Here is a 72,089-nt window from a genome sequence, read left to right as displayed (position 1 = left end):
ACTTTGAGAATTTCCATTAAATAAGTCAAATTATTGTATTGGTGAGCAGGGTTTTTTTTTTGTTGTTGTTGTTGTAAAATTCTTTGTTATTGTAAACACACATGAATGTAGATTCATTCCCTTAGCACTTTTCAAGTTGAGGAGTACGGGTTCATGAGGAGTACGGGTTTTTTGAAAAATAAAAAAGCTTTTGGATTATTTTTAGGAATTTTAACTTTAAAAAGTGTTTCAAGTAAAATCCAATCTGAACTGCGTGATGGATGTTCTTCTGTAAATAATTATGCCTTTAAAGCACAAAACTAATTTAAAAACCTCACAAAATTCAACTCCACAAGAAATAGCCAGTGTAGGTTATCTCTGCAAGGAAAATATAATCCGAAAAAATGAAGCCTTAACGACCATTGCTGTATCAGTTGTCTGACTGTCTGTCATAAATTTAAAAATTAATAGCTTTTTTTTTTTCCCATGTGGAGTAAAATACTTCCTGTTTTTTGACTTATTTCTAATGGTAATAGAATTCAGTTCACCAATTTGTCTTCTTTTTTTTCTCTTTTCCTGTGCTACAGGGATCTGGAAGTCAATAGCTTATAATAAGTGTTAGAGTAAGTCTCACATGCAAATAATGGCATTTCAGTGATAAGTGGTTCAGTTGCCAGTATAAAAATAGACACTTCCTTATAACTTTGTACCATGTCATTTATTATTCTATATTAGCAGCCGTGAAGTGTTATTTAATGCTCTTCAGTGTTGCTTATGTGGTTGAGTTGCACAATGAACCAGAACAGACTGACAGACCTTGCTGGCCTTTCAGCTGAAAAGCCATCGTTTGATGCAGTATCCCTGAAAGAAGCAATCACCAGATTTACAGAACAACACCATGCACTAACTTTTACTGCCTGTCCCCAAATCATAATATTAAATTATATGTTAAAAAGATATTAGGAGCACAGTCTTCGGAAGAATCCAACTTGCATCCAGTTTGAATTAGCATATAGATGAGCTGAAGTCTCAGATGAAGCACAACCTCGATGAGTTTTCTAGCATTATACTGCTTTGTACGTTAGCTCTGTCAAAATACAGCTTTGTGAATAGAGCCTTACACACATACATTTTGGAGATGTTGCATAGAAAGTGAGGAAAATATAGTGGCAGACACAATGGAAGGCATTCCCCTGAATTTCCATGCTTCCCGTGCCTTATCAAAACAGAGTTGATACACGTGTATGTGACACTGCATCATATAAAATAATTTCTAAGACAGATCTGTAACCTTAAATTGCTTTTGTTTTCACATAGAACAGTATTTAACCATTCCTAACACAGATACTGTTAGGTACAATATAATTTTTAAAAACCTCGGTAGAATTGCTAGCAACCTTAGATACAAGACTTCTATATATTCAGCTGGAATATTACCCTTGTACACCAGTAAGCGAGGACCTGGGAAATATTTTAAAAACCTCTTCAAATTAAACATAAATGAAGCATAAACACCTATTTAAGAAAGCAGTAATATTATGTTTGCAGAATAAACAAATAATACAGCTTGGAATTGGATAGGCTTGAATTATTGACAAAACCTAAAAATGGGGTTGTTGGGCAAAATGTGGTATATTGTCCTTTGGATAATGTGAGCCTGAATTTTACCTGGCAAAGCGTTTAAATAATGGTAAGTGGCCTGTTTGCTTTGTTGCTCATTGCTACTAGGCTTGATTGTGCAATTTGAGAAGTACAGGAGAAACGTGTATGTCTCCAGGAACGTTTGTCATAGTACTAAAACTAGTGGGGCAAAGACGGCTCTTCCATGCAACCGGCATCAATATAAAGAGTTCATACTCAAATGAAGCATTTTTTTCCCCAATTTATTTTCTAGCCGCAAAGAGCGGAGCATCTTTGCACTCCAGTGTGATCATTATTCAAGTATAGGAAAGGAGCTTTCTCAGAAAGCCCTTCTCCCACACAACTGTTGTGTGTTCCCTTCCAGGCTTGATATAGGCAAAAAGATGTGGATTTCTCCCCACATGGAATATTGAAGGAAATACCTGGGTACTATCCAAAAAGGAGATACAAGAGAGGAATAATTATTTTCCCAAATACTGTTGGCAGGGAGAAAGTTTTTATTACTAGCTTCACATCCTCACAATAAGAGTTAGAAAAGAATTATTAGGTCACTGATGGCACTATAATGAATTATTAATACTGAGTAGTTTATAAAAATGAGTGTTTACCTATATTTGAAGCTCTCCTCTTTGAGAATGTGTGTAAACCAGAAAATACCTTTGCTGATTAAAGACTAATCAATACCTGAGGGATCTGCTAAGGTCTTAGTGCAGGCCATTAGGGCTGTTTGCAAGAGTCTTACTGAACTCAGAACATAGGATCAGACTGTTTGTTGGTAGAGGAGAATCTATTTACTTGTGTTTACTTTCTTTTGTTTACACCAGGGAAGTAAATATGACTTTGAAACCGTCGTTGCTTCTCCTCTGTCATCCTTGCAACATATATTATCAGATCAAGAAAAATTAGTGCATTCTGCCTTTTGCTTTTACTTAAAAGTTACAAACAAAAAACAAGGTATGGAAACAGCTGACATTTTTTGCATTTATTCTTTTTTAAAAAAAAATATTTCTTTATCACACTTTTCATCAAGGATTTCAAATGCAGCTGTGAATGATTTCACAGAAAGACTTTCTTTGAGGCTTTCTTTGGGCCAGACTTTGCTGCTTTCCATGTATTTGAACACCTGTGGAGAGAGGTGGGGTATCTGGGTGGGAATTACCATTGGAGGGGACACACATTATGTTTTATAAAACATAGTGAATATTGATGAAATGAGAATAATGGATACTCTTACATTGTGGTGTGTTTTTTAAAATAGTCAGTCCTTGATCCTTGAAGGTATTTAAGTAGCTAACAAGCAGGTCAGAGCATTATATTTCACTCATTTATAGAGTAAACATATTTTGACAAGCTGTGGTGCAAGTTTGAGTGGAAGGTGGGAAAACAGATATTACCCATACTAATTTTAAGAAAGAGCAAACCTGTTTTGTATGTCTCTCTGAAAATGATAATCCTTAAAAGAATTTGAGTTACAGTAATTTTCAGCTGTTTTTTTTTTTTTCCAGACGTACATAGCTGAATTTTGTCATGTATGTACAAAATCCATCTCTGATCAAATAAATGCTTTTAAAAATATTGGGTGGCTTCAGGAAAAATAGGAAAAATTATTGGAAACTTGTGTAAATTGTATTGAGTGCAGGTAAATGAGATGCTGGTCTGACCAATGCCTTAGACATCCACTGTACTGCCGTGTTTTATCTGAATCTTAGCAAGGAGATTTTTGTACACTTTTCCATATATAACTTGCCCTGTAGATATGAGAAGGTGTTTGTTCCACGAGAAACAATAGCAACCAGAAGTGGAAATTACTGCCAGCTCATCAGATGCAATTGAATAATAATGAAAGCTAATGCAAGACAACATTCAAGGTTATTTTTAAATCTTTGTAAAGGTCAATGTATTCAATGGTATTCAATTCCAACTGCTGAAAGAGTTGCTCTGTTTAAGTACGATGCCCTTGTTGTTTAGGAAGTAAGAGATCCTTGCTAGGAAGGGTAAACAGGACAAAGCCATATCTATGTCTTCTCATCACATAATTTAGGAAAACAATTTCAGAAGTATCAAACACTGATGATTACTTTCAGTCTCAGGAACTTGTGTATTTTTTCCCTGTCTCAAGTTGTTAAGTTCATTGCCAGAGAAAGAGCAAGGTGCCTCCTTCGTGGACCTTTTCTACCCTGGGTAGCCATAGAAAGCAAAGAACCTGACTGGTCTAACCTCTGGAAGCCCTGGAGGTGTCATTAGGTAATCATGTGCCACTGTCAAAATGTCACCATGTAAATTTTGTAATGTTTATGGTCTTTTGTTATCATGACTTCTGTCCTTACCACTTTTTGTTTTTGTGCTAGTAGCAAGAGAAAAACATCCCAACACTCAGAAATGGAGAAGTGAGGAATAACTGGAGGGGACAAACAAACAAACCCAAAACACCAGAATGGAGGTACTGACTTTAGCTAGCTAGAGGTGTGTGTACCATCTCCTTTAGTTTGTAAATTGTTAAAGAATATTACAGTTGTTCTCCACAATATCATATAGAAAATTCTGCCAATGCATCTTGGAGGGGAAAAATGACATCATGGAACCTCATGCAAATGAAGAGTCCCCCTCCCTATAAGTCCCCTCCCAGTACCGATCCCTGAGGAATGCCACATAGAGCATTTCCAGTATTTATTTTCAACTCCATTTGTTAAAGGCTAAGGAAAATCATTACAAAGGTAACTTAACTCATAGCAGATAATTCTCAAGTGGTCTAACTTAACTAAGCTCTCTTTGAATAAGAAAAATGATCTTACGTAAAGGTTTAATATGTCTTTGTAATGTAACACAGGCAAAGCAGTTTAATACATAATGCCTAGAGACAGCTTTGCATAAATATTTAGTTACCAGACTTCTTTTTTTCCAATGGGAGACATTTAAATGCTTTTGAAGATGTTGACCTTAAGACCATCTAAGAAGGTCTGGTTGTTGTACAAACTTGCTGCTTTCTACCATTCAAATAAACCACCTGGATAAATGTTACGGGTTTTTTCCCAGCCCTTTCAGTAGAATTGCACAAAGAGATCAGATCGAAGGAAAAGAAGGACTAAAGGAAGAGGGTTCAGAAACAAAGTGGGCATCACAAAGGAGACCATTCAGTGAACAATTTTCCTTCAGCGATGTCTGTTCATATGTGCATTGTACTTTTCTGTGCCTTGCTATAGCTTGTCTGGTTTTGGTGAAGAAAGGCGTTTTGATTTCTTGGATATGCCAGGCATTATATATTTCTTTACATCTACATATACAGGTAATTGGACATGAAATGAGTAAGTGCCAGATGTTTGTTTTAAAATTTGAGAGAGAGAGATTCAGAAATTAAACTGGAAAACACACAGGAATGTTCAGACATCCCAGCTGAGGGGAAAATTCTCGTGAAATAGCCGGATAATGCAATAGGTGTGATATGTCATATTGCTCTCCAGTATTTCCTGCTCATGGGAGAGATGCAGCTCAGGGAGATTATTTGATAGCACCTCCTTTTCTTTGCTGGGCAGTTAAGGCCAATGGGCCCTTCACAGCAAGTCTTTTCATGTAGCTTAGGAAAGTTTGGTGCTTTGTTAGCTTACTGGGAAGCCCGTGTAATTAAAAAGCAAAGAAAAAATAGTCAAAAAAGAAAATTGAGATCCGGAAGCAAGAAAGGTAGCAGCTAAGGGGAGATATGGCTTTGGAGAAGATCTCTAAAGGTCTCTGAACATAGACACATTAAACTTGCTTTACTGCCAGGGGGATGGAGGGAGTGGGCGGTTGTTTCCATATCAGAGAGGCTTTTGTTTGTGATTAGAAGGAGCTTTTCTTCCAGTTCCTCTACACTTTTGAGGAGGAGTCAAGACTAACAGAAAGGCAGGATTTTCAACAGCAGTAGAGAATGCAGTCCTCTGGCTCATCACCACTGGAAAGTCCCTGGGAGGTCTTAAATCACAGTGTAATCATACTGGCTTGAAAGTATGCAAATAATGGAATAAATTTCTCTAGAAGTCCTTTTAAGGACTATTGAACAGAGCTAATTTACAAATGAGATCAAAATATGCTTATTTGCTTATATACTTGGAATTTATACAGTTGGGTGTTCACTTCTGCAGTTTTGCTTACTCTTGGCTTGCTAAAGCGCGTGTGCCATGAGACCACTAAAGTAATCATGGAAATTGCTGAATAGTTGGTTTTTTTTTTCCCCCTCCATCTATGGTTCACTCTCTGCTGTTTTGTTTTCCCTTTGTTTGTATAAGCTTCTGCATTTTAAAAGAGACTAAATGGATTTATGAGAGCCATCTTTTGCAATTTGATTGGTATTTGAAAGGATTCCTTTGTTTTAAGAGGTGCCTTAAGAAGCATATTTAAAGGAGCTGGTCAGGCTGGGAGAGCTACATTAGAAATGAAACTGTCAGGAGAAGGATCTCATTCAGATTCTAGTTAACCCAAGGATTTCTGGATCAGCCTTCAAGCGAGAAGTTAAGACAATGTTTATGGAAAAATTGTCCCCCACAAGCCATCTCTTTGCATCTTTTATCAGATTGGACTTGACTAATTTGTTCTAGAATATACTGAAAAATTCAGTTGGAAGATACATGAGTAATACTGAAGAGGTAATAGAAATTTATCCAGAAACTTGAGGGAAAAAGAGTACAACGGTTAGAAAAGATGGCCACTGAAATTTGACTCCAAAGTCTGATTAATTTAAATGCAAATATCCTGCATCCTTTATGCATTTGTATCCCATTGAACACCCTGTCCCCTTTTCCCCTTAGACTCTTTTAATTATTCCGGGGCTCTGGGAAGAGATGAGCTTCCGCTCCTGACTTTGCCTTTGTTCAGGTATTCCAATGGCAGGTCCCTTCAATTCTGCAGTGTTCCTTCAGATATGAATTTTGCTGGACATATAATTTCTTTGTCAATGTAGCAAGATGTGATGGTATTGATGATGAAAACTTTATGCAAACCTCAAGTATTCTTATTAATTGGAGAAATTTCTTCTCTGAATTGGTTGTGTCTTGGTCTATGGTAACGGCAATATCTTCATCACACTTGTTTTCAACTTCTTTTGAGATGCTACACCATAAAAACTGATCCCAGCTTGAACACAGCTGTGCAAAAACCAGTGTCTCAAAACCTAGCCCATAAATCGGGAAAACTGTAATGAATGAAAATGTCGTTTTGCTGTCTCTATTTGTGTCTAGCAGTGGGGCTACGGTCTGCGTGCTTCTACCAGCTGCATCAGACATGGTGCCTCTTGGCAGAAGCCTCTGTGGCAGAGGCCAAGGGTCTTTACTTCTCTTTTTTTGATTACTGTCAGCTACTAAAACTTTAGATTAATAGGTATGTGGAGGTATGCAGTTTCAGGAATTGTGCACAGCTATCAGAGCTCTCTTAAGAGATTTAGAGTTATTTTAATGACTATCTCTGGTAACTAATGCTGGAAGGGTTTCTGGATGTGCCACCTTCTGCCGTGTAGATCTCCATGCTGAAATGGAGAGGAGAGGGCTAGAGGTTGTTTTAAAGCAGACATGATTACACTGGTTGCAACAAAGCAATTATCACCAATTACCTCGTGTCCAAGGAGAATTTGGTACAACGTTTTTCACGTGTTGCTCTGCAGTTTTCTTCCTGTATCAAGTACAGCAGTGTGAAAGAACAGCATCGTGTCCTTAGAACTTACCAGTAAAGTATTTACAACATGTCTCTGAACAGCACTGCACGGATGATGGAGCACTTCTAAAAGAATATCTGTGAAGGAAATAAACCCATTAATTGAACAGAATTATTGCACACCAAAGCTACATGTTTGAGAGGTCTCTGCAGTATTCAAATAACTATTGAACCGTTTGGCACATCCCTAATAAAAACCTTTATCCATTAGCCCCATTGGTGCATGCTTAGGCAAATTAACTCTTTTATATGTAGATCTAAAGAAAATGGTGTGTTATAATTAAATGATTCTTTTGGGGGCAGTAAACCTCTCTTCAAACAGCTTGAATATTAGTGCAGTCGTTTTTCTTTCAGCCCTACTAATCACAGCAAATTTAGCTTGCACAGCCAGAGTCAGGGTGCGCGTTACAGGACATTCTAGCACTGGCGATGAACAAATCCCATAAGTACTGATGTTTGGTTTATAAAACGATTTTATCTGAAGTTAATGTAAATTTATCTGGATTCTTGCTGTTCATGAAATCGTGTTGCTGTTTGAAGGTGTCTGGTACTTAAGATAAGTGTAGGTCAAAGCCCACCTGATAGAAGCCCATCATATGACTGACTGTGGATTTGAATGGGAAATCTAGAAGATAAATGGCAATTGTCATCATTACACTTTTAAAAAAAAAAAAAACCACCACCCCCAAGTCACTCAAGTTTTTCTCCCTGGTTTCAAAATCATTTGAAACTTATTTGAGATTTTGAAGGCTTCTTATGCTGGATGGAAAAGGCACCAGATACTGAATCACAATGGAACAGACCCGTAGTTGCCTAGGAGAATATTTAGGCCAGGATTTTCTGACACGACTATCGATTGCTGGGATCTGATACTTTGAACTATGCCTCATTTACTGAAAGTGCTGAATACCTGTTTTCTGAAAACTGGGCTCTATGGACATGACCTGTTCTGACTTTTAGTTGTAAAGCTAAATGTACCACATTTAAATACTGTAATCTCCTGAGACTGCATAAAGCTGCTTCCTTAAATTTTTGTCTAGTATATAGAAGGTAGTCTTTATATTATTACCGAATTTAGCCTTGGATTTCCACAGATATCTACTGTGGAATTAACAGGATGAAAGATGTATTCATACCTCCTTTTCTTTACTGTCTATGTCTCGTATTGTCAGTCTTGTGGGTGTGCTCCTGCTGAGCAGGGCAGCCGACTGCTCTCAAGCAGTTCCAGCGCAGTCAGTTGGATGGTTGCATCCAGCACAGTCCTCTGTTGGCAACTACATCATGCTATTGGCAATAATGAACTCTCCTTTCTTTTTATTTTTTTTCGGACAATTGCTTTCAGGGACTGCAAATACTCTGGTTTGCCTTAAGGTCTAGCTCTGCCTGCATTTTTATGTTCTCCTAGAGAATGGTGGGCTACCACAGGAGCCAGTGTCATCACCCATATCTCCATTTCCCCCGGGCTTTCTGAACTACCTGGTAAGTGTCGTGGAGCTTTCAGCTCTATAATGACTTCACTATCTGACATCTGAGGTCAGGAAGCTCGGCTATTGTCAAAGTAGAGTCATTTAAATAGGATTTCAGATAACACAGAATGTAAGTGAGATTAGGAGCAAGATGTGATTAAAATACCCAACTCATTATGAACACTGCAGTTTTGAATTCCAGTAAGGAAAGCAGGTCCATTTTTCAAATTATGTGCCGCAGGGTATGAAAGAGCGAGCAGTTTATCTCACAGGACCATGAGTTGCCTTCAGTCTGCACATGCAGCTTACATTGGTGGGAGCCCCAGTGTGTTCCGAGGGCATGATATACAGTCCAAACCTGACAAATCTCTTAAGGGGAAGAGTGTTCAAAATCGAGCCATCCATTTTGTTTGGCATTGCTTTAAATTGGAAATTAGCCCACTTAAAATGGCTAACTTCAGCGTCCATGTGGATCTCAGGCTGCTGGTATGGATTCTGGACCATGATATGCATGTTTTCTGTTATTGGTGATCCCATTGTGCTTAAATAAAAAGATCGGTTTACAGTGCCCAGGCGGATCACTTGTAGAGCATCTGAGTGTGTCTGTTCTTTCCTTTAAGGTATCATATTAGTAACCTCTAGGGCTCGTACAGATTTACTGAGAAGTAGAAAATTCACCCCTGCAATTGCAGTGTCACAGTTGGCACTAAATTATGGGTAGGCAATGAAGTGCGGTGGGAGCTGAGGCGGACCCCTACCTCCACTGAAGTCCATGAAATTACAATGGTTTACCTCCTCTACGATTCGGTCCCTAATTTAATACAACTTCAACTTCTTTCTAAGCTCTTTGTGTGTAAGTCACACTGATGTTTCTGGTGTGCATTCACATTTCTGCCACCTTAGACTTTCAGAATTTTTATTCACAGAATCACAGAATCTTCATGGTTGGAAGGGACCTTTGAGATCGAGTCCAAGCATACATACACAAAAAAAAAAACAAACAAAAAAAAAAAACCAAAAAAAAAAACCCCAACAACAATCTCGGGCACTAGAGCATGCCCTGAAGTGCCATGTCTACATGTTTCTTAAATACCTCCAGGGATGGCGACTCCACCACCTCCCCGGGCAGGCTGTTCCAGTGCCTGACCACTCTCTCAGTAAAGTAATTCTTCCTAATATCTAATCTAAACCTCCCCTGCCCCAACTTCAGACCGTTTCCTCTGGTCCTGTCATTATTCCCTTGGGAGAAGAGGCCAACACCCACCTCTCTACACCCTCCTTTCAGGTAGTTGTAGAGGGCAATGAGGTCTCCCCTCAGCCTCCTCTTCTCCAAACTAAACATGCCCAGTTCCCTCAGCCTCTCCTCATAGGACTTGTTCTCCAGACCCCTCACCAGCTTGGTGGCTCTCCTCTGGACACGCTCCAGCAGCTCAATGTCCTTCCTGTAGTGAGGGGCCCGGAACTGAACACAGTACTCAAGGTGAGGCCTCACCAGTTCCCACCTCAGAAGGAAGGTGTTCTCTTTGCTTCTGGTTAGGCACTGATTAACACTGTGCACTGATTTTAATTAGCCTGCCTAGACTTTCCAAAGGTGGCAAGAGACATAACTTCCATGAAAACTTAGGAGGTGTTTCCTTGTTCATTGATTTCATGAGATGAAGTTTTATCCATTATGGAGTTTGGTGAAGGTTAGGAATTGCAGAGATGTTATTATTAGTCAGTAATTGATTTATTTCAGTGTGTTTGTGAGGGTCATCGGTTCACTTCCGGAGAAGCGCGGCTTATCTCCAGCTGTAATTCATCCCCGTTGCTTCAACTCCAAGCATCAGTGGGTTGTTTAACCTTGAGGCTACTTGCTCTATCGGTTGCGGTGCCTAATGTGCAAATGTGCTGTTTTGTAATGCAGAGATTGTACCTCAAATGTCCTACCTTACAGACTACATTAAGTTTTCTAGAAGGTGAAGCATTATTTTCCACATCTCTCCTGGGATGTATAGAAAGCCTAGTGAATTCTTTTAAAGACTTGGTATTTAGTTTGCTTACCAATCTCTCGCTATTATCAGATACCAATGAAAATACATAATGTAACACACAAAAAAGAAATGATGTTTCAGCATTATGTAAAAATTGCTGTTGTTCCACTTACTTTGAGATGTTCTTTGAATGCCAAAAATAGTCCTTTGGCATCTTGTGTAAGTCTTATGTATTTCCACATCCAGAAATATTTCCTGGTGGGCAGACACTGTCAGGAATCGCAGGTGCCAGAACGTGGGGTCACGGATCTGACTTGAGAAGGAGTAATTTCAGATGCAAAGGAAACTAGAAATACCTGGGATATTCAGAAGCAGAAAATAATTTATTCTCTTTTTTCCTTCCCCTCGTCCCCTCAAAAGCAATAGTCACCCGAGTTCTCATGGAAGTTCACAGCTCAGACTCAGACAGTGACCAGGTTTCACCACTTCACAGTTCACATGGCACCAGCTGATGATGAAGAGCCACAGCAGCTTTAACTCTTCTTAAAGTGACTTTATATTCTACCTAAAAAGCAAGAAGCAGCTGCTGTTAAACTGGCTGGAAATTTTCTGAAGGCCTGTGTCTCTTTTTAAAATGAAGGTTTGTTCAAACTGAAGCATGTGGAAACTGGTTGAGTGTTTGACAAATTTTTCAGCATGATGTGAAGGTAGATTTTAGGGTCCTTGAAGCTGTTGGATTCCCTGCCATCTAGTTCCCAGCTCTCTAGTTTCCTCGCCCCATTGATGCCTGCTGGGGGAATAATTGTTGCAATGGTGGGGAAAGAGGGACTGAACCCTTAAAAAAACTCTGCAGTTCTGCTCTTTGAAAAGCAGTTCGTATTCTGCCTTCACTTTGACACCCAAGAAATTTTACACACAATTTATTCTAAATGTGAAATTTTCCATGTGGGTGGTAATTTTGGCATAACTTTAACTTTCTGCGCTAATTACAAAATGGCTTTGTTAGTTTCCCATAAACTTTTTACTTATAAGCATTTCTCAGGTTAATTAAACCGTTTTAAGTAATTCAGCTGATACTGTACATAGTCTTATTTACAATGCAATTACTACAAGAAGAGTGCAAGCAATTAGTGATTTAATCCTAGTAGAGAATGTTTCCAGTTTTAGGTTTGGGGTTTTGCACTTTTAATCCCTCTGCAGCCTCCCTCTCTAAGAATGAAGGCGAAGGAATACGCAGTATGTTTAAGATTATTTCAAGGGGAGAATCACAGTTTGGGGAGCAGAACTGATTTATATTTGGATAGGTTGCAAATGGAATAATTTCTTTTTTCCACGCTGATCAGTGTCACCTTGTCTTTCAGCAGCTACTTGGGATTCCTGGTTTCCTCTTCTAGCTTAGACATTGATTCACTGTCTGGCCTTAGGTAATCTATTATGACACTTTCAAATTTATGTGCCTGCAGCTACATTCAGATACTTAAATAAGTGACTTGAGGACTGTTAAAAAGCAAGTAATTTATGTAATTGTGTAGCTACGGAGCACAACCCCAGTTCTGCACAAGCTAAGGGTAGCTAATTTTACGCTGATTAGTGCTGTTCACTTAAGCATTTACATAACTCTTAGTAGGAAGGGGAACTGGGTGTCTAATTTGAAGTAATAAATTTTGAATGCTCTGTCATTCTCTAAGCATGTCAGTTTACTTGTGTGTAAAATATTTTAATTTCTACCCTATCTCTGATTCTACAAAGATTGTTTTTTTTCTGTATTAGCCCAGTCACCAGCAATTGCAATGTTTGTTGAATGTGTGTGAGTAGAGAAAAGTTGATGAGCTAATGAAATGATGCTATGACAGCTATCGCTAAGAAAAAGTAAACAATGGCTTATGAAAGAATCTTCACTGGAAAATGTATAAATATTTAGGTAGTAGCTACTTCTCTTTAACAAATAACCTTTTGGAAAAAAGACACCTGTATTAAGTATCAAACTCCAGCGCTCCCTTGCTCTCCCCTAACAAAAAGCATTTAGTGTGATTTCAAAGAGTTGTCCTGTAGACCAAGAAAAAAAACTCTGTGGACTTTTCTTACATTTCCATAGTGCAGGAGAGGGGTTAGAATATGTATACCTTTGTATCTGTATAGATAATCTCGCAAGTGATTTTTGTTTTATCTTCAAGGTATATAAGTGCTAGAGACCAAAGGTGCAGGGTAGACAGGCAGGGTAAGTTTCTGAAGCAAGTATTTCTGGGATGGAAATAATGACTGTATGAACAACTTCCAGCCATTCTAGCCATTATGTACCTATTACAGGACATGCAGCTCTGACTGCAAATTACGTGTATGCTCTCCTGTAGTCTACATGCCCTTTGCTCCCTTGGTTCAAGAATAGCTCAGATTTTTCCAGGCTTAAGTAAAGAATTAATTTATACTTTGAAATGATCAGAACTTTTCTTTTTAAAAATACATAACTCAATTTAATGCTATGTTTTGTGAAGTAAGTTAAATGTGGTTTCCTGCACATTTAAAATGATGACCCTTTTTTTTAGATTGCTTATGATGTTTAATCAGCAAATCAAGACATACTTCAACTCTAATTAAAGCTCAGTGGAAGCGCAGGAGGGTAATGGACGTAGGACAGGCAATCATCTGAAAATTGAAAAAGTAGTACATTACAGAAAATGTTTATGGCACATTTGCATTTTCAGAAGGCTGATACAGTTGCTACTGCTGCATCAGTTATCAGGAGTTTTAATAATTAGCTGCAGTATAATTAACCATTAAATCAAGGAAGTTGTAGTCTTGTTTCCTTGATAAGAAGTTTCAATATTTCTGTATTCACAGTATGAAACAGCCATAACTTTGTTTTAAATTACTCTGGTAGAGCTTATTTACATTCCCAAGCATGAGTAAATTTTACAACCCCCGTATTACGCTCTTGCTGTTTCGTATGATCTTCATTCCAGTTTGAGTCAATGAAACCTTTAGGTTGTGTTCAGAGTCACGTTGGCTTTTTGTACCTTTGGACAGGCCAACCTGGCTGGAAGCCACCTGGCTTCATGTAAGTTGTGCCATTTACAATAGCTGCGTGTCAGGCCCCCTCTATCTTTTCATAAGTCTTTTTAAATGTGGGGGCTTTTGGCAGTTCTAGATGGTTCTGAATCCTGGAGTTGCTGCTGCCTGTGTCCTTGGATTATTAGCTGTGCATCTTTTTTTTCCTTTTTTTTTTTTTTCCCTCACTCCACTCCCCCCCTTCTCCTAATTTTTCATTGGCTGTGTGATTACAGTAGCAAACATGGTGAAGTACGTTAGGCTGGATTTCTTGCTCGTGTAGTTTCAATAACTTATGTTTTCTGTGAATTTGATACATAGCGCAGGAAGATTATATAGTGATTAAAGGAGTAGGAGAAAAAGGTTCTTTTTCCACACATACATGCTTACATTTAATAAAGATCCCATGGGATGGGTATGGATTGTAAGACAAGACAAACAGAATTTTATTTTATAAATTATCACAATGATCTACATGTATATGGTATATGTGAAACAAGTATTGCAATCTCTTTCCAAATTTTTTTTTTTTTTTTTCCAGAATATTTTTTCCTTTTGGACTGGTATTGATAATATGTTGTTCATGCTCAGCAATGACTTCTTCCTGCTACTCTCCCACACTTCCCTTTGCAAAATATTGACAAAATCCTTTTGGCTTGTGCAGAAACAAAGAAAACCGGATATTTCTCATTTATTGCCTATGCGTTGCATGCACAAACCAAACAAAAGATAACCATTGCATTTAGTTTGCAGTTTTACTGCATTGAGTTTTGAAGTGAATACTGCAACCTAAGGAGACGGGACTCTGCTGTTTTGTGCTTCACTGGCTCTTTCTGGGAGAGTGGTGGAATTCAGCACTGGTGCAAAAGCTGCCAAAAGTCTACTCATGCAAGGTTTGATTCTTCCCAATGCCAACATTAGGCCAAGTGCACAAAATCCTAAAATGTATATGTTTTAGAAAAATCTTATTTTCTTGATTCATGAGCCAATGAGGTTTTTATGGTAGGCTTCTGTGTCTAAATTGGCACTACTCTCTCATGAAATTTTCTTTTTCTGTAAGATCCTTGCAGCACTATTCCATTCAATCAACTTTTGATTCTGGCCATGTTTAGAAGCTTGACAGATGTGCTGCCTGGTGCACAAGGTCCTTGCAGAAGCACACAGGAGATTATAGTCTCGTTTCAAGCTCAGTTTCTGACTCACTGGATGATTTGAAAGATGCTGTTTCTGGTTGTCCCTTCAGTTAAGTGGAGAGAATGCAATGAACTTTTTTTTTTAAAGAGTTAGGCTTGTCTGTAGACAAATAGTACAACTTCTGAGCCATTCGTTATGGCTTTCAGGGCTAGGTAAGCCTGGTAGTAGGGCTGGTTAGCCAAATACTGCCAGAGAGAGAGCCTCTTGCCCAGAAAAGAGGTTGGACTCCAAGTCTTTTTAGTGCATTAGAATTAGAACAGAAAGAAGATACGAGTAAGATTTCAGAGGCATTTTGATTTCCAAGGGTCTTGCCCAGTTTGGAGTTTCTGAGTTTCTCCACAAAATAAGACATGTTCTCTGCATGCTGCTGGAGATTCTGAGGTTCGTGTTGGTGGGGGTTTTGTTTGTGTTTGGTTTTGTTTGTTTGTTTGTTTTAAATCAGATCTGCTGTTCTGAAATTCACCATCTACTGTAGGTATGCATTGCATACATATACATTGCAGTGAATAACAGGAATATTTTGGCAAGAGGTATGTATAACTACATCTAAAATAAGAATTGTCTAGCACTTCCTATTCATGAGTGTGGTTCCAAACAAGATCTTTATATCTTGTTAAGGGAGAGGGGAGATAACCTGCCCGCTTTTTAAGCAATGAAAAGCAGTAATTTCTTGAGATATGAAACATCCATATTTTTCTCAGGTCTTAAAAATTACATGATTAACAAGAAAAAACATTTATTGACTAATTAAAAATATTTATTAATAAGTTTAAGTTAATGTGAAATACATTCTTGAGATAATTTGAGTCTTATTGTACACAGTTTTAATAACTGTATTTCTCATCAGATCATCCAGATTCAAGGAGGACCAGACAGTGAAATTTGTGTTTAAAATAAATAGGAGGAATGAATGTGTGATATATATAAATGTAATTCTGGGTGATTTCCTTTTGTTGAAGTTAGTTCATAAGGAATTTTGCAGATATCGGGATTGATGCTTTCAATTTATCTGACGTTGCAGAAAAGTTGTATTTAACAGATGGAAGGGCTCTGATGAATGCAGCACTTGGTTTTTCCGCTATCCAATAAAACTGGAATGACACTCTGTGAATCTGGGAGCTCTTGTAATCTGTGAGAAGTCGGGAGAAATTGTATTACAGTAATTGACTTCAGTAGGATCTAGACTTTCTTTAACAATTCCATGGGGTTTTAAGTATTTTTGCAGTCTATTTTAAGACATGTGCATGCTAGTGGAAGTAGTGCTTCTAATCAAAATGGGCTATATTTTATTCAGACCTTGGAGACCAAGTAGGTAGAGCTAATTGGCTTATAACTGACCTGCTTAAAGGATGTCAAAATTGGCTGTTGGCTGTTCCTTTATAACATTAGTTTGATTGACTAAGTGTCTGGCAGCAAGATATGAAATATTATTAACCCAATTCATTAAAATTGTCCCCATTTTAGATCATTACATATTTTCAGAACAAATGGAACGTACTTGCAGTATAAAAGAAATATAGATATGTAAATTACCAACCCATCAGCTGCCTCCTTCTCCTTCTGTTCCCCTCCCTGGAATAAAAAACTCCAGTTGATAATATGAAAATAAGGAGGGAGCAGTGGGACATAATTTTTTCCCATGGTACTATGCAAAATAAGTGTCTTAAAAAAAAAAAAAAAATCTTTAAAGAGAAGTATCATGGGCTTAATTTCCATTATTTACTTCCAAGTTATCTGGTTGCCCACCATGCAAGGACTCAATGAAAGAACAATGTGCTTATAGATCTATCATGACATCAAAATTCTGCCTCTTGTTTATTAGGGAGGGATTTTGTTTATTTGGATAAAAGTTTTATTTCACCTTTTTTAAATCATTGACTTAGGGCACCTGAATGCCTAGCAGAGTTTCTCAGACGACTAAGTATTGTTTCTCTGAATGCAGGAGGAGATGAGGTTTTGGTAGCGGTTCATCTTTTCAGGTAGTATTTATGCTGGGTACCATCTCACTGAAGTTTGCTTAGGGCCACATTCCAACAGCTGCATTTTCCAGTGTCCTTGGCTTTCTCCTTGCTGAGGTCCTTGGCTCAATCCTTTGCGAACAGGATCACTCAAGTCTATTGAAAAATAGCCACAGTCCTCCAGATGCCCCTGGCTTGGGCAGGCACTGCTACTGCTGTGTTATGCCTTGTTTTATAAGGGTATCCTTGTGTGTGTGTAAGCAGGTAATAGTCATATCTTACACTCACCAGTTCCAAGGAAGTATAATTTAAAGCCATAGTCATAGGGTTGTCTTGCAAGCTGTGCAAAGCAGGTTATGTTCTTGGAAGGGTGTTTTACATGTACTCTCCCACACATGATTTACAGTGGTACTATTCCATGTACATTTGAGCTATGCGTCTTATCCAAGCCCTTGGAGTTGCTCATTAATATATATTGTTGTTTTTTCACGTTGGCAAACTCCAGAAAACCCTGCAGGGGCCAAACCTAACCGAAATCCTCATTAGCTCTTATAGCAAATGATGCATTCAGCATCTCTAAGCTGAAAAACCTAGAGCCTTTTTCTTTCTTTGCACATTAAGTAGCTTTTTCAGGTTCTGCATTTGAGCACAGAAGGCACAACATAATGAGTACCAGTCTTCGGAAAGAGGCAATGTGATCAGGAGGATTTGCCTTTTGTGTTTTTGTTGGCTTTTTTTAACTTACGTTACATTGCGATTCCAAACATAGCGAGTTTCAAAGATTTTGCTGGATGCTTGTGTTCATCAGTGTGTTCCTTAGCAAATGCTTTGACAGTTGTTAAAGTGAGAATATCATTCTTTCGTTGTTACACGCTTCTTCCACATCAGTTACCCTATGCACAAAGTCGCAGTCATGCTCCATTGCCAATCTTTGCTTTTTAAATCTCTGTTGGGATTTAGGTGGCTCAGGTAGAATCATAGAATTACAGAATGGTTCAGGTTGGAAGGGACCTTAAAGATCACCTATTTCCAAGCCCCTGTCATAGGCAGGGACACCTCCCATTAGACCAGGTTGCTCAAAGCCCTGTCCATCCTGGCCTTGAACACCTCCAGAAGTCTGGCATCATTTGCAGGAGCCTTGGAAACTTTGCGGGGGGGAGGGGGGAGGAATAATAATATGATTAAAATAATGATGTGTCTTGGTAATCTAGGTTTAAGCTGTGGTAATGACCAAAACATTGTTGCTTGTGCTCCATATTCTGTGTTGAAAGGTTTTCATGTTGTTCTCTTCCTCAGTGATCAGGTAACAAATTTTAAAACGAAGTCACAGCAGCTGGCATTAAGTAGTGTTTCTTTTAAAGAAGGAAAGAGCTCTTGCCCTCCCCAGCGAACCTTCACAGCATGGTGAGGCCTTTGTGTGTATATGATGTATAAAGGAAATTCGTAGTAAAAAGCAAGACTTACCCATGTTTTGTAAATTGTTTCAATCATTTTGCAAGAATAATGGACTATAAGAGACAGGAAGTTCTCGCTTCTATTTACCGCATTCTTTAAAGAAAGGTGAACCATTTTATCTCCCTGCATTTCATCCAGCCTTTCCAGTGTTTTCTTTTACTGCTGAAAATTTAGATTTCTTTTTCATTCTAGTGTACTAAATGCTCCTTTTCTCACATTGTTAGCAGTGTAGCACCATTAGATAGATGATAGCACAATGATTTGCCTCAATCTTTCTTCTGTCCATCTGAAGTACTAGTGCACAACCTGTTTTTCTCTCAAATTCATGTTGGTTTCCATGATTTACACAGTGAGGACCAAAAATCAGGTAAACTTCACCTATTTGCATTTTATGCTCCCTTGAGCCTTTCATACTGTGTTGAGGCCCTGATATTAGTCATTATCTCTCGGTATTTCTCCTGTCTGCTCCATGTCTAGCTACCGTTTTCCCTTTCAAATTCTGCTGAAAACTCATTTGGTTTTTTCTTACCATCTTTACCCCAGCTCTGCACATCCTGCCTTAACCAGACTGTCTTTTTTTCATTTATCTTATGTATTTATGGATTGGGATATGTCCTTTTCTGTGCATTAAATCCTTTGGTGCTCCCTAGCCAGCCTTGACTGTGTGAATTTAATGAGGGTTGTGTAGTGGTTGGTGTCGTAACTTATCTTAGGCTGATTTTTTTTTCAACTGTCTGCTGTTGGGTTAGTTTATCACTTTCCTGATGCAGGAAACATAAGGGTTCCCTGAAGGCCACTACTTAGAGCAGCGATCTCTTTCTCTGAAGTCCATGGCTCATCCGAATGCAGGGCCGCAACTGCTTTCCTCTTAGATATGGATTTTGTTACAGGGTGGGACATACATAGAGGAAATAAAAAGTTGAAGGAAGACCTGTATTTCCTGAGCATTTCCAGAGCCGGAGGGAGAAGCATCCACCAGCAGAATGATACTAGAAGCATATTTTAGAGCTCCAAGTAGTCTAGCCCATTTGCAGAATAAAGAGAGGTTATGAACGAGGATGATTATGATCCCGACAGTTCCTGTACTGCTGCTTTCAGCGTGGGGCAGGAATAGCGTTGCTTTTCTGCTCCTCTTGAGTAATCGCTTCTTCTCAGGAAGAGCTGAGGTTCTTCTACAGTCATGGAAATTGTTCCTACTTTTAAAATACGGAGGAAGATCAGAACTGAAATTTGAAATTTTGTTAATCATCAGGTAATCAAATCTAAATTGGAAAGTTCCAAAAGTTCAGTCAGGCATAGCAAGAATCTAATTACACATCTTCTCACAATGCAGAATAAAATCCTCGTGGGATAATTGCACTTTTTTCATAACCTGAATGTGCTCTTAATTTCATCTAAACTGACAAGTCAAAGCAAGTTCTTGCTGGTGTTCTACTTGAGTCCTTGACTGTCCCTTGTAAAACACACCACACTGCTGCGGCACAAATCACTTCCAACATGCTCTATGACACTGTGCACATCTTGAAGGCAAGTCAGGAAACTTCTGTGGGATTATGAGCTACAGTATCTCACCTTCAGCCATCTCATTGTCAGAATGACATCTGGTTTTAGTAACTGATAGTAAGAGATGATGTAAGGCACTGTACAGCTTGCTTCTGACTGTTTCCAGGCATATTTATCAGGAAAACTGCGTATAACTCCCAGATTTATAGTGGAGCTGTAATCAGATAATTTACAACAAAAAGTGCTGTCCTTTCATGTATGTTTTCCTTCTTTGTTCTCTAAAGTTATCTTGTTAGAGTCTAGTTTGAGTAACTATAGTAGTCTTAAAGCTTTGTTTATGCTGGGTTGTGGTGTGTAACACAGTAGAGGGTTACCATGTTACAGTATTATTAAGCATCTTAGATCTGGATATGGAGCTGAAACCATATCTAACAAAAACATTGGTGCAGTTTGGGTGACTGTAATGCAGTTACTGAGCTAATGTGAAAACTTGCTGATCTCCACATGGTTTTTGGGGTGCAACTGGTAGACTGAGACTTCAGATATTTGGGAAAAGTGAAATAGCTTTGATAGATAGATTGCATAAACTGGTGGTGGTTCACTGAGAACTCCTAGTTGTCATCAGTGTTTTATGGGGTCAGCATTTTAGTGAAAAGTGCTGTGGCGTGGGAGTCCAGGGTCCATCCCTCACCCTTCCATTGACCTGCCCTGCAAAGTCACACAAATTGCTTCACCTGGCTGTGTGTCAGCCTCACCACCTCCTCAATAAAGATAATAACATGCACCTTCCCAATGACGTGCTTTGTGACCTCTTGAGGTATAATAGTTTGTCAAATTATCACTAAAGATCTGGGAGTTCAGACAATTAATAATGACTTTTTCTTGAATGTCAGTTTCATTTTTATCTCTTTTGAAGTCTGTTTTCTTCGTTTCTCAAACCTGCTGCAGTTCCTTTTCTGGGCATTTCCTTTTCTCTCTTCTTATCTGATAGGAGTGATATGTGGAAGACAGTTTTATCTGGCACACAGTACTTTGTCTAATGACCTGAGCAATCAACAGAAGAAATAGTTAGGCACTTAAAGTGATTCTTGGAACTTTCTAAAGATAAAATACTGGTCAGAGGCTGGCTTTGTGATTTCTGGGTTTGTACAGCAAATTTTGGGGTCTTTCTGTGCCCATTTACACTTTCCCCTCAGTCTTTTTCATGCTTCGTGTGGAGACAAAGTTCTTTCAAAAGGTGTCATGGTAGCTAACAGAAACTGTCCTTCACTTTTATTCAATGAGTGCATAGTTTTAGTTGTTCAGTCCCTGAGTGAGGGAATTGTTTGTTGGTTTTTGTTTTTTTTTCCTCTGCTCTTGTGTGCACTCATCCAGGTGAGATTTGGATACTTTGGTCTTGCTAAAGCCTGTGGGCTGTTTTTTTGTTTGTTTAGGACATTTCGTTGTTGGTTGTGTTTTCTTTTACCTCTTGTTCTACTGAAAGCATTTGTTCAGAAAGATGTCTTTGCTTTAGGGAGCTTTCCTAGCACCTGGAATTCTCAGCTGCCGAGTTGACTGTTGCTGTCTAAAGATGTTAAGGCAGGAATGGCTCTGCTTCTCCACTCATTGCTGATCCCAGACCCACTGGGGAAATGACAATGCTGAATATCTTCATCTTTGGCAGCCTGAAAGGTTGGTTCACTTGAGTCCAAATCTCTTCCAAAGCAGCTTGACCTGAGCTTACTCGGAGCTGTAAAATGAACTTTTGCAAGTAAATGTGTATAAACTTTTAATAAATCAAGGCACTTGTAAGCCAAAAAGCCCCAGGGATTTACAGATCTTTTTGGAAAGACTTTGTTGGGGTTTTTTTAAGACATCTTGTTCTTTTTGCTCTCTGCTAAGGTTATCTGGAAAGTCTCAAGGTAATTACATTCAACAGAGGTGGAGGCAGACGAAGGGGGCACCTGTACTGCTTTTGCGTTCAGGATGGTTACTTGTCTTATTTCATGTCAGTGAGCCAAACTCTGTTCTTGACAAAATGAAACCCCAAGGTCAACCGAACATGGATTTACGGTGTCGAGCGTCAGATGCAGCACGGCAATGGGTGTTTTCTGGAATCCATATGGCATTATGAGAATATTTCACTGAAGCTGTGTTCATTATGTGTGGTGTGGACACAGAGGTTTTGACAGACTCAAAATGACAGATGCCCTTCTAAACTAATCTGGCATGACAACCTGCTTAGCATAAACCAGTAGAATTTGATAAAACATTCTTTCATCAAGCCCATAATTTTTAATTGAGCTAGAAAAGAAGATTTTCAAGACATCAAATGATGAAGCATCCCTCTATGCCAAATTTAATAGTTAATTATCCATACAAAATATGTATTCTTTACATCTAAATATAAAAGGCTTATGTTTTCAAAACCGGAATTTTGTTCTGCGTTTGCCACAACAACTCTTTATGATCAGGAATCCACTCGCTTCTCACTTATACGTTATAATTGATACTACAGAAGAACTTTCCTTGATTTTTCCAATTTGTCAGCAAAATTTGTACAGACTGAATACTGTATATTGAATAATTGAATAATTGAATATTGAATAACTGTAAAGACAGGAATACTGTCTTTATCTTAAGTATAGATTGGTACCTTTGTGTTTCCATTACTGCACCATGCTTACATATCCAATTTCACCTCTCAAGGACAATCTGTTTTACAGGCACTTAAGTGGCTTAAAATATTTTGGAAAAATGATGAGTATGAAACATCTGGTGGGAAATTCTGATGCAGTTATTGCTACTTCGCTACTGAAGCCAAAATACTGTTTGAGACAGGTTTGAAATGAGCAGCAGTGTGTGTTTTCACTAGGTAGATGTAGAACAGTGCTGTGTGTAAAATCCTCACTCCAGCATTGGATATGGATTGGCAAGATCAAGACTTGACAGTCTTGGGTACAAGAATTTTCTCAGGACATGTTGGTATAACATAGAGCAGCTTCAAAGCTCTTCTCCAAATGCATGAGAGGCAAAAGCAGAGAGGTGTATGGGATATTATATGGTTGTATGTGCAATGCTCATCTTAGTGGAAGCAAGCTTTATTTTAAGGATCTGACCCGCTACCTTCAGGGTCAGATCAAGACCAACATGTTAAATTGCTACGATGAAGCATGTACGATAAGGATGTTCAGCTTTCCTAACAAAATTTATAAGGTGCTTTTTCTTTCCATTAACCATTTACTGAGAATTCATTTTGTTTGATAATTACCATGTGTTGAATATACCAATAGGGATATTTTATTCTATTACAGGTGTTATCTCCACTTCCCTTTGCTTCGCCTTTAAATATCTATAATTAGATTTGGAAAGAGAGTATTTCATTCTTAAACTTATTTAAAAAATGGCATTTTGCTTCATAGAATAGTTAGACTAATTAAATTCTTCAAGATAATGGTGTTCTGAACTTGCATCTATTTTTGGAACATTAATGATATTTTGCAATGCTTCCTGTGAAAAATCAAGAGACAGATACAAGCATTAGTATGTGTTAATTAAACCTAAGCTAACATTGTATTTTTGGACAGAGCTCTGCAGTATATGCATGGATGTGTTTGCTGGTTAATATTTTTTATGCTATTTAGCCTATCTGTATTTCCTTATTAATGTAATGGGATATATTAATTTTTATACATACTGGATAGAGTTTGATTCAGTTAGGTCAAAGTTTGCTTCTGTCCATGTTATCCAAGATCAATTTCTGCTTTACATAGAGCAGACAAAATGCGTAGGGCTACTACTTAAGACAGGCTGTTTGTCAGAAATGCCAAACTGCGAGTCCTGTTGGTTAATTGTTTTTTACAATTTATTTATAAGGACTTTTTCTTTTAAAAAGTCAAGTCTCTAAAAAAAAATAATCTAAGTTTTCACGCAAAACTGAATATGCTCTGGGTTTTCTTTACAATGTTGCTGAGATTCTTCCTCTTCTTTTGCTTTCATAAACTTAATTCACAGATAGGTTTTCTTATGCAGTGCCTTGACCAGGTAAGTCCACGAGGCTTTATATTTGTGCTCTGCATTTCCCATTTTTATAAGGACATCATGGCAACTCTAGTGTCAGCTGGGAAGCTGAGAGTATAGATGAGACTGTGGGCATAAAATATTCATGCTACAGTTTCCCGAAAGCGTTGCAGTGAAGTAGAAGGGCTTGTTTTCTTTCCCTTTCCCTCATCCCCCAGTATTCTACATTGAAAAATTGGCGTTACCAAAAAAAAAATGCAGTTATATAGAAATAACAGCTATGGGAAGAAAATCTCATGAGAACTTTTTTGACCAGTCTCGTGTCTCTGCTGTGTAACTTGGGAGAAAACAGCTGAATGGTATTTGTTGCCCTTCGCTTTTCATTTGCTCATTTAATCTTCTATATATTTTCAGACTGAAATCTATTTTTAATTTCTCTTGAAATGCGCTGGTGCAATTGACTGCAAAAAGATTTCAATTCTGTGTGAAATAGTCATGAAAATTTTAATTCTTCTTGCAAATTCTCGCAACAGAAATATTGTGGCATGGTAGACAATTTGGAATATTTTTTTTTCTTTTTAATTTTAAGGATGAATTTATTAAAATTTCAAGAAGTTAAACCAGTTTTTAACCCAAGGGCTCTCCATTTAGAAAATGTAACAATGAAAATATATGAAAAATTGCAATATTCTTGGTAACTAAACTACGAATGTGTGTTGAAACATTTTCTCCCACTGGAAATAAATTAGTTAGAAATTTTTTTACGAAGTTTACTTATGAATTCTTGTACACATGATATGGAACTGTAGCCCTAATTTACTTATATTATTCCAGACAGTGACAGGAAATATTTTGGTTTATAACTTAAATTCATTCAAATTGCCATTATTTGAGAAAAATTTCACTGTTGTCTGAGAATGCAAGTCATATGCTGTCTGAAAGACCTCCAGATCTAATTGCTGTAGGCAATTAAATTTTTTAAGCTATTCTTCTAAATAAGCAAGCAAGGCTTTCTTGTAGTGGTACTGTGTAGAATGAAAATAATGAACAAATATAATTATGTAATTTAGAATAATTAAGTCATTAATGGGTAAATGGAGGTGTGGGTGTAGAAATTTTTGTTGGAATTTGAAAAGGAACCTGGATTTCCTTGTGACTTATCTGTCCTTTTCCTCTTGGGTTAGTAAAATGTTAGCAATTTGTTAGCAGAAGTAAAATGTTAGTAAATCATTATTTATGAATATTTGGAATTACGCCACTGAGTTATACAACCTCTAGTCCAGAATTTTCCGTTATCTGTTCTTCATCAGAAAACTTGGGAATTAAAATTGGATATGTTACATAGTCTGTTTTCTAAGAAGAAACATCATTCTAAGGTTAAGAGGAAGAACTTTTTCACACCTGGGAGTTGGAACTATGTGGACTTTTTCACACAGAGGAGTTGCAGACTGAGTGCTGCAGCTTTCACTGTCTTCTTCAGCCAAGGAACCTTTTACATATTGCATTACTGTGATTTACTAAGAGACAAGGTGGTCCCACCTTTCAGGGGATGGAAATCTGCCTAAACATTCAGTCTGGTAAAGCATGAGGGACGTGGAGTCCTGTGAGGATGAGCAGTGACGTTTGTGCGTCAGTGGGACAGATGTGTGAAAATTTTGGGGTTTCTGGTGTTTGCTGACGAGTCAAAATTTGCAAAGGAGAAAGAAACAGGTTTTCTACAGTTTTTCTATAACTTTTTCTACCATTTCATTATGTTCCTGTTATATCTGTGCCTTGTTTGATATTTGTTTCTTTGCAAGAAGAGAATATCACTTAAACTGTTGGCTGTTACTGCTGAATATTCCTATTTTGAGAGTCTGCTTTACTCTTACAAGGATATGTTAATTTACTCATAGTATGGTCCTAAAGCTAATTTGTTACATCTTATGCACTGTTTCAAGCATAATGGGTCTTGCATGGATTTTGCACAGACGGGTTTGAAAAGCATCTGTCAGTGACAGAGTAATCAAATATTCCTCACATCAGACCTTAGCAAAGCAGAGGGAGATAATCTGCACAAACCACAGTTACTGATTGCCATCCCCTCCCCTCCAAATAATAAATAATTTACAGCTATCACATGTTCCTTCTACAGTTAAGTATATAGGCAAAAAAAAGGAACTATCTACATTTCATCATTAGCTTAATCAAGCCAGTGTATCAGTAACCTGCCGTGAAACTGATTGCTGAAGAGCAGGAAGAGTCGATGCCTGCGTAACAAATTATTTTGAACCATAAAGTTTCTGAATTTTATGCAATTTTAGCTAAAGTTTCTAAAAACAGTAAGTTCTTTTCTATGAGAAAAAAGTGTTTGGGAACTGTTTGGGAACAAAATTTCAAAAATACTAAAATATCAAAATTCCCCTGTTTCTTTTTCTTATTTGTTTGTTTGTTTCCAAATGAATAGGAGTCCTTGACCCTTGGAGGAAAAGGGTGTCCTGAAAACCCAGTAACCTTGACTGAAACAGGGGGCACATGCCCTCCAGGCAAGCTCTTGGCTGCACAGGGTGGAGCCTGCAATTCTGGAATGCTGCTTTTTGTGACAAAGTTATCTGGGTTTACGAGCTTCTTACCATGGAGCCAAGAGCCAAAATCCAATGTCTGGGTAAAACTAGGGCTACTGGATTTCCAACTAAAACGGGAGAGTGTGAGCCAGGAAACCCAGACTCAGAATCCCGGAGAGACAGATGCTGAAAACACAGGGATGTGGGACCCAGCTCAGGTTATTCTCTGAAGTAGCTGGGTGGATATGGCTGTTCTTGTGTAATTATACACCCCCTGTGAAAAATATTTCTGTCCTGCTTTGGACTATGAGAACTATTTTTAGACCAGTTCAATTTTAAATATTTGTTTTAGTGCTTCAGTAGCAGAAACATGGGATGTAAGCAGGAAAGCTAAATACTCCCACCGGCCAGTTTGAAAATGTGAATGACAATAAAGGATTAGATTTTTCATTTGGAAGTTGTGTAGATACTTGTGGTTTGGAGGCACAGAAGATAGAATGCCAGAAAGACCTTAGAGGTCTGTAAAAATGTATTCTCTATCCAAACAACTTCAGAGTCATGGTTTGTCTAAATTTTACCCTTAAGTACTTTGGGTTTGGATGATGAAGATGGTAAGTAACTGCACACTTCTCTTGGAATTATCACCTTTCTCTTTGTTCTATAGTCATCTTTTCTTTCCGCCATCCTCAAGACACCCTGTGGCCTCTTTTGTTCCTCTGTCTATCTCCAATTTTTTTTATTTTTATTTTTTACTTCCTGGAGTTTTAAAGCCCTCGGGTTAAAAAGGATGAAGAAGGCAGATCTGAAATGCTCAAGAGAGTTCACATCCTGTAAAAACAGAAGTGAAAGTCAAATGGGGAAAAAATTACGGAAAAGCACAATGCATAGGACTGAAAGGTTTAAAGAAGGCTTGAAAAGAGACCTTCAAAAACAAATTTTCCCTTTGAGAAATATTCCATCAAAATATTCTTTCAGCTTCTTTTATCTCCCGTGTCTTCAGTGAATTATGTTTTAAGACTGAAATACTCCCTTGAGCATATATAAGCTCGGAAACGAATTAGGAACTAAGCAGAGATGCAGAATTCTGCTTTGTACCCTGGATACTCTGCCTCTTTTTTTTTTTTTTTTTTTCCTTTTTTTTTTTTTTTTTTTTTTTCCCTCAACTGGGCTGGATATGCTGGACTTTTCTAGTTCAGGGATAAAGGTAGTTCTGGAGTAGCGGGTAACAGCTTTTATTTTCCATGATAGAATTAATTCCTTGCACACGTTTTGATGCTTTTAGGCTTTTCTCAGTGTCAAGTCACAACAATTTGCCTTATGTTTTATAAAACCTACAGCATAAGATGGAAGAGTGCATCAAGATAATGGCAGTATAATAGTGTCAAAACAGCTATGGCATTTTTGGGAGAAGCTGCTAGAAATGAAAACAACAAACTAAAATTATGAATTAAAATTACAGGAATATAAAATATATTGACTAAGCATAAGCAGTGGTATGAGAGAGAGAGACTAGTCAGGTGCAGATTCTGGGCTGCTTAATTTTCATATGATCCCACAAGGCCAGATTCTGACCTGGATCAGATAAATATCAAATCAGAGTAAATAAGCAGAAATGAACCTGTTTATAGCCATTGACAGAGAGATAAGAATCCAAGATGCTGATGTCCCTGTAGCTGCATCTGATGCAACTCATTTCAGACTGAGTAAAACATTAAACACCTTTGTGCTTCCCTCTATTATATGGAATGCTCTAGTTATGAGTTTGAGCGTTCCCAGGTATGTTTCAATGCAGAAATTTATTTGGAGAAGGGCCCGCTGAGGGTTCTGTGCTAAGTTATCTAACAAAAAATAATTTAAAATGAGTCAGTGTCTCATATGCATTACTGCCTTGCTGAACCTGCTGCTGTATTTGGTGAGGTTTGAACAAAGATGCATTTATATAGGTAATCTTGTTTAATAGCAGTATTAAAACGGAAAAAGGACTGGTGCTGGTGAATAGGCTGATGGAGACTAACGGTGTGAGAAGACAAATTGGCACTTAATATCTTTTTATCACAGGAGTAGGGGTGCTCTACCTGTGTTGGAAGGGTTTAGTCTGAGAACTGGATCTGTGAGTTTCTGCATCTTGCCAAATGTTCTCTGTATTTTTGTGTTCTCAAAAGTCATTTACAATTATTTTAATTGCTGGTTGGATTATAGCTAATTTAAGTCCTGCACCTACGTAGAAGTTTAGAATGGGGAATTAATTGTCTGATATTCAAATAATGGCTGGATAGGCCTTGAATTCAGAGTTGGTCTTGCAAATAAGCCCAGGTAAGATTTTATTTAAAAAAATAAATGTACTGTACTAAAACCACAAGAAATTTTTTCTCATTTTCTTCTTTACTTAAGGAGACAGTAAGATAAAAAGGCAGCAGTAAAATGCTGTGATTGAAGAAATGCCAAGGAGATGAATGAATGATCCTGACAAATCCCCTTTTCTAGCTGTTGGATGGATGATGTTTGCTAGACACAGCCTCACTTAATGGGGTAGGAAGCACAGGATTCCTCAGCGTGTAGGAAATGGGAAATCGCAAATATTTATTGGGTCAAATGCTTGATTTGCATTCAGATAGGGGTGAAAGAAACCCTATTGGTTTGACTGCCTAACTTATTGAAGCCTAGGGTTTTTATTTATGAAAGTTTCTAAAGCTCTCATCAATCTGAGCAGCCGCTGTGTGTTGATGAGGTCAGGATGCTGTGCTCTCCTTTCTCTTTCAGTGCAGGTAGATCTGAGCTGCAGCGGGGTACTTGAGTCTGTGGTACCCAGCCCAACTCCCCCGGCAACGATTCTTACATCAAGTGGTCTCAGTGTTACCATCAAGATACCTACTTGTATGTGCAAATGGGCAAATTCTGGGTGGAAAAGAGAACAGAATAGGATCTCTTCACAAATTTCTTTTCTTCTCTGAAGTAGCTCAAGTTATCACGTTGCATTTGAGTTCCTGCTAACAGTTTTTTTCACAACTCCTTCACCAAAATAATGTATGTTTACTTTTTTTTTAATATTTCCAAAAGGAGACCTTACTGCACAGGGCACTTGGAGGAGATGGGCAGGCAAATTTCCCTGGTGTGTAAATGAAACCTTCAAGCCGGGAGATGCCTTTTGTTCTAGTGAGGGAGTCATTTTCCCACCCCTTTAAGCACAGCAGCCCTGGAGCTGACATATCCTTAGTTCTGGCAGTGAAGATCAGCTCTGTAGATTAAACAAAGAATCCCTGAAAGTTATGTACCCAATTTTCCCTTAAAGTGTTACAGTTTAAAGCCACATTGTTCAGGAAGGTAGAATTGAAATGCTTTTCTGCAATATTATATTGATTCTCCACGCTACATCCTGATGAACTTCAATCATTTTTTCCCCTCAAGTGATCACTGATTAATCTAAAAACTGTGAAATTAAGTTGTTTGAACCAGGAATTAAAAATTTCCAGCAATTAAAAACAAAGAAACAAACCAAAACAGCTACCAGCATTAGAAAGTGATTAAACATGACAACAACTGAGATGCTGAAATTAGTTGTCCTCGTTCCAAAGGTTTCGTAACTACTATGATGTTTGTGAAGCTATTAAATGATAGTTAAGCCATGTTATTATTTGTAAAGCAGCTACTTTTGTATCCCGGGCCCACAGAGTGAATGTCTTGCACAGCAGGAGGCTGGAAGATAGCAAGCCTAATCATTGTCATTTTACTGTACAAGAGGCAATTTTAGAAAATGATTCCTTAAATTATAAGATCCAAACAAAGACAAGGCTCTGCAGCTGGGAACTTTGTTCTTTTCCGTCATTGAAACATGTCTTTCTTTTTAGATTCTGTGAACTTGGGGGGTTTCAGTACTCCTAGTCTAAATATAGTAAAGAAAATTTAAAATTTTGCATATTTAATAATCTTTCTATTTGCTAATGTAAGGATAAGGATTTGATGCTCTAGGCTAGCTTTGAGTTGTCTGTAGAAAGGGTACTGTGCAAAAATTCTCTCCTGAATTGCTCTGGCTTGGCTCCAGTATAATTGTGCTGCAATCGATAACATGACACTGCTGTAAATTTAAAATAATGAAGAAAAGAATCAGATGTAATGAATCCAACGTTTGGATAAGAGTTTGCTGATAGCTTATATACTTCTTGTAGTCTAGGCTTTAATCGTTACTCCTGCTTATGCAGATGGAATCTGTTTTACTGCTGCTACATACCGTTTGGAAGGTTTGAGAGTGCTACATACAGTTCAGAAGAAGCTTTTAGGGTGCTATCCACCATAACCTCTTCCTATTCAGTGTTTTGCAGCGTGTGCTGTTACAGAGAATTTCACTGAATTTCACTGAATTTTTTAGAGTTGGAAGGGACCATAAAGATCATCTAGTCCAACTCCCCTGCCGAAGCAGGATTGCCCAGAGCATGTCAGAGCATGTTACTCAGGACTGCATCCAGGCGGGTCTTGAAAATCTCCAAAGAAGGGGACTCCACACCCTCCCTGGGCAGCCTGTTCCAGGGCTCTGGCACCCTCACCGTGAAGAAGTTTTTTCTCATATTTGAGTGGAACCTCCTATGTTCCAGCTTGTGCCCGTTGCCCCTCGTCCTCTCACTGGCAACCACTGAAAAGAGTCTGGCTCCCTCCTCCTTCAATCCACCCTTTAGATACTTTAATCTGGAATGGAATATATTCCATTTTTGTGTGTTTTGCTCCAGTCCCATTACCTTACTTTTTTTCCCATATGAATTGCACAAGCTATTCATTTAGCTCCCAGTTCATTCAGATTATTTTAAATATTTTTGTCACCCTCCTTTGTACTGACTTAACTTTCACTCTTAGCAAAAAGTCATCTCCAGCTGCATGTATTGGCTTTTCCAGCTTATAAAAAAATGTGTTCAAAATACGTGTTAGTTCCGAGGTCCCTTTGTATCTCATTCTGTTGGCATTTTTCCCTCTCTGCAGTGAATGTAAATACATTACTCATTTTTGTGTGATAGCGTTTTACACCCACATTGCACCGATGCAGATTACTAACGCAAGGTGCAAGGCAGCAAGAATTAGGGCAACAATACACTGGGTGTCTCAGGACAGACAGGAGTTGATGAAATCTGGATTCTACCCCATCTCATTAATTCACTTTGCACAGGGCATTCCTTTCAAATGCTGGTGGTGAGAGAGAGATCTGTTTTATTCACAGAGGCAGCATCTCTCCCTGTCAGCAAGTGAAACTCAAATGAAATCCAAGGAGTCAAATGAGGAACACAGACAAATAATTTAGCTTGATATTAAACTTGAAGATTTTCCCTTTTCTTCCATCCTGACTTCCACTTGGTCATCAATGTTCTCCTAAAGTGATTGCTGCTGCTGCTACCAGTAGGTGTGTGTGAAACTGCTTTTTGTCTTTAGATAATGCATTATATGCTCTATCACCGAGGATTTATCCACCCAGCAGGTGACAGATTTGAAGAAAGGCTGTTTGCAGAACGCTGCAGCCGTGCGCAGGGAAGAGTTTTGATGGAGAAGTGGGAAGGATCAAAGAACTACTCGAGTTGCTAGAGGGGAAAGTTTAATGACAAGTTACCGTGACATTTATGACCAGATTGATTATGAAGACTGAATAAATCTATGGTATATTTCAAGAGTGTTACTGTACGACCATCTGATATAGGGGTTGCCATGGTAAGTACGGATTTTCTATTAACCAGGGAGGTGAATAGTCTCATAAAACCCATGCAACTTGTTAGTGAATAAATTGCATATGAGAAGCACCTCTGTTGACACCTATGGAAATTTAATATTTTCAAACAATGCTGTAAAGTCTTTTCCTTGGTTATTTTTAAAAAACAGTCTGTGGTACTGTCAAATCAAAATGTACTGATTCTGGTATTCTCCATGTCTTGGATGACAACTTAGACAGATTGGAAAATCATCACTGAGCTAAAAATACTAGTGTGGAGGCAGCAGGGTAAGAGAGTGAGCTACTGAATATTGTTAAATAGGACTTGTTCTACAGCTTCGATACTTGCTAAGGTTAAGATTTTCAGTGTTACAAAATGAGAATTAAAAAAAAAAGAATGTTTATTTCTTGATTATGTAACTTGGGAGAAATATTTAAAGAGACCAGTATAAACAGGAAAAAAGCATTATTGTTAATGCAACTTGAAGAAACTGAGCAAAGAAAATCTCATCCCTCCCTATGTCATATGTAGATAGAAAAGAGTTCCCCTCGCTTACGTATTGTAACCCCAGAGAAAGAGTGCAAAGGTAGAAGGGAGGGTAAACCTGTGTGGAGTCTTGCTTAGGCCCAGACATGAAGCCACATCCAATTTGATGTGATGTGCTGGTTGAAGCAGTGTGGTGGGAATATTGCTGTGGTGTTGCCATCTTGCGTATAATGTAGTACTTCTTTCTTCTACAGCAGTTTTCGTTCACCTATGAACCATAAATTTATTAGTAAAACTGTGATTTTATTGTTTCTCGCAGGGTATAAATTGGTCAGTAATTGATGATCTTGGGACAGTCCAGTGGAACACAGAAAACGCATTGGTCTTTCACTGGGAAGTAGTCTTGGTTGGTGGCAAGAATTTCTGCAAAGGGTCGGGTCAGCTGCTGTCGGTCCAGAAGGGAGAGTGTTGCAGCTACGGATGCACTTTTTCCTACCTACAGCAGGTAATTTCTTATTCATTACATCAAGTGTATTTCTCTTAGCAGTCATCTTCAGTCTTCTACGTTCTTATTAGTTATTTAATTTATCCATATGCTAAGTGCCCACTCTAATAATTAGCATTGCCGTGTATTCAGTTCATCCCATATCTTTTTAAATGCTGTATGTTCTTCCTAGTCCACATATCTTCCTCCAAGCAATACCACAGGTGCTTCGTTTAGACCTCCGTTAGTCCTTTGAACTACAGAGGTTCAGCTTGTTAGCCTGCTGTCTCACTTCTTATCAGTCACACTTGCTTCTCATTACTCCAGTTGCACAGCTACCATAATTAGATTTTATATTTTTAGGCATTCATAACACTGCTTTAGTGTACGCTGTGCTATCAGAAGCATTTTAGACAAGCCATAAGACCAAAGTAATTAAAATGTTCCACGGAGACTTTTTAAAGGAGGGTTATTGTTACTGCTAAATTGGTAAATTCATGCACACACAGATGTTAAGGCCAGAGAAGGCTGATAGGACAGGGTAGTCCGTTCTCCTGCGTACTGGAGGTTGCAGGATCTCACCCCATAATATTTGCTTTCAATCCATTATGTCTGATGTCTTTTAGGAGAAGATAAGCCGAGTTGGGTTTTTTCCCCTCTCTGCTATAAGCTTCCCTTTTCACTCCTGGAGGTTCTTCCCTCTCACCAAAGGCTGTCCTGAGATCCTGAACTACTAACTTTGTTCATCAGTACCAGTTAATCTGAACACTTGTCATTAAACTGCAAATAGGGCTACCCACTGTACTCAGAGATTGCACTTGCTAGTTGTCATGGGTTTGGTTAAATATTTGTATTATTAAATCTGAATTTGCATGGTTTAGGTTCTACTCTCTTCCATTGCATGCTCTATTACTAGTAGTCTCCTGCTAGAGATTTTCTTGCCAGAGGTATAATCTCTGCCTTTATTTCCTTTCCTTAGCAGTTACATTTTCCTCCTCCTATGAGTGGCTGGTGTCGTGTTCCTCTTCTCCAAAGAGAGGAATGTCTTGGTAAGTGATAGGCTGAGGCTGTCTTTTCACTCTATGTAGAAAATATCTATAGATAAATTGCGTACAATATGGTGCCAGCAAGGGAAATGGGTCTGGAAGGCACCCTGCGAGGTTGTGCATACCTGTAAGATATTTATAGAATTATTACTTCTTCTGTTTTAAAATGTGACTCTGTGCAGGAGCATTTGCCATGTAGTCAGCAGTAGCTTTTGAGATGTAACTTGTTGTATGGTCTCTGTATGGAATGGGTGATTTTTAGACAAGAGCAATTTTGTATACAGGAAACTTTAAGTTTATTTACTGAAATGTTTTCTCTCTCTTGTGTTGAATATAATCTGAGCTATTGAATTTCATTGCCTCCTAAAATAATTTGCATAGAATATATTTATATTTATTTTGTAACTTACATAATTTGTATTTATAACTGTATTTTTGTAAACATTCCATCTGAAACAAGAAAAATGACCTGGTACTGTGGTAGGATGCTCATTTCCCTGGAAACCCAGCTTCTACAATGAAGCTCACTTGGAAATTAGGTGTAACAGGTGTAAGCGCTCTCCATCCTCCCATCTCATTTATTTAGTCTCTGCAAGCACTATAAATGGTTGCTTTGGGGAAACAAACACTATATTCTACTAACGTTAAGTATATTCCTCTGTCATCGATTCACTTACTTTAGATTTAGCAAAAAAAGTTAAAGTTATATTTCACACAAAGAACTCAATGACTGAAATCTCTGAAGGGAGCAAGTAGCAGTAAATATGGGACAAGTGTACAATAATATTTAAAAATAATAACTGCGGTGCAAATTTACATAAATAATTGTAGTTCTTTCAGAACCCAAAACCCTTCCCTTTCCTCTGTAGTTAGATTTCCATAACTATAAACTGCGGTTTTGGTAGCCCTAGCGCTGGCTTCTGATTTGGAGATAATGCTTTAAAAACCTTAATCACTTGTCTTATACCATGTTTTGGCAATTGGATTTTCAAGACCATCTGTATAAGTGATTTAGAAGCCACAGATTCACTGAGGGTCATTGTTTTTGTTCTTTTTAGTGGAACAGGAGCTCCAGACTCAAGGGCTTTGGGATATCACACCTTGATAAATGCAGATATATACAAGAACTGCAGTATTGTTTTCACATGGTGAAATACTCTGTATCCTTTAGCACATATAAAGAAAGTTTTTACAAATTGTATTTTTTTGTATTGGGTTTTTATAAGCAGGATTTTGTCTGCAGGAATCTTTCTGGAAACAGAGGTTTCTTTGTCAGCTGATGCTCCTTGTGCTGGATCCGTCATTTGTGCCTCGTGCATCTCTGGAAAAACAGAGAAGTGGACTGTAGCCAAGTCTGTAGGTGCACCAGAGGAGTCTCTTCTTTTATGCCCCATAAAGAGATTGATGTCCTGCTCGCTGTAGAAACACACAGATTGTTTGTGGATAAACAGGTGGGTCATACAGCAGCGCGTGAAGAGTGCTCCCAAGGGTTCCCATTGACCGTGCTCTTCCCATATTTTCATGGGGTAGCATTTACAGAAACCCTGAGTCTCTCTCTGGTTTTTATATCCTTAAAGCAATAAATAAATTGATGCAGCTTTTTGTTGGCTACTTAATGGGCTGAAGTACTCCATCCACGCACCGTCCTCCCAGGAGCTGTCGACAGAGCAGATGGATGAGACAGCACCGTCTGTCAGCTTGGAGGCTGTCCCACACAGGATCAAGACAGGTAAATGCCTTGCTCCTGCTGCAGATTGAACGCTTTCAAGAGGATTTACAAATGGCAAAACAACACTTATTTGACTTAATACCTTGAATGCAAAGCATGGGCAGTGACAGAGACATAGCCTGGAGGAACTGAGGCCGTGCGCCTTGTCAAAGCAGACCTCTAGCCCCATCAGCAGTAGAGAAGAACAAGCAGATGTCATCTGAAAACTGTCATAACTGGTCTCTGCCTCTCAGTTGGGTGGAGCAGCACAAGGGACCAAACATGTTCAGCTTTCTCATAGAAACTGGTGATTTGCAAGCCTGTAGTGTTAGTGTTTTCCTTGAGGAGAAAAAAGTGTAGGGGAAGATTTGCAGAATTCTGGCTGGCCTGGAGCTGGCCAGGAGCTGGCCTACGGTTAGGAAAGGCTTGTTCAAACCTAACAGTGAAAGATTTACAAAAACATGTTTAGAAACTAAGAGAAATTAAAGCAACTGACATCCTGCTTTCAGAATTTGAATACAAAACTTTTTTTTTTTCTCCTTAAAGATAGGAAGTTTGAGGGAAAATTCCTCTAGGTAACAAATTGTGCAATTTGGTCAAAAAAATCACTCAAAGAAAAATGATTAAGGAAATCTTATCTTTTCAGACTGCCTTTTGTTTCTCTTAGTTAGCGACTGGAATATGTATTTCTTGCTCTTTTATTTGTTCTGCATTGTGGATCAAGTGTATTGTCACTGTGGACTCTTACAATTCAGCCTGTTTGTCCTGTAGTTTTAAATTGAGAAAAGACCCTGTGTACTGCAGCGCTGAGTAGCAGTTTGTGTTCACTTGGGGCTGACCACATCCTGTGCATGTGTTCTGGGCTCTCAGACAAGTTGCATTTGCTTCTTTCTCTCGTTGTCCTCTCTTCATATAAAGTGAGGGTGACTCTTCCTACAAACGGCTGGTTTGCTTTGTCTGGGAAAAGTAGGAGCTTCCATTGTTATTTCTGCTTTAACAGCTCAGCACAGGTTTCAGTCTATTTAAAGATTCTTGTAATGATTTCAGTGATTTTTATGTGTATACGGGGGGGGATTTGTTGCTGTATCAAAGGCAATATTAAGTGTCAAAGACAAGAAGTAAGAAATGTGCCCATGTATGTGGGCTTTCTGTATAAACTCTGCAACCCCTAATCAGTTGTTAACGATGTTGGTTTTTTTGTTTCTTTCCTGCTGTAAGAAGTATTTCTAAGAGGCTTTACAGCCTTATTGAATCCAGCTGGCTCTTCTGCACTCTTTGTCCACAGCCTGGTGATGACAGGAGCTATCGTTGTCAATGCCACAAGAGTTTGGGTCAGGGTCTGTGAGCTGGTTCTGCTTCTTCATTTGAATTCCTCTCAAGTGTCTCCTGTTTTTTACAGGCTTTTCTCCCTGTATCAGCTGACAGTTCTTTATTTATACTGAAACCATTGCCTTCTCTAAAGCATTTGTCTCGCAAAATCTGCTGCTTCCTGAAGCTTCGTAGTCCCCAAGTCCTCACTGGGGACCAGCTTCCATCCTGCTGAGGCAGGACTGAGCAGGTGGCATTCATGCTAGAGGAGATGTGATCTGGTACAAGCAGGAAAAAGACAACAAAAAGACAAATTAGGGTAGTGTGAAGAAGCAATACAGTAATTATGGCCACCTTGATAGCTGGCATTATCAGCATAACCTAATAGGACGAAATGTCTTTTGGTAGCCTTTTAGTTTATCTCTGAAGCACTGGTCCAGCAGTTTGCTGGTATATGATGTGTCTTTCTTAGCCCACAGGAAAGGAGGAGATGTTATCATGACATCGCTTATAGAAGGCTGTAATTTGGGTATCAGATTAGAAAACAGAGTTGTAGCTGGCACGTTCAGGACAATCAAGAGATGTGGCTCTTCATTTACATCCCCCAGGAAAAGCAATTCTGCATTTCCATCTCTGAATTTTGAAGGAGAAGATGGGAATGAAATCTGTTATCCTTAGAAGAATGTTTCTCATTCTGTAGAAGTGCAGTCATCCTTTCTGATGCAAGGAAAAATTATTGGCGAACTGCAAATAAACCTTAACAAGAAATATTCTTTGAAGGATAAGAGAAAATAGAGAGCTTAAAGGGTCTGAGATGAACACATGCTTTTCTCTTCAAGCAGATTAAAATCACTGAAAGAACTATTCTCTCTAATGCTGGCATATAAGCCTTTTAACCAATGAGGCATCATATTAATTTTTTCTTTCTTTTCTTATGCAGGGAAAAAGCAGTGGAAAAATCTTATGGCCAGCTCTGCCCTCTGATTTAATAAATCCTGGTTGAGATTGAGTGGACTCAATAGGTTATTTCCTACCCAATGCTCAGCATCAATCCAGACTGTCTGTCATGTTGCATCTAGATCAGGCAGGTCCAGGCCACAGCACCCTTCTCAGTCCTGATACTGGGGTTGTTCAGAATTGGCTCCTGCTCCTTTCAACACCTTTGTGGTTCACATACAGAATTTGTCACCCTCAAAAAATAATGTACTGCAGAGACCGATGCAGTGTTGGATTTCACACCAAGCCAGTGGTAGCTGTGGTGAATGTTCAGACTCTTCAGCCTGGAGGTGCTTGCTCCCAGGGCCTTCAGTTCATATCTAACCTTCAAGGCTATGCTTTTTAATGCAGCACAACACTCCTATTGAAATGTTGTGGGAAATAAACAAGAAATGAGAATAATTCAATGTTACCCATATTAAATGCAGACTGACTCCCTGTCATTGAGTGAACGTACTAGTCAGGGATTTCTGAGGCTGCATCAACCCAGGCTTAATAAACAGTGTTATCAACGTAACAATTCTCTTTCCTTTTCTCAAGGCAGTTAATTGTACTCACTGTCAGACCAGTTAAGGACATATCTGTTTATCTTAGTAATGGACCTGTCACAGCTATCATTCAGCAGTTGCTGAAAATCTTTGGAAAATAGTACCTGTGGAACAGGAATATAACTTTAACAGTTTACTAAGACTCCCATTTAAAAGTTTTGGCCTATGTTTTGTCCCATTCCTTGCAGACATTTTTTGGAGTGTGACATCATGCAGAAAATCTTTTCATGGATCCACTGTTCTAGGTCTACAGTGCTAGAGAGACCCTTCTTAGGTCTAAACCATTTATAATATATCAAATATGTGTAAATTCTATAGACAGAAAATACCTTATTTTCATAGTATTTTCTGAAAACATACTAAATATTCACTTAGAGCATTAATTAAGCTAGAATACTTACATACAAAGAGTTATGCTTCCTTCTCAGCATTACAAGAAAGCAATTAGTAAACACTGGAGGCAATGGCTTTTGCTAATCAGAAGTACTGAGCTTCAATTGTGTCTGCTTAAGCAATTCTGTTATGGAAGAAAGAAGAAAACCAGCCAAACTGCTGGACTATCAATTAAAATGAAAACATGCAGTGCAACACAATTAATTCTGTTAAAAGCAATAATTTTCCATTCATAGTGCAAATGTGTTTGGAAAATGACGTGGCTACTAATCAGTCTTTGAATGATGTATTGTATGAATGACTTTTTAAAATTCAACCTTGCAAGTTTGTTTGTTGACATTAAAATATTTTTTTATTTAGATTCTTATAGATAATTGATATTATATTTTCACCAGTCCTTTTCATTTTGATCTTACTGTTGATGGTGTCTTCCACCTTGGCTTCATCATCATATATTCTTTGCCTTCCATGAGACCCGATGAACTTTAAATAGATCCCTTAGGGAGAAAAAGTCTTTTTCTCTTATCATGGGATTTGACTGAATGAATCTTTTCATTTTTTCTCTTTTCCCGTTTTTTCTTTTTTCTCTTTATTGTAGTGAGTTTATAGGACATAATGGAATTCCAAATTAACTTAATAATCTTAATATTTTAAAATATAGTTAGCATTTTTCATGTTGCAGACAACAGGCACCACAGCTTGTCTTGATAGATGTATTTCCTGCCATAACAGCTCTGATTTAGTCTTTATATGAAACATCCCTACACAGGGCTTTTTATTATTCATTTATACACTAGTATTAAGGAAGTCACTGTCCTGGAACTTGAGATCTGAATTGAATTCTTGACTTTGCCACAGATTTCTTGTTTGTTCATGTGAAGTTGCTCAATTTACATACCTAAGATGAGCCCTTTGGTGAAGAACAGAGTCCTGTTTTCCACTCAGCCTTTTCTCCCTAGTCTTGACTGTAATCTGCAAGCACCGAGGATTGTCTCGTTTGCAGTATGTGGTTCTTACTTGGGATCAACTTCTTGTTTCTGGAAAACAAATGTAATTATTTCTGTAGAGTTATTTCTGTCAGAACAGTCAAAACCCCAAACCAGAGATTACATGATTAATGTAATATTGTAAGTCTTGTGATAGAGCATTTGTCTCCTGTTGAATACAGAGATGTCTGTAGTTTGACATATACAGTTTAAAGACAGTTGAGTGTTCTTCGTGGTAGGTTCACCAGTGAGAACCAACCATTATACAGACACACTAGTAAAAAGATGGCATTCAATGATGAATCTAGTCTTGGGACAAAGGGATGAACTGAAAGAATTCTTGTGTCCTTCCCTTTCCTATGCCTATCTGTCTCTAAAATAACCTATCATAGTCTTGTCCAATGTTCTTCATAAAAAGAGGAAGATGGAGCACCCAAAACCAACTTATTTTCCTACAGTCTCCACGCTGAGACTGATTAGAGAGATTAGATCTCTGATTAGAGAGAAAATAGGTGTAATCTAATGTTTTGCCTAAAATGTGATGTCTGCTTCCCAGATTCTCAAAATGTCAGTGGAATATTTTTTCAATCTGTTTTCTCTTTCTGATCAAGTTCCCTGTCTCCCTGCCACCCTCCCACCCCCACTATCTTTTGTTATTCACCTTCCTCTCAAAAGCACAAAAGGAACTGGCCACTTTCTTCCTGCTGTGAGTGACAAAAACTCAAGATAGTGTTAAGCTGACATGGACTGTGCTGCTTTGCCAGTCTCTGAAATGTCATTGCCCGGGCAGCCTGCTGGGCTCAGCTCAGAGTCACAGTGCCAAGACTGCTAATAAAGAGAAGAATAAAGGTTAATGAAGGAATGGGGTTTTTTTTCGTCATCCAAAATAAAGTTGCCGGCTTTTTATCTGTAAGGTTTGCTCAAGGCATAAGGTTTTGATTTTTAATTCTTTATTTTTCCCCTTTGCAGTGTGTTGTATTTAGTTTGTAGGCTAAATCACAGTGGATGCACGGGACCTGCTCTGGTGTCTTGCTTTCAACCTGGTCTGCTTGTTTTCTCTCGCAGTCCTTGAAGCAGGAGCGTCCTAATGGACACGAGTGAGTTATCCTCACCTGATCCCACATGATTGCAAGGCAGAGAGTGGTATCTCTTAAGGCTACAGAGGTCCCTGTTTCAAGAAGCAAAAAGCTAAGCATGCCCAGAGCCCCACTCCGTTAGTGGAGCTGTTTCTTGCCCCTCCCAGTGTAAAGCGTTGTGAAAGACACGGCCTGTGCACTGGTTCTGTGTTGCTGTGTGCTGTTTGGTGGCATGTCCAGTCATAGCAGTGTCACTTCTCTATTGATTGGTTTATATAGGGATTTTACTTTTTTTTTTTGTTTGTTTACCTGTTGAGCTACAGTAGAAGGATGCGCTGCCATGAGTAGTATGTGTGAAACCTAGGGGTTGATCGGAAGAAGGAGATAAGGCAAAAACCATTAGACACACTTTTTTCCTCTTGTCTGTCTGTGCACAGTAGCTGTATTTCAGTTCTAGCACACCTCGACGCTGCTCCCACCTCCAGTTCATCAGTGCAAAGCCCATCTGTTACCCATCCTCTACCTCCTGCCACGACCTTGCGAGCTGTCAGATCCTGGTGGTTGTTTATTTTTTCCCGCACCGCTGGTCATATACAATTCTGCCCTACGAATACAAGCTCCTTGTACAATCCGTGATGCTCTGAGGTTAGACTGCAGCTGGTTCTTTCTTCTGGTTTTTGTCTCTGATAGTGGCTCAGCCCTGCTGATCACAGGAAGCAGATCTACCCTTACTCTCCACTTTTGTATTTGCTTTTGTCGCTGCAGTCACAGCTGGCTTGTCACCACCCAAAAAGTGTATATATCAGGATTTTTGTGAGTCTTTGCATATCAAGTCCAGGAATCTGTTTTTTACGGTGACCTTACAATGTTAGGGCATTTCTGGCACACAACTGCATATCTTTCTACTTGCAGTTGAGATGGAGACAATTGTCTTCCTGAGGGTCAATTTTTATTGTAGAATTATGAAAAATGACTCATTTTACAAAGGTAAGGATCTGTTTTACCTCCCATTCCACCTTCCTTTAGTAGCCCCCTGAAAAACTCACTGGGAGGCTGACAGAAAATTCCCCACAGTAGCAAATATCAAGTTGAAGCCTGACAGCTGGAAGATGTTCTTAGCTGTAAATCATACTTAGAGTAGTGGAGAAGGCTGAAAAAAGTCAACTTTTTTATTTGTTAAAAAGCCGGTCCCAACCTAGATGATTACTCTACTTATTGTATCTCCACCTTTTATTGTAAACTACTTTGGGAAATACTTTTTCACTGCTTTTTTGAACAAGTGAAAAGAAGTAATAGCACAATTTAAACAGTTTAAAGTTGTGTGAGACCAGGATAAAAATGTATAAATGGATGTGCATATAAATATGTCAGTGCACGCACACACCCATCAGTGCATACATACGGATACAGAGATTTTTCTGCAGACATGCATTATCTAGTAATCAAGAAGGCCAGGCCTTGTTTGTCAATGATTATTAAACTGGAGGTCTCCAAAATTAAAAACAAGAGCCATCACAACCAACTAACTAAATGGTTCCCAGAATTTGCTGTTTTGGGATGTTATTCTTTCTTACTTGAAAAATGGCAGAAATTTACAGTTGTTGCTACCTGACTATAAAATGAGTGGGAGGGTGGTGGGAGGAAAGGAGGCTATTTTTTTTAATCTTCCCTTGCCATAAGTACAACCTTAACAGCAGAGAAAGTAAATGTATTCTTTTAAAAAAGAAAAATAACACCTTACTTGAAGAGTAGAGGGAGTTTGTTGGGGTTTTTTGATTGGTGTGGTTTTTTGGTGGTGGTTTTTTTGTTTTTTGTTTTTTTTTTTTTACATTAAATACTGTGGAGTTGGGTAAAACACCAAAGGAAAGCTCATACCCAGCAGCGAATGGCATTATCCAGCTCTCAGTTAAGTCACTGGAAATCCTCCCATTGACAATCACTGCGCATTGCACAGTACTGAAGGCAGAATACAAAATGAGAGGGAAAACGTAATGCAGATACACCCAAGTGTTATATAAAATGATTTTGTAGAGTGTTATATGCTGTAGTAAAAATGAATGTCAGTAAATTATAACTAGGATTACTATATGCTCTAGAAATTGAGGTTTAAAACAGGGTAAAAGAAATAAAAACAGATACTATTAAGGAGAAGATAGAATGTGATGGTGAGGAGGAAAAGACCATGCTAAGATGGTTTTGGTTGAAAATAATTTAATACAGAGCTTTATATTTTCTCTTTTTAAAGAGCAGTGTTTTAGAGCCTTCTTCAAAGAACTACGCTTTTGAGACTAACACAGAGGAACTTTGAAGCAGAAGAGCAAAACTCCCTTGAAGGCAGGGAGCAAGAGCTCTAATTTGCTTTGGAGAAGCTGAAGGAACACAGTTCTTGCAGAGGTCTCCCCACTTCCCTTAATGTTTATAGTGATTTTTCACACTCTGTGCAGCAGGTGACACTCCCTGGGGCATAATTTTCCAATCCCCATTGTCAGCACAACGAGGTTAAATGCTGTCCCTGCTCAGGGAAGGGCAATTTGTCAAAGAGGGGAGCGTGGCTGCTCAGGTGTGCAGTGATAAGTGTGTCCTGGTACCACACCCTGTGTGCCAGATCAGGCATTGAATTGTTCTGATTGTGCTTTTATAAACTCTTTACAGCCTGTTCAATAATTGTTTCTCTCATTTACTTAAGTACTAGACATTTACTTCTGGTACTATATCCTGATTGCTGCTTCTTGGGCTGATAAATTCAAGGCAGGAGAAAACACTCGCTTCTCCTCTCTAAGACCCATCCATAAGAACATCCATTTCTACAGAGGCCGTTACGTTTTGTCAGATCTGACAAGGGGGCGTCTCCATGGTCCTGTGTCACCAAAGGCAGGGTGTAAGAGAATGAGGTTTATGGCTCAGAGTGGTGGTTCATCTGATTTCCGTTTTTTAAACTAGCCCTTTTGAGGGTTGGGGTGAAATGGTGGTGAGAGAGGGGTTCACATCTCATTTTTTTGATCAGCCCGAAGGGGCAAACTCAGTTTTAGGCGTCTTTGTAAAATACAGGTTCTGCTTGCCTTGTTAGATCTGTTTAGAAAAGCACAGAAGAAAAATGATGTTCCACTGATGTTCAGAGTCTCTAATTGTAATTAAATTTCTGTCAGTGAAGCACTGAGTCTGTACTAACAATTAAAGAAAAAGTTTGCTATTTAAGCTGCCTGTTGTTCATGAACTTGACTGAATCTGCACTTAGTATAAGGGGCGTCACAGAGGGAAAGATTTCACTTCTACTTAGGGGAAGTAAGTCTTGATTTCCTTTATTATTTAAATTAGCTAGACCCTTCTGGCCAAATCCATCCCTGCTCTCGCTCTAACCAGTGGTTTCAAAAGATGAGTGAATGAATATAGTCCCTTGTCTTTATGAACTGTAGTTTAAAAACAGTAGTTTTCTTTATAGAGAGAGTACCTTTTGAAGCTATTCATGAATTGCTACTTTTTTTCCTGAGTTATAGAAACTAATGCATTAATTCAGAAAATCAGAGCTTGCATCCATTTGTACCACTGTTGCTGGTTTTCCTTGAGTTTAATACTTTCCTTGTCAGCCTTTTTTGTCTATTTTAATGTTAGTTTTGTTTTTCTCTGTAGCAGCGAATACCCAGAACACCTAAATTTGGTTGGAACTGTACCATCTGTGATCTTCATATGTGTGGGACATGTGGCTGGTAAATCCATGCGTAACACATTTCTGTTTTGCTGTGGCTGCAGATGGGACTTCCTTTTTGATGAGCAGTTGATTTTCTCAAGGTGCTGTAGAATCCTATCTCTGCAGGGTAGACCTGGTGTCATCCAAATATGAGGCTTAATATACGACCCTGACCAAAGGCAGCTTTCTTAAGATTCCTCCCCCCGACACACGTTTTAAAGAGAACTGAACCGCACATATAAAAATATTTGAGAATAACTTCCTAACACTTATCCCAGTAGCAGTCCAGTATCTACTACTTCACTGGCAAGAAAAATTGCAAATTATATTCCTAGAAGAGATGGTGAACCTCTTTCATTACGTGAGGCTAAAGGTCAGAAGCAAAATGGATTTTGTTGAACATGTCGTGCATGTGTGGTAATAGTGGATAGATCTGAACTGTCCCTGAGGGTGCAGAGGCTGGAACCAGAACTGCAGGAAAGGGAGGACCGTGGAGATCAAGCTCTGCAATAGACTCCTGACTATTTAGGGATTCTTTAGGATGTGTGCATTAGGTCAGAATTGTTTAGCTGAATTCATATTGGAAGACCATATTATGTACTGGAGAGAAAAATAAACTAAGACCCAGTCTGGATTAGCATATTGATGATCTAATATCCAATTACCAAGACAAAAATTTGCAGTTGATAGAGCAACAGAAAATAAAAGCATATTCCAGAAGCAAGACAGAAATCAATGGTCTTCCTCCTGGAAAATACCTGGTACTAAACTGCAAATTTACGGTGTTCATTGGGTTCAAAAGCAGAGGATAGATCCGTGCAGGTAACAGTGGATATCTGTAGAAAAAGGAACCACTTTATCATCCACTGAGAGAAATGCGAAGTGACCAGAACACTGAGATCACAGCCTGTATAATCAACACCTTCAAAATAAGAATTTTTATGAATATTTTAATAATGCTATAGAATTAACATCCATCATATTGAATATACACATTCTTGGTCAGGGAAGGGAAGCTGCGAAGGTGAAAAGTACAAGTATCAATCCAAAGATCCTAATTTTGCATTTTAAAAGTGCCCGTTGATTTTTCAAAGATTCTGTGGAGTTTGACATCCAGTTTTATTAGGTTAGCACAATTATCCTGAAACCACTTATGGACATCGCTGACAAATGCGGCTCTTGGGAGTGTGATTGTGAGAAGACACTCAATGTTTCTGAAGTGTTGTCTTTAGTAGTACTTGAGCAATTGACATTGTAGAGAAATAAGACATCATTTCCAGACTATCAAGAATTAGCCAAGTAATTATTTTTTGAGCTCTATTTCTGTACAAATATTTAGGGGCTTTTGTAGCGCAGTCACATTTTTGATTGTAAGGAATATGCCGTGATTGTAACTGCTCAGCAATGGGTGTATTTATGAGGGATTTTTCCGGCAGATGTTGGAGCACTTTGCCAGGCAGATGTGATGTTTATCTGGCTGAAGTGCCAAGCTGGCCAGGAGCCCTGTGGCTGCAGCAGAACAGTTCTGAGCTCAAAATAATATACTCTTGCCTTTCTACAGGCCTTATTAGTTTGGGCTCTGTGCCATGCGAACTGTGGCTCTGCTGTGGAGCTGTCTGGCACCCAGCTGGCTGGGAGTGAGATGAGAGTTTACATCAAACACGATGTAGACTTATCCAGTATCTCTTTCTCTCCCCAACAGCCTAATCCAAATCCTAGTGAAGTCAAACGAGGGATTCCTATTGACTTCGTTAGTCTTTTGATGAGACCATGATAGAAGGTGGCATTTTCCCCAGTACTAGATTATGCTACTACAAAGCATTCGCGAGGCTGAGTTTGGGATGAGTTTAGCCTTACTGTGTCACACTTTTCTGATGTCTTCTTCCTTGCTATAATACTTTATCTTTTTCCTGTGACTACAGCAACTGCAATTATCATCCCATTTTAAGTGTTTCACCCATGACTAATATGGTTTAACCTCCTTGCCTACCTATGGCTAATAAATTCTGAACACGCAGCCAGATTTTACCAAATCTAACATGGGAGAGGTGATCTTGAAGTTATTGAGTTGCTAAAACTTTTAAGAAAATAGACATCCAAGGTAGAGGTGAGGAAGAAAATATGTAAACTTAGTGCTTGTCAGTGAACGAATAGCGGCAATAGGAGCTCAGATTCTCGGGATTAGAGCATCAACATGAAGATACTCATACAAAAAAAAAGAAGAACCGATGAGGATTTATTCTATGTGGAGTAATCAAAAAAGATAAATTTAAAAAAAGGCAAACTTCATAATTTTTGCTTTTCCCAAAGACACTTACCTTTGCAAATTCTCAAGAGCTGGAGGCTGGCTTTTACAGGACATTAACATGGAATTAGGGTGCAGTTTGAGCTTTTTGGCTTATTTAATACATTTTCTATAACATCTACATATTTTGGTATGGCGGCAGTTCTGGTAACTTTAGTAGGTATGGGGATAATGAAAAGTGTGATAGGATGGCGAGCAATCAAAGCCATTTCTATCATGGCCAAACTTCTAGAAGATTCACCCACTATTGTTCTATTCATGATATTGTATGCCGTAGCTGATGAGGATTAACAATATGATTATTTTGCTTTTCAGTGTTTAATTTTGCAAATTTTAGTGCTTAGTAGAGTGTGTCCTGTGCAGTCTTGCTACTGCTTTCTAGTTATCTCAGCCTACCCCAAGTGTGAACTGGCAACCTGGAAGGGCTACCCCAGTACTAACCATGTGAGTCAACCAGTGCTCTGAATCAAGAGCCATGAGTACAGTGTGACAAACTCTTGCCTGGAGTTAATGTTTATGGCCGGTTTTATAAGCCACTGAAAGCAGGACATATTGCTACACCCTGAAATATAATGGTGTCGGTGATGGCTGGTGTAATAAACTGCCGAGCCTTCTCCCAACCTTTTGGATTAAGTAATAAAAGAAAATGATTAAGAGGGCAATTCCATCATTTTTCTTTTGTTGGATAAAACACTTTTTTTCCTTCCTGACTCTCTAACAGAGGAAACCATGAAAATGAATCATTTGACTTCACCCAAAATGATGGATAATCCTGCTAGAAGAGCATGACAATGATAGACAGACATCTTCTGAAGGAAAAGGTAATAGAAAAGACTGACACTTTGATAGGCACCATGATGAACAAGCCCTCAGGGGCTGTGAGTTAATAGGTTAATAGAAGTGTTCTAGCTCTCTCAGCCTCTTCTATCTCTGTGCTCCTTTTAGAGCTCCTTTAGCATCAGAAGAAATAACATTATGAACAGAGGACTGATACATTTCATAATGCAGCAATTTGCTTTTCTGTGTGTTTCTTAACATTGTAGTGAAACGCAGAATGAAACCACTTTCTTAAGTGAGATGTAGTGAGTGCCCACTCTGCTCAGCCCTTCTTAGAGCCTTTACTTTTTCCTCTTCCATCTCTTAGACATTGCTCGCAGGTAATATAATCTCCTAAGGATATTGCACATGTTGAGTTTAATCACCTGTGAAATATATTGTCAGAGTCCTGCTGAAGTTGATGGTGGGCCACGTTCTGAGGTTGACTAAACCAGAAGATAGCCCAAATAATTTCACTGACATCAACAAAATATGTGGCTCATTTCTTCGTCAGCTGCTAACAGAAATATTTCAACATTACAAAAATAAGAAGCTAAGATTTATTCAAAGTATTTTTAGTCGGTTATAGCTTTTCTTTTTTTCCTCATAATTTTTTTTCCTTGTAAACCTGTAGTATTTTTTCTGATAACACAAAGTCACTGATGTATCCATGTGTATTTTATTTGTTGTAGGCATTGGTGGGTTTTCTTATTAACATCTGTTAAAAGATTATGATTTTCACAGAATCACAGAATCTTCTTGGTTGGAAGGGACCTTTGAGATCATCGAGTCCAACCAACAACAAAAAAAAAACCCAATAAACCCCCCAAAAACAAACAAACAAACAAAAAAACAACACCAAGCACCAAAACCAAACCAAAACAAACACCCACAACCACACACCACACCCCACCCACAAACAGACGCAAACCAACAATCTCGGGCACTAGAGCATGCTCTGAAGTGCCATGTCTACACGTTTCTTAAATACCTCCAGGGATGGCAACTCCACCACCTCCCCGGGCAGGCTGTTCCAGTGCCTGACCACCCTCTCAGTAAAGTAATTCTTCCTAATATCTCATCTAAGCCTCCCCTGCCCCAACTTCTGACCATTTCCTCTGGTCCTGTCGTTATTCCCTTGGGAGAAGAGGCCAACACCCACCTCTCTACACCCTCCTTTCAGGTAGTTGTAGAGGGCAGTGAGGTCTCCCCTCAGCCTCCTCTTCTCCAAACTAAACATGCCCAGTTCCCTCAGCCTCTCCTCATATGACTTGTTTTCTAGACCCCTCACCCCTCACCACCATTTTAAAAGCCTCACCATCTTGGCTTAGCATTTAAGCGGAAATACACTCTACTAGGCTTTTATGTCTCTTGCATTATGGAGCGCTTTGATTTGAACTCATATTTTCTTACCCAGTTTTCAAAACCAACTGCAAGAGTAGGTTTTGACAGGAAGGATTTGGTACAATGAGGTTGAAAATTTTATAGTAAAATTATTAATGTAAGTCCAACTAACATGAAAAATAATAAGGTGAGTAAATGAATTATGAGGTAAATAAACGGGTGATCTATTATGTCAGTAAAGCATGTTTTACAACTAAAAGAAAGCAAGCTAATGTATTTCAGACTAAAAGAATGTGAAATCACAGTTGGCAAAGTTTCTCTGAGACTGTAATGAAAAGTCCTATCAATATACTTGTTTGTGTCATTAGTAGTAAGAGATAATGTGTGGTTCACTATTCAGGATAGTGGAGGACAGATCAGCTCCCTGACAGGCTATGTGAACTTGGACATACAAAATCCTTCTCTGGACTTATCTTTCCCCTTACTTATTTATTTTTAATGCCCCCAGATGTGGATTGTCAATATGTCTCTGCCCACACACGCCACATTTCTGTATAATCTTAAAAAGGCATTAGTGTAATCCAAAGAAGCTTGGGATGTGTATTTTGTAAACACATGACAAATGCATTTATTGATAGATTTCTAGTCTGTATTCAGGGTACAGTCACATTAATATAAAATATCAAGTTTGTATAGAAAATGAGTATACTTGAATTTAATTAGTATAACTAAACTCTGTATTTGAACGGGAAAAAGTTTACCTCAACTATTAGTTTTTATGTTGGCTTGCTTACTTAAAAAAAAAAATCATTAAGTGTATCTATTTCTTTCTCTTCATGTACAAGAGTATTTCTGTTTTTCAATAGAACATAATAGGGGTGTTATGCCATTATTTAAAAGAATAGATAGCTATTGCACCAATAATTTTAACACCAGAATTAGGGCAGATCAAGCTGGTTTACATCACCATTGGGTGTTACTTGGCTTTCTAGTATATGACTGCAGGTTGTGAAGCCGGAGCATTGTGAAGCTGTTTCATACTGTGGAATAAGATCCTTTAAGAACTACAAACCCCATCACCATGCTGGCCTTCAACCTGACCCCTCTACACTAAGCAGCAGGTTCTAGGTATGTTAAAACTAAGTCAAAACACTTGGAACAAAATACTTCATGGCACAAAGCGTGTCTTTGTGTAGAGAACGTAAGGACACACTACAGACCGAAAAGGCTGCTAAATGGCTTCCTGTACTTTTGGGAGTTATTTAGGTCCCAGACAAGGATTAAGAGCACAGCAGATTGTGAAGTTCAGTCTGTTTTATTTCTTCTCACAGGATATTGCATGTATTTTTTAATCTGTAATTCTGATGAATTAATCACTAGTTACTGTGGATGGTACCACACTTTACAGCCCCTGTTCCAGGGACCTTACACACTACATCAAATAGCACACCATAAACAGAGCATACAACAAAGGGCCATGCAGATAAATTGATTGGAAGAAGAAAATCCAGAACTAAACCTCATGGGTATCATACCTGCTTCGTTTTCTGTCTAGCAATGAACCAGTTAATTCTGTCTTTCATTGGTAGAACCTAGAAATGCTCATGTCAAGGGGCTATGCAAACTTGTATGATATTAGCTAATGGTCTATTAAAAAGAATAGACATTTATCCTTCTGGAGCAAGGCACTACATGTTTTTGTACCTTGGTTTTCCCATCCGTAAAATATACAGAATGATTCTGAGTTTAGTTTCCTTTGTAAAATATCTAAAAAATGTAGAGCAAGAGGGAGATGCTGCACTTGTGCAGTGTTAGCACGGATGCACTGGTACGCGGGTCACTGCTGGGGTACAAGGGAAATGAAGAGAAATTTGATTGCAGCTCGTTGCCTTTTCAGCGTGTGCTGGCTCCATGGCAGGGACAGCCCTGGCAGGCCTGTCGTGGTCCCCGTCTCGCTGGCAAAGGAAAAGAAATGGAGGGGGTGAACTAGCTCTGGGATTTACTGCTGCCAGAAAACGTGGAGCTTAGTGGTACTTTTGGCTTTACGCAGATATTTGGGGCTGTGGTGAATTATCCACGTACGCTTCAAATGCAGACTGATTTAGAGCTTATGCTTTTTGTGCTACGTTTATCCTAATAGGCTCGTGACCCGGACTTGTAGCTATAAAGACAATTCAAGTAATAATAGTACGACTTGTAGATATCTGTGTTTTTACAACACACTGGCATATGCGCAATCCATTGATACTTGAGAAGAAAATGCTTCTGAAATAAAACCCACTCCACCTTTAGTCCAGCACACTTCCCAGAGCACAGATTGTCCATTTCTTTCATTTATCATATGCCCTCAATGCCAATTATCTTTGTAGTTTACTCTTCTTTCCTACCGAAAAAGGCAGTTGACATTAAGCTATGTTCCAAAAGAATGGGCTGATCTGAACGTTAAATTAATACATATGCATGCATGCACATATATCTCTATTTTAACTGCGAGGCAGATATTTCAGATGTGTCAGAGGATTTTGTCATTTACGTATGAAAATTAATTCATAAATCTTTTTTGTATTTACAGCAGTCCTGACAGAATTTATCAAAAATGAGTTGCCTTACGGAACTATCAATAGATTAATAAAAAGAATCTGATCTAATATTCATGACACAGGAGACAAATGTAAACGGCCAGGCAACTTCATCTTTTTATTGTTAGAGAAATGTTGGTTTTTTCATAACTTTTCCTTGTAGATTTTGTTTTCTCATTTCATAACTGCTTTAACAAAAGAACTGTGCCATCAATTTTGCTATATTGCATTATTCATGGGGAAGTATACACACCAAATTCAATGCACAAAGGAAAGAAATACGAAAGAACATACTATATTATTATTCATATAAAAACAAGAAAGCTTTCAAAATCACACTGTTGTGTTATATTTATGACCCAATAATATTCTTCAACTGTGCAGGTCTTAACGTCCAAACACATCTTGCTGCCCTGTTGCTCACTGGAAATCTTAGTATCTAATTGCTTATCCCAATTACCACTGTGACTTGATTTTGCTCTTAGACCCAAGCAGCCAATAACTAATTTGGGGAAAGGATCATTCTTACACTCAGGGCTGTTGCCTGAACTGTGAGTTGCAATGGAAGTTATTAGCTTATTATGGAGGAATATGAAAATCAAATAATACTCATGCTGGACTCTCAAGATTCTCTTTGAAAGCCATTTCTATGCTGATGGTATTGGCTTTAGGCTGAACTTGGAAGGAAGGTTCCTCATCCTAGCCCCAGAAGGACTCCTGTCTGAACTGAAGACTCTGCTCAGCTTCCTGCCCTCATTTACCTGTCAGCCTGCTCCTTTCCTACTGGTGGAATAGCAAGCACTTAGTGGACCCAAAGTATTGCTGAGAAACCTCACAATCCCATCTCCCTGGGTGCTTGGAAGTTTGTTAAAGTCTATGTTTCACTACTGCACAATTTACATGGTGGTGCTTGAGAATCTGTCACGGAAATATTATTATTTGGTGCAAAATGGCATGGATGCAAGGTAGGTGACTTTACTGCCCATGGAATTCCTGCCCCAGAGTGCCCATCTTAGAGTCAGTGTTGCTGTTAGACTAGAAGAGATGCAACATTAAGCTTTTCCAGGCATGGCTACCATAAAGTGGTCTGCTCAGGTAGTGTTATCTTCCATTCAAAAGTAATTAGTGTCCTCAATATTGCAGACCTACCATTTACTTACTTTCTAATTTAGTACTACACTAAGGACAAATTACTTTCCAACAGAAAATGTCAATGGTTTCATAGCAACCAAAAGTACCTGAGAGCTTTCCTTTCATGTTAAATCCCATCATAAGAGCTTCAAGCCTGGTGCTTGCTGCCTCGTGTAGGTACCAGCGACTGGCTGCTGCATCCAAGCAGGTCTCTGAAATCTACTTATTATTATTGTGCTTGCTAAAACCAGAATTATTCCATCGACTTATTCTGTCAAAAGTTGGGTGGTTTATTTTAATTAATTTCAACAGTTTCATGTGTAAGACAGAAGGCTGTTTTAAGTGGGTTTTATCATCAGATCTTTTCTTTTGTGTAATGGTTTGATTTCATGCTCAGAAACTGTGAAATGAGAAGTTACTGAAAAAAAAAACAGTCAATATTAACTCCCTTCCAACTGCGTTCTTACAGAAACCAAATGGTAACCAATACCACAGTCTGACCCGACACATACAATTTGAAATGCAAATTAAAACATTTAATTATTGCTTTTTATAGTTGTTGGAGGTATCGCACCCTATGGATGTCTCTTTTTTGCCATAAACTGAACAAAGACTAACTGCGTCGTTTTTAATCCAGGGGTCTCCTGGGGAAAAAGCAAACTCCTGTGTGATCAGCCTTAACTCAGGGGTGCAGAAGGGGAAAGCAGAAACAGGTGGGGACCCATCGCACTGTGAGCCAGTGGTAGGTGATTCCTTTTCCTGTTACAGTACCTGGGAAGTACCATGAGACAAGGTTATATTTCCCTTGGCTATTGCCTAAAGACAAACATTAATTGCCAGTGGTTTCTCCATCTTTATAATTCAGAGCCGCAGTCCTCCAACTGCTGAGTGCAGGTTTCTCAGAGTTGATGGGTCCAGCACTATGTGAATATGTATTTTATTCCCCAGAAATATGAATGTGTGCAGGAGAGCTCTTCCCTGAGCGAGTGCAGAAGCTCATCTCAGCACTTGAATACTCTCCGTGGCTGTGCAAACAAAAACAAAAGCATAGGAGCTTGCTGATGCTTTGTACTGGTGTTTTTGAAATATATACTTTTTTCTCGGTATTTAATAGAAATTAAGTGTTTTGTTCAGGTTTTATTGACTGAACCCCCACAAGCTGTTATAGTGCTTAGGCACTTTTTGGGTCAATTTAATGAAGAAAAAAAAGGGGAAAAAAAAGGGGGACTTGCTGACATACCCTACTTCTGTTTTTACTTCTTTTGTCAAAGGAGACACATGGCCTCAACACACAAATCAGAACACAAAATAAGGAATTTGTCTTTGTTAGGCTTTGTATGTGGACAGAAATAAGCTTCCACTGATGTGGGATTTGGTGAAATTAGAAATGTCCACCGGGGAAAGCTGTTATTGGATTTCATGAGAAAAGATTGATTTCAAAAAGCTCAGACTGTCATATGAACAATCACTAAAATCAGTATTTTTATACAGCAAAGGCATAAAAAGTCCAATGACAAAGTGAGTCACAGTTTCATGGAAACAAGTTTCCAGAGCACCCTGAGAAGAATGAGAGAGTTGCCCTGGGGTTGGCATGGTGATGATCCTTTCTTTTACTGTACACCTCAACAAATGAACAAATTAAATTTGCACATTACTTGACATTGCCAGAGCTTCTGTTGCTCTTTTAGCCATCTTTTTTTCAGTATTTTTTTTAACATGATTTTATTATCTTAAGTGAAAGGGTATATTTCATACTGTATCTATGCTATTGCTTAAATTTCCATTTTCTCACCTTCAGCTTCTCCCAGTTGTTACTGGCTCATAAAAGATACTTGGGCTACGCTCATGTAGATGCGGTGTATTTGGATGTGCAGAAAATGATTTTCACCAGATAAAACATCTCACAGCAGCAGCCTGACTGTGAGGTAACGTTGTTGGAACTTTGATTGCGTTCTGAATACAGCCTGAAGTGATACTTAATTTTATGTTTTGTTCTGCTGGGTTTTTTTTTGTTTGTTTGTTTAATCTGAGTCAGATTTGGAGAGATGCTAGATTTGGACCAGTTTGTTTTCACTCAAATAATTGTATTATTGGCCCTGATAGGAATAAAAATAAGCATTAAAGTCTTTGACTGGCAACTGTCCTTAGCTATAAGTACAGTTCAAGGTTACAAAAATAATCTAAGGATCTTTTTAAAATACTTTATAAGTGACATGTTTGCATGTCACACATGACTATTTTTTATAGCCTCAGAATTGATATTGTGGACTGTGACTGATAATCCATAGGAAATACATATAGCTAACAGATTGAAGCATGGAAGTTGAAGAACTAAAGCTGATTTTTGTAAGAACAATAAATCCACAGAAATGAAAGAAACACAGATCATGGCACAGATAGAGACCAATATAAGAAACCAATAAGCATAAGGAGGCTCTAGGAAGAAGGTGATTATGAACAATGAAGGAAAACTGCTAGTATAAATTCATAAGAAGGGAAACAAGAGAACGTAAGTATGAAAATTAACTTGAATATCGGTACTTTTGCAGAAAAAAATAATTCCCTCAGGCTGTTGTCCATCTGGTGCCCAGTTTGTGTCATACAAACCAAGGTGATCTTAACAAAAGGGCAAGCATATTCATAGCTAACAAGGTTTGTAACCTGCATTGTTTTTTGTGTTTATGAGATGTTTATTTAATTGGCTGTGTTCCATGTGCTTTCATAAGCTTCTGAATTTGTTCCACTTCTATCAATTCCCTACCTTTCCTTCCAGTAATTTTATATTTTAACCATTTATGGTGACTAGCAGGAGGAAAAGCTGAACTGTTCATGTTTTTAATTTGCCTTAGTAAATGATTAATTGATTGTCGGTACTGTGGTCACCCTCAGAGTCTATACTAGGCTGTTGGGGAACAGTATATTTATTTAGTCATCCGTTCAATACTTGGCATATTAAAAAGATACCATTTTACCATAATAGCAAATGAAAAAGTTCCATCATTGCTGTAATAAGTTAAACTTATAAGTTAAAGTTGTCTTTTTCCTCCTCGCTTTCTAGATCTTTCCAAAATATGATTTATTGGAAATCTGTGCATGCTTTTTATGTAAGAAGTCAGTGCTTTTTTCCAGTACTATGGAAGAAAAATGTAATATGTGGATTGCTTATACAGCTTACTCTGCTGGTTAGCCTTTTGGGCTCTAAATCTGACCTATTATTTTTGCTTCCTTCAATACATTTGCTTGCATTTAATGCCTCATCTCTTTTCCCTTGTGATTTCAATGGCAAAATTTGCTCAGTTTTCATTATGGTAAAGATTCCACTAAAGTTCTGGATAGAAACAGAATTTAAAGTAGTATGGTGATTTTAGAGTCTCTAACTGTTACAAATAAATGGTAGAATATTGGGAACATTGGTGTGATCTGTGCTTCAGAAAAAAAAAAAAAAACCCTGAGATATGTACAAAGTGAGGTACAAGAAGGTTTTTGAGGGCAGAGAAAATGCATTCCAGTGGGAGATTTCTGTTGAGCTTATAAAAAAGAAAGTTAAGCCTGTATAAACACCTTTCTGCAAAGAAAATATGAAATACTACAGTGTTCCAGTGAAACATATAGCAAGAATCAGTAGCTGGGAGCTAGAGCAAGGCAATTTCAAATTAGAAATAAAGCATATGCCGTTGGTTTTTTTCTCTCTGTTTCACAGAGATGGTAATTAAACTTCAGGACAGGCTACATTGCAGTAGAAAATGGTGGACGCCATCTCTGGGGGCTTTCAGATACAGTCTATCTACATTCTGAAAGTTATTTTTTGGCTGAACACAAGTTATGGGGGCTCAATGTCAGAGGTAATTGGATGGATTGTAAGTATCTGTGAAACAAAAACTCAGTGTAGATGAACTAATCTCTTCTTCTGGCCTTAAATGTATGAAAATATAGATTACATTACTGGGATGTGTTTGTTTCCTGTACCTAATTGGTTTTCTTTCAGGGCTCAAAAATTCTTAGTCACTGCACTGCTTGCATCACTAACCTTTAAGAATTCAAAACAATGTTCTTTACTGCTTGCTGAATTGTCACATACTATATGTCTCTAAATCCATCTGAATGTGCAATCTCCAATTCCTGATTAGCACCAGGAGCCCAGTCAAGGATGACAGAACAGCATCCAATTTTGTTGATCTGTATTACAATTACAACAGTCAAAAGCTGCATAAGTACCATCCTACAGCTTAAATCTCCTGAGGGAAGACTGCTTGAAAACACGCCATATCACAGGGATTATTGATGGAAATAGGGTGATTGCCAGAAAATTTTAGAAAGAAAACCTTGCTGGGATGCATTATGGCACAAAGGTGTGATCCACAAAGAATGGGCTGTCTTTAGTGTGAATCTCCATGGATGGATTCCCCACAAAGCACTGGGTAGAAGGTGCCACCAGGTAGTTGCAATAGCTCCACTCCTGGAGCAAGGTGCTTTCTTGATTCCAAGGACACTGCATATTTTTATTTAAAGTTTCCATATTCTGGCTGAGCAAACCAGAAATTGCACAGAGATTGTATTGTACGTATGACAGAGAGAGACCTCAGGAGAATTGGTAGGGTGGGGTTAAGCCATACACTAACCATGTCCAAAATGCTCTATCAAGGAACTTAGAGCTTATGTTTGGAGAGGAGCGTCAGCTACTGTTGCATCACTGATTTAATACAAAAATGTGTGCGTCTACTCTGCCCTAATCCCCACTCTTCCTTGTTATGCCTTGCTGTATTCATCTTCCTCAGCTCTTACTACCAGAGTGCAAGTGATTCCTCTTTCAAGCACTTTTTGTTTTGATTCACTTTGTCTCATTGAGTATTCACCTTCTTCCTGTTTCCGATTGCTACCAAAGTCCTTTCTCCCTGAATATATATTAATTCAGTATTTTTTTTCTGATTTTATTAATACCAGGTTGGGAGAAAAATATAATAAATAACTGTGGTTGTTAACTGGTCACTGGAATAAATTGTTAAAGATTTTTAAGAAGATCATACTGTCTTCTAAGCTATGGTCTTTGTAAACAAATGAAGTATACCAGGATAAAACTTTCCTGTCTAAACTATTATGACATGTTGAGAACGCAATGCTTTAGTTACTCCAAACTTAAATGCAGGCAGATTGTTGACAATTGGCTTTTCCCAGCTCCTGTCTATCTGTCAAGACCTTTTCGGGGTCAACATTGCTATGAGCCCTACGTCTGTGCTCTCATTGCTTCTGATCTAGATTTTGCTGCAGCCAGGAGTGATTTCCCACAGAAAGGCCGGCAGTGCTTTTACTTCCCCCAAAAAATTCCCTTTGGAAGGCAGAGTTGTAAAAAAAAATAAATCAACTGATCAGTCCCCTGACGATCTAAACCTTCGAGCCCGACCCAATCCATCCAGCTGGTGGGACGCCTGAGGTTCAGTCCAAGAGTCACAGTGCCATCAGGTCCCAGTTGGCACGTTTGAATCTGGGGGTAGATAGTCCACCTTAGAGTCCAGTTAGTTTTTTAAACTCTTCATGAATTTGAATCCTGGCTTGTACATCTTGTAAATTGAATGCATTATCTCCTCTTTCCACCACATCCTATTATATAGGTACTTCTTGGGTAAGAAATTGTCTCTATTAGCATTTCTGTCATGCAGAACAAGCGTTCTGTCAGTCTTGGCAGCTCTTTTTTACTACAGGTCTCAAATGTGAATTGAATTTTATATAAATTTCATGCTGCGACTTAAATTGCCTCCCTTGAAGAATGACTACCTGTAACACTCCTTTTAGTGGAGAGTCCTCAAAGAATCCCAACTATGGGACTCAGTAGTGGAGTTAAAAATCAAGAAGCAGCTTTTAGGTGAAAGAACATTTTATCGAAAGCATTTTGTCACAGTAATTTTGGCTGTTCCCTTCTTAAGGAGGAAGGCTAGCTATGATTTTTGAGAGTACCGGGTATTTCTGATGTTCTACATTCCTAAATATCTGTTCCCAGGTGTGAAAGTTGGCACTAAGTCGTTAGATCATTCTGCTTGTGAAATCTTCAAAATATCCTTCACATGTAAGGGCAGCTAATTTTGGAAATCCAAGCAGCAACAAATATGGCACACCAGCTGTATTTGCTACACATCATATCCCTGTGGAAGACATGGGAGAAGCTTGGGGAAATTTTTCATTGATTTTTAGTGCTGCCCAGGATTTCATCCACAGAGGACAAGTGGTACCTCACAAGAGATACCCATTAATAGTTTTGTTCCCAGGAACTCCTCTTTGGAAAACAAACAACAAAAAATCCCCACCAATGGAAAAGTTCTCAGTCAAAGGACAATAACTTCTCTCTCCTCCTTCCTGTAGAGGAAGGGTTATGCATAAGAAAATGTTGTGATAGGAGCATTTTGTCAAACACTTTTAAGAAGAGCTTTTATCATGTTTACCAGTTCAGCATCCAGTGCAGAGCTGCAATCATGCTCCCTGTTAAAAAGAATTAAGTTAATTCATTTTCATGTTGTGACCTGCAACAGTTTAATTTACCTTATACTATTCTGCTTGTTAATACAGGCTGGACAAAAACATGATAACTTCAGGTTATGTTAAGTGTCTGATTTGTGATGCAGTCTACCTATGCAATGACTGCACTGTTCAAATTAATTAATACCAGATCATTATCTTTAGATGGCAGGCAGATGTTGAGGTTATGGTGTTTGTGAACCCTGAGCACATTCTTTTTTTTCTGTGCAGATCACGAGCAGTTGCTATATAAATTGAGGATCCAAGGTCTAGGCCTTCTGGCAGTCAATTGGTTTTGTAATTATCTTAGTAATAGTTCTCAATTATTATTCAGTAAAGGTCGTCTTTCCTCTGCTAATGGGTCATGGCACCCTCTAGGGATCCATAGATGGGCCAGTTCTCATTTTTCTCATGTAAATGACTTGCCATCTGTGTGCCATGCAGGTTCATCTAAGGCAGTTCTGAAAACACTGATTATTAATATCAAAGTTGCAGGTCCTGACAAGATCATAGAATTATTTTAAATATTTTAAAAGATGGGCTTTGTTTCCTAAAATTATCAAGACTCTTTGTTAAGTGGCATGGTCAGATTAGTGGCAATTGAAGTAATGCAATGATTAAAAGTCCAAACTTTTTTTATTTATTTTAACTAGATTATATGTATTCTACCTGCTTATCCCTATCATATATCTTCATTTTAATTCACAAAGTATTATGTTTTCAACACATATTGGGAATGTTTTTCCATTTAAATTAGCTGCAGTCTGTAACGTTAACATTCAGACAGATTACTGATGTACATGGCAAATTTCCCAACCTTTGGAATGTTTAATTATTTCTAAGCCCTTTATTTTAAATAATATTTCAGGCTTTTAGTGTGTGTTTTATGCCAGTCAATAGAATTCCTCTATATGTTCCTTCTGTTTTGATATTTTGGTTTTTCATAGATACAGTTGAAATGCAAGATCTTCACTGTTACCAGGAAAACTACATTTTTTCCCAAAGGAGTAGTGATCATATATTGCAGACTATTTCTCCAGAAAAATACAGACTTAGACTTTAATAGAAGCTGTGCTGCAATAGAAGGTGGTTATGCTGAATTTTCCTGCTGTGAAAGTCATCATGTGTGTCCTTCTGGTTAGCTGTTCCCACAGTCTGATAATTTTGTATTTCCATTGATAGCACAAGCTCAAACCGGCTCGGAATCAAGCAGCTTAAAAAATACCCACTGTTGCTGCCCTACACTCGCTGACTGTGGTGTCTAGATCAGGTGTGGTGGGAGGCATGAGGCTGTGGACATGCACACCTCCAGCCACATTGTTGTTAAATCCAACCCTGGCTTTACCTAAATTACTCCAGCTCTGGAGTCCTCAGCACAGGAGGGACATGGACCTGTTGGAACGGGTCCAGCGGAGGGGCACGAAAATGATCAAAGGGCTGGAGCACCTCTCCTACGAGGACAGGCTGAGAGAGTTGGGGTTGTTCAGCCTGGAGAAGAGAAAGCTCCGGGGAGACTTTACAGCCCCTTCCAGTACCTAAAGGGGGCCTACAGGAGAGATGGGGAGGGTCTATTTATCAGGGAGTGGAGCCATAGGATGAGGGGTAATGGTTTTAAACTGAAAGAGGGGAGATTTAGATTAGATATTAGGAAGAATTTCTTTCCTGTGAGGGTGGTGAGACACTGGCCCAGGTTGCCCAGGGGAGTTGTGGCTGTCCCATCCCTGGAGGTGTTCAAGACCAGGCTGGATGGGGCTTTGAGCAACCTGGTCTAGTGGGAGGTGTCCCTGTCCATGGCAGGGGGTTGGAACTCGATGATCTATAAGGTCCCTTTCAACCCAAACCATTCTGTGATTCTATGATTGGATCTTATGGAGGGGGATCCTGCCCTGCTCTGTCCCTCTGTTGTCACGGCTGCTGTTGTTCTCTGTGGTGTTCTTACTCTATCTCACCATGCCTTCAGTGACACTTTTAACAGGCATTTATAGTTAACAAACCTGATGCCCTTCTTTCTGCTCCACCCCAGTGCTGACCCGCCTGCCTTTATTTCTGCCTTGTTGTATTTTTTTCCTGCTGTGTGATTGCCTGAGGGAAGTTAGATTCCTGGCCAAAGTTATTAGACTTGCACAAAACTTCTTTATTCCTTTCACTACATCATGTTTACATTGCAGGCTGTGCTAACAATGAATAAAATGAAAAAGTTAACAAAACTGATAAAGTCATCATTTGCTCCTACTCTATTGTAATAGCCATGCTGTAATTGGCGCTGTTTCATATAAAATTACCATATAAATTGCGCCATCCAAAGCTGCAACAGAAACAGCAACAGTATTTACAATAAATGGCAAATCCCTGTTAATTATTGATAGCCTAATAAACACACCATTATAATTCATTCTTATTATTCATTATTAATAATAACTCTTATTTTGTATTCATTGTGTAAGGATCAATTGTGATTAACTGTTCTAAAAATGAATGGTCCATATGAACGTTTCTATTTTCAGGGCCTTTTCCACTGAAGGAATGGCTTTCCATATTAAAATGGTATGTGCAGTCAACAGGACAAACCATGACTATATCAAAAAAGCCAGTCCAGTGTCTCCTTACCCTGGTGTCCGTAAAAAGCTATTACAAGCTCTATTAGAGGCAATTAAGGGTATTGTTTCTTTGGAGGCCGTTACTTGCCCCTAAGGTGGTTGGCTTATCACGCTCCAGCGCCTCAATGTCTTTCTTGTAGTGGAGGGCTCAAAACTGGACACAGCACTGGAGGTGGGGCCTCACCAGTGTCGAGTACAGGGGGACAATCACATCCCTAGTCCTGCTGGCCACACTGTTCCTGATACAAGCCAGGATGCTATTGGCTGCCTTGGCCACCTGGGCACACTGCAATGTACCTTTAATAGTAATGAAGTTTTGCTTTACTATTTAGCAATGTCTAAGAGAGCTCTTTTTAAAATAAACTCAGGCCAAAATTCATTGAGGCATCGTCATAAATCCTAGTGGCTTCAAACCTTAAGTTTGCTGGTGAAGGAGGCGGAATTCCAGGAGCTACAATAACAGTGGTTCCTGGTGTAGATCTACAGAGTGATTATTGGGTGTAGTAGCAAAGCTCCAGAAACAATAAATGAATTGATCTTACAATACTTCGTACACGGAGTCAACCAGCCCAGTCTTTCTAGACTGCATTGCTAGAGTCATGACATTTGCCATGTGGAGATGGTAGCGTCTCTGCTGGCTGTAGGAAGAACAGGACCAGAAGTATCGATAGCCAACACTATAGATAGTAGTTTCTTTTTTCCACCACATTTTATGTTTTTAGACGTCTGATCCAAGCTTGACTCAACAGATAATTGTCACTAAGAAACAGCAACAGAGAACGCTGATTTCTTACAATGCAGACCTAATGCCTACATTCATTGTTTCAGCATTAAAGCTTCTGACCAGACTTTGGCTCATTTATTTGCTTTTTCCCTTGTTTCAGGTGTTACATGCTGCAATTTCCACCTGTTACGGAAGGCACTGAGACTATCAGTGTCCACCAGTGCACGAGGAATGTGCCCCTACACGTGCCACACACTTTGGAAGTGCCCTGAAGCTTCCACAGTGACCTTAGTTGAACAGAGGACAAAGGTATGATCACTGTATGCGGAGGTGAGACCTTTCTTCAGATGTGACTGTGTTTCAGACTGCTTTGTTACGCAGAGTTTAAAGGACGCTGTTTACAGGCAGCATCCTTGAGGTATCCAAAGTTCCTTGGCACAGAGTAATTTCTGGTTATGCACTTTTTGTTTGTCGAGGGTTCTCCACTGTCTTTCCCCAATTGCCCACTTCAGAACTTAAAATATCTGATATTCTCTGTATTTTTCCATGACAGCTGTGGTTTTCCAAATACAGTAATGCACCATAGAGCAGCCAACTGACTTGTAAGAAAGATAGGAGTTTGTGTGCCAGGGAGAATTTAGCATAATGATTAAACTGCAAATATAAAACACAATTTCAAAGAAGGAAAGGAAGAAATTCAACATGTATATAAATATGATATATATAAATATTTTGATATTTTAGAAGCCCAAGCTTCATTTTTTCAAATAATATCTTACTCTGCTGTATGTATAGCATCCAAGACATACTAAACATTTTTAAGCAGATAACTAATGATTCATTTAGTCTGTGGACACAAAGTAGTATATAAACCACATACTTCAAGAAATGCTTTGTTTCCAGTTCTTATGCACGTTACACCATGATACATCTGGAATACTTCCAAAAAGTCATTTAAAGGTAAGTCCAGGTAAGAGAATGAAGATACAAGAGTCGTCTGAGTGACTCATGGCACCTCCATCAGGAGGAGCCCAGACAGCACCATGGTGGCCCCGGTGCTGCAGTGCTTAGCGGAGTTGGGGTCAACACCACCTACGTGCCTCATGGTTCACACCTTTGGGCAAGTTGTGCGAGGCCATCCCGAAGTGTCACTTCTTAACTGCCTTTTCCATCGCCTGGGGGAGGTGTCTGCCATGCTTGGTTGCACAAGTCACACCTTCCTATTGAGGCGTTGACACATCTTAAATAAGAACAGGATTTGATCTCTCTTTAACTGCTCAGTAGCCCTTTAGGTGGAGTTGTTAGACAGTTCTCCCAGCTGCCTCATGAGGTAATTAACTATTGATCTCGCCCCTTTTACAGATGATGAAAATACTCATGCTGTGCTTTAAGAAATGATCACTTTAACACAGTCTGTTATTTTTCCTGATCAAGCGAGCAAAATGCGCAAGCTGGAAAAATATTTTTTTAATCTAGTTTTATCACATAAAATTCTAAGTGAACAGCCTGTGAGTTTACTCTTGGTCAGGGTTCATGATCAGAAACATCTCTCAGGACAAGATTTCTTTCTGTCATCTAAAACCCTGTAGTAGACTGAGGACATGCTCTATAAACCATCTGATCACCCCGGGCCTTTGGCTGGTACATAGATGTGTAAATAAACCACCTTTCAATTGTCACAGACCCAGACTCCACGCCCTTCGTTTCTCCTTCATCAAGAGACTTACTGGACAATAATAATAATAATCACTTTTTAATGAATAGTAGTTTACTTTCAAGGCATTTAAACGCATATTCCAATTGATAAAATTTTCTAATTAATGTCTCTTTAATTAACCCTTACGAAGTCTTTCTAGGGAAAAAAAAAAGCACTCTAGAAATACTATCTAGGAGTGAAACTGTGACCATCTAATATTATTAAAAACAGTCTGTGAAAACATTATGCTATTTTAGATTCATTTTCGAAATGTCAATGGTATAACTAACACAACTTAGAAGTTGCTATTATTATACACACTTTTATTATGCAGCCCAACTGAAGAGCAATATTGTGCTTAAAAACAAACAAGCAAGTAAAAAAATGAAGGATTTTGATCACAGAGAAATCAGTTTTACCATGTGCTGTAAATATTACCAAGGCAGCAGCATGCCTACTTCTCAGAAGCCGGATAATGAACAAAACGAAGTGAGGAATATCATGAATCGTAATTCACTGTGAATCCAAATTATTCAGTATATTTAGTCCTTTCTCTTTTTTTAAGTAAGGAAATATACATATTTTGATCACTTGCTGGAACCTCAAAACATGGCAATACAGCAACAATGAGACGTGAAAAGCTACATCAAACGCCTGCTGGAAAGTGTCTTTGTTGCTGGGGCAACTGCAAGAGCTTTCATGATTTTTTTCAACTAACATTTGCAGTATTTCCCACCTTAGTGCAGGAAACGGTGCCTGTTTGCATAAACATATATTTAAGGCTTTAAAAAGCCAACTTTGAAGTTGGTCCAACTGTTACTGTTTATAGTGGAACTAGAGTGTCACAAAAGTGCTGTGGCAAATCTGCCGTTGGATTTAGCGAGGCAAGAGTTAACCTTTTCCTGCCGTTGGGGCTGATACATACAGCTCTGCTGCAGTGTGCTCCTTTCCCATCCTCCACATTTTCTTTCATGTATGGTATAGTTATCAGTTTCATTATCATAACTCTTGCATTTAAGTATTATCTGAAGGCAACCTGGAAGATTTTATATTCACAAAACCTATTTCATTCTTCTGTAATAAAAGTAGGGTGGCACCAGGCAGATATCAAACTGTCTGATATTTAGAAGATAAAAGATGAAAAGTGTGATATACTTCTGTAGATAAATGAAGACTGATAAATAAATGGAGGCAACTAAACTAGTTAAGCCCAATACGCCATTATTTGACAGTTTAATGACTAGCTATTCAATCAATATTTGCTTACTTGACAGATTAAACAATAGGTTAAATTAGTCTTCATAGCATGGGAATGCCAGAAAGGTTTTTCTTTAACTTTACTTTTTGGTTTAAGGCTTTCAAATAGGCAGATTTTGATAACCTAGGAAAGTAGAACTGTGCAATTTGTTGAATGCCTTGGGAAAAATAACAGCACCAAGTTTTATTTTAGGTTTTTACCATAGAGACAAGTTCAATAACCAGGTCAGCTTTCCCAGGAGAGAGGAAAGCAAATAAACCCATCCTCCCACCTGAATTTATTTTAATGCAGATGAATGAAACATCAGTAGGCTTTTGGACATAAGTGAATAAGGAAATGAATAAAAGACAGTTATTTTTTTTGTGAGATAATTTTATTTTTTTTATTTTACATTTCTAAGATTTGAAGCCTTCCTGAAGAAGTGGAACTCAAATATAGGTCTTTGTTTTCAAAATGATGTTTTTCTTTTATATGAACGTAGGAAACTTGGGCATATCATATTTTTATCGCATTTGAAATTACACAAAAAAAAAAAATCTGTAACTTTATGTGCTGTATTACTGTGCCGTATAGGAGTTTAATAGCCATCTGAGAAGGTCATTATCCAGGACTCAGGTGTAGTTGTTATGAATTTTATGTTGTGGGGAACTGAGTATGAAAACAGAAAAAAAAAAAAACAAAAACCTCAAAATACTTATCTAACCCTATATAGTCCTAATGAGCTCATCCACTGCCCCGAGCCCTTCTAGGAACACAGGGGCACAGAGCATTCAGCACATACAGTCGTCTGCACTCACTGCGGGTGCTTCATAACACTGACAATGACCTCGGGGACTTAGTCAACCGAGAGCGTGAATGATAACAGAGCTAACGCATACTTTCTAACTCTGTATTTTCTTTGCTTTTAATAGGGTAGCCAATGTGAAAAAAATCGATGCAGGATTTTTAAAACTTCCCAATAAACAGAAAACATTGTTTGAAGCCATGGAAGCTGCATATCCACCGTCACGGCGACTAATGCGCTTTGCTTTTCCAGTCTTGCCCTGAAGTATCTTTAGAGGTTCATATATAAAATGCAAGTACGTAACCTGCTGTAAAAAGCTACAGTAGTGCCTTTGGCAAGTTTCCCTGGCCTGCAGAGGATAATTACATGTGGAACACAAATACAGCTCCAAACTGGACCTGGTTAGATGTCCAGCTTTTTCCCGTACAAATGCCATGAGATCTATCCATTCGAATAAGAGTAACTGTGATATCTTCATCTGGAATTTTGAGTTTAAGGGCTCACTTTGGCAAAGAAAAAAAAAATCTAAAGAGAGAAGATACTTTTCCCGTCAATTACAAAAAGGTTTTAGATATGTATAGAGCACTGTCAGACCCCACTTCCAGTCTGGTGTCATCCTCCAAGTCAGTAGCAGCTGGAGATGGGGGCAAGCCAGGAGGGTTGGTTCTGGATGGAAATGTGTCCACAGCAAAGGCCAACTTGGAAATTGAGCTTGGTGTTTTAGCCAAATACCAGACAGAAATGGTCACAGCTCAAATGTTACATTTAGCAAAATGTACTTAGGCCTTGGTTATTCATCATAGCTAACCACAATCGCCTGCTTAGGGAGGCAGGACTTTTAAAATTTGTTCTTTACAGGTAAAATTGTGAATGTTCCTATGTGGTTCCCATGAATGCCATGGTTCCTGTGAGTACCATATATAAGAAGAAAAAAGAGACACTTGCATTGTGAAGAAGCTTCCATAATGTTTTAAGATAATTTTGTGATTGGGTATTTTTAAGCCCAATTTTAACTTTTTTTTTTTTTTTCAATTTTTTAAAAAGCATTTAATTCCAATGCTTTTAATGGAAGGATGGGATTTATGTGATTAGATCACCCTATTGATCTGTCCAGACCAAATGGTGTGTAGTCATGGCTAATACTTGAGCTAGTCAGAAATGTTTAGCAGAAATGGCTTGTACTAGAAGAATCACAATGTTCCCAAATTATTTATGGAAATATATGAGTTCTGATAAAACTTTTAAACCTGCTAGATTGCTGCCGTTCAGGATGGACTTTGCTGAGGAATTTAAAAGAGAAGATTATGGAGGAGAGAGAAAAGAGATCCAAGAATTAGTGAACTCAGATGTGAAGGAATGAGATTCAAGTATCATTTATTCAGACAGAGTTTTGACACATATGCAGGAAAAGAAAATATAATTATACATTACAAAAATTACTGGATAAGAAAATGAGCAATTTGATACAGATTTGCTGTGTAAAATTTGAGGTGCAATATTTGTAGTTAAACATTTATATAAATGAAAGCTGTGTGTATATTTCTGTACAAATGACGAAGGTGACCCTGCTTTAAGTCATTCAATAAAAGAACATTTAAATATGTAAATCAGAGATGAATTCAGTTTAGGGAGGGTTATCAAAAATGTCTGTTATCTTTGAACATGAACATATGCTCACTATGCTAATTCTGTAGGCTCCTTAGATCAAATGCTGGCATATTTCAGTGTTTTGCTTCGCTTAAAATTTTAACTTCAGATTTCATCCCCAGTTTTCCTTTTTTGTATGCTTTTTTTTTTTCCTATTACCAAATGCCAAATTAAGAATGGCCATCTGAAGTGAAAAAATCTTACTGTATTCCTCTGTTAAGCTTTAGATGTTGCGTCTTGCTGGTTCCTGACCTGAGAACTGTCCAGAAGAATATGAGACCAGAACTTGGCCGCTCTGTAAACTTGTAAGTAAATATAATGTACTGCAGTGGATAAACCTTCTCTAATTTTTCCTTAAAAATGCATGCCTTAAAAATGGTTAAGATCAGAGCACCCCAAATTTTTAAATGCATTGGTGTGTTGAGGTTTTTGATGGCTATTTGTATTTGAAGACGAGTCGGTCGTTGTTTTAGGAGATGATATTTGTTACAAAAGAAAACTCTGATTTCACAGATGGAAACGAATTGCTCAGTTGCTGGTAGTACAAGAAACTTTACTGCAGGTTTCTTCCCCATAACTTACCGAAATAGCCTGTATGGTACAATGACAGGATGAAGCTTGATTGCTGTTTTATAAATTTCATTTACCATTTGGGTGGGTTTTTTCTTTAAGATGAAGATGGTAGCATGGCCAGCGGTTTGTGTTTTCATTTCTTACACAATCCACAGAACACTTCTCTATTAGTTTAAGCACTTGCATCTCTGTCTTTTGTGCCCCCCAAGAGTTCCTTCATTAAGGTGTAAATACGTTCCTAAAATAATGGAAGTGTCATTATCAGCCCTTTATTCATTTAGGTGCCCAGGAAGGGAACTGAAAATGCATTTAGCTAAAAGCATACTTTTAGTATAAAAAGATAACATTAACATAAGAATCTCTGCAGATCATTAGTCTGATTATTCTCTAATGTATACTCCCTTGAGTTTTGTTTGCCAGAATACAGTGTGAGATAAATGGCAGGCACATCCCTCAACAGACACCAGTTCTCATTCATTGCTCACCTCTATCTCTCAGGCTGGGCTGCTCCAGCAGAGTATTCACATCCTTATCTCCAAGCTGACGAACAGCCCCTGCCTGTATCCTGTATGACTGAATCCCTCCGGAAAAGAACAGGTCACTTAGGACTAAATGGATATTGTAAAACTTCTAACTTATATTTGACGAATAAAAAACACAGGAGACCCTAAACATTGTAGCATGAATCCCCAAATTCTTTATTTTCTACAGAGTAGGCAGCTGCTTTGTTTTACATTGTCCACATTATGTTCCCACATGGCTCTTTCTGGAATGATGTGAGCGCGGAACATCGTGGGACCTGGTAAAAAGCCTGAAGTAACATTGCAAAAAGATGTCAAAATATTTCACTTACAAAAAAATGTTCTGATTTTTGATTCTTTTTGAGATGACGGTATTTTGACTTCTTGGAGAAAAGATTTAAAATATTTACTCTCCAAATGAAATTAGTAACTCCTATAGGGATTTCAGGTGTGTAAGTATCCATTGCTTCCCTAGATAAATTGTCCTGCTGGCTACCTATCTGTAATATACTCCTTTGAATTTGAATTTGTTCAGCATTAGCTTCCAGCCATTGCATGAAATTACAGTTTTTCCTACCCTCTATACCAACTGTGAAAATTTACATCAGTCTCCGAAAATTTTACAAGAGAAGTTTGCAAAATCAGCCAGGCTACTGGTTATTATATTAGTGTTTCAAATCTTAAAGCATTTACAAGTAGCTTTTGATATCAGAGACAAAGGTAACGGCTATTAGGGCTTACTGTGAAGCTTGTTTTCATAGCATGGACTCAAAGTACAATCTCGTTACCAACCCATGTGCAAATAAGGTAAAACAAATAAGCTTCAACATCTCCAAATAAAAAATTTAACTCTAACGTTCTGTTGTCTTTGTGCTTTAGAACTAGAGTTGGCAGTCCCGCTCTCAGACAGGGTTGGATTTTTTGGTCGACTAACAGCCAGTCGTTGTTCCTGAGTAAGGTTGTGCTCTAATCTTGGATGCTGTATGAATTTAAAGAGAGCTAATGAAGATTTGTGGAAAACACCTTGGCATTTTTCCGTTGCTGCTAATAGGATTAGAAAGGTGAGAAATTGCCCACTGGAGGTTTTCATACCTCTGAATAAAGAAGGCAACCTGCAAGCAATACTTGCAACTCAACCATTGCTATTTATGGTGCAACATTGTTTGGATGGCAGTGCTGGGTTTTTTCCACCACACATAATTTCCACTAGAATTTTTCCAACTTGATCTGTACAGGTTAGTCATCCTCCCTATATCCAACAGTTGCTTTGCAGTCTGTCAGGAGATGCAGGAGCCAGGGTGTTTGGATCGATGTCCACTTTTCATAGAAAGAAAAAAAAAAAAAAAAACCCAAGCAAGAAGGAGCGGTGTCACAGATTTCTTAGCCTAGAAATTGCAGGTTTGCTAAGCTGATCAAATTCTGGTTTGGTAAATCAGCCCCTGCCGCTTGTCCAAGGGCTTGCTCTCAAGTTGAGGAACATGTAAATTAATGTGAGTACAGTCTTGTGGTGATAATATTAAGTTGCATTGTTTTATTGTCTGTGTTTAACAGCACGTACTAGCTTGCACCTGGTTTATCCATCGTATAACTCTTAACCAATTTGCTAAATAATGTGGCTGCATGTCCAAACTTTTAAAAGTTTCTCAGGAAAACAGCATTTCATGAGACTCGAATAATTTTCCTTATTATGTTTTGTTCATGGACAATAGAAGTGATGAGAAGAAGGAGATTTATACCCTTTGTCTGTCTACGAGAAAGAGGTAAATTAATATAACTATAGTTGGTCAAGACCTTTTTAATTCCACCTTTCTTTGTTAAAATAACGAAGTCTAGCATATTAAAAATCCGACATTTATGAAAAATAGTATCTTGAAGTTTTTTGATTCAAAAACACTTTGGAAAGTATTTCAAAATTATCAAGACCTTTTAAAGACACTCCAAAGCATGAATTTGATTTTAATTCTAAGCTAACTAGGTAGTACTGTTTACAGGTATAAATACTCAAATCAAGTGAAATATTTTGAAGTTATTACAATAAACATAGGTTATTTCATAATTGACTTGTCATCAGTGTGAGGTTGGGAAATTTCTTTCTGCTTATTCCGTATTTTTAAAAAGCGATGTGAAGTAGCAATACTAAAGCCCTGCCTGGGTTGCAGTTCCCTGGATATTTCACAATCTCTCCTTTTCCTTACCCACTGCTTTGCATCACAAGAGCCTCCATACTACAGAAGACAGGGAAATCTCCTTTTTGCCAGAGGAAAGGTAGCATGAAGTAACAGTGGTCTCTTTTCCTTGGTCAAAAAATTAGACTTTCAGTTTTTAAGTACTAGTTCTTTAACTTAAAAGTTGTTTCCCCTGCAGAGATAGCTCAAACATTGCACAAAAGTGAAGAAAAGTGTGCCACCAAGAAATGTCATCAACAGCCACCACCACCACCAGAAGTAAATGTCTGGTGAGTGTTGATTTTCTTTCTACCTACCCATGACTGTTCCTCAGACTACTCTGAATGGTCTTCTTTCCTTATTTTCTTACTCTGATGCACTGGAATTGAGAGAGAGCATTTAAAAACATTTTCATGTAGATTATCAGTTGATTTTTGGGGTTTAAATCACTGGCTAGCATGTACCACTGATGCTCCTTGTCTGACTAACAAGTGGCGTACACTTAGACATAATATAACCTATGGAAATAAATCAGCCCAGGTTCATCGCAAGCCTTTCAACCTTAACCATGTTGAAGTACTCTTTTAGGACCCAAAAGTGGGAGCAGCATCTCGGT

This window comes from Numenius arquata, chromosome 9, assembly GCF_964106895.1.
Source record: "Numenius arquata chromosome 9, bNumArq3.hap1.1, whole genome shotgun sequence".
Taxonomy (NCBI): Eukaryota; Metazoa; Chordata; class Aves; order Charadriiformes; family Scolopacidae; genus Numenius; species Numenius arquata.
The sequence above is the reverse complement of the archived record's forward strand: the minus strand, read 5'-3'. Positions refer to the sequence as shown.